General features: G+C 34.3%; 3 protein-coding genes and 1 long non-coding RNA gene across 5 annotated transcripts; 3 read left to right on the top strand and 1 right to left on the bottom strand.

Annotated features, from left to right (window-relative positions):
• Nucleotides 1–32,225: 32,225 nt before the first annotated feature.
• LOC130050601 (mucin-2-like) lies at nt 32,226–38,415 on the top strand. Its single transcript, XM_056150841.1, has 2 exons — nt 32,226–33,453; nt 38,270–38,415. Exons 1-2 carry the CDS (start codon nt 32,226–32,228, stop codon nt 38,413–38,415), a joined length of 1,374 nt encoding a protein of 457 aa, XP_056006816.1.
• Nucleotides 38,416–40,521: 2,106 nt separating this feature from the next.
• LOC130050401 (uncharacterized) lies at nt 40,522–42,717 on the bottom strand. The gene is made up of 2 exons (XR_008798838.1): nt 42,363–42,717; nt 40,522–40,759 (listed from the first exon to the last, which is right to left on the bottom strand). It is a non-coding gene; the product is annotated as an uncharacterized LOC130050401 (long non-coding RNA).
• Nucleotides 42,718–42,945: 228 nt separating this feature from the next.
• LOC125653187 (uncharacterized) lies at nt 42,946–67,025 on the top strand. 2 transcript variants are annotated; one of them, XM_056150453.1, is made up of 7 exons: nt 42,946–43,252; nt 53,501–53,740; nt 56,358–56,561; nt 57,470–57,560; nt 58,138–58,313; nt 62,319–62,608; nt 66,042–66,200. In XM_056150453.1, exons 1-7 carry the CDS (start codon nt 43,208–43,210, stop codon nt 66,088–66,090), a joined length of 1,095 nt encoding a protein of 364 aa, XP_056006428.1. In that variant the 5' UTR covers nt 42,946–43,207; the 3' UTR covers nt 66,091–66,200. The 2 variants fall into 2 exon arrangements, with proteins under 2 accessions (XP_056006428.1, XP_056006427.1); XM_056150452.1 differs by having other exon boundaries at nt 42,953–43,252; nt 62,319–62,987; nt 66,042–67,025.
• A 4,072-nt stretch (nt 67,026–71,097) lies between these two features.
• Nucleotides 71,098–71,886, top strand: LOC130050600 (uncharacterized protein K02A2.6-like). Its single transcript, XM_056150840.1, has one exon. It carries the CDS (start codon nt 71,098–71,100, stop codon nt 71,884–71,886), a length of 789 nt encoding a protein of 262 aa, XP_056006815.1.
• Nucleotides 71,887–72,089: the final 203 nt, after the last annotated feature.

Genomic DNA, 72,089 nt, shown 5'->3' with positions numbered 1-72,089 from the left:
CAATACATTGTTAGAACGGTTTCCTAAATTATTGGACGGCGATAACAACACATGTGTTGATTTACCTGTTAAGGGAAATTTCCCTCCAATATTTTGGACAAGAGTTCATACCGATTGGTTTAGAATCAATGTATCACCGTTCGAAATAACATTGATTGGGAAAGATATATCTTGCCAACGGAATGGATATAAGATTTCTCAGGTAATCCAATCTGAGCAAATAAGGTCTTAATAGAAGACCGTATAAATGTGCAATGTTCAATTTATGATTTTTTTTTTCATGAATCAATGGATGATGACATTGAGCTGACAGTAGTTTTATATATGTAAATGTTTTTATGCATCAAAGTTTAATATAATTACAGGTATCCTTCCCTACCTCGAGCTCAACGAATGGATTCCATGGAGATCTGAAGTTTTGTGATGTAACGTATAATGGTGGCATGGACAGAAATAGTAGTAAATGTGTGTATAATTGTCAGTGCAAAAATCAAGTGGAATGTAGCGAAATTATTTTGTTCATGGCAAATCATGAAGACGCGTCGTATTGGAATTTATGTGAATTATCCGCAGTTAATGTTTAATGAAGAACCATCGCAAAAACAAACCAACACCAACAAAGACAGCACATCCTCCTCCACATCTGCTTCGTACTTATAAATGTATTGAAAATAGACGTTAACGGCAAACTAATAACTCATCTGTATGACAAACGGGATGATTTCAGCTTCTCCATCGTCAACTTCCCATATCTGTGTAGCAATATTCCATTATCATCTGTTTATAATGCTTATATCTCTCAATTGATTCGATTCGCAAGAGCTATTTCTGCTCTGCTCATGATCACTTTTTTAATCGAGACAGACTATTGACAAAGAAGTTAATGTTACGAAGGTTTCAACAATCTCGTTTAAAATAAAGGTATTTCGCTAATTCTATAGTGGTTATGAAGATCTAGTTTGCTAATATAACCTATCATTGGGTAAAATGCCGTCTAAAGTTTTTCATATCAATTCTTATTCCGTCTAACTACGGATGTGCTTTGCGATATAAACTGGCTACATTAAAACACTAAAGCTATATATGTCAAAGATGGGGTGTCATCGGCCTTTACGTTAAAGGTGTCAAAGATATTAATTTTGTAACAGGGGATACAACGATTCATATATCAGCCACATGTGCTGCCTTTAGTTTCTAGATTTCCTCTTACTTTGTTCCCTACTGTCAGACAATGAAAGGCGAAGATAACGAACAGTGATCAATCTTATAACTCCTATAAGCAATACAATATAAAATACAATATTCACATAGTACTCATGTTATGTGTTTTGGAATTGCTACTTTTGTATTCATCCAGCTAATCAATGTTACGTAATACAGCATTAACGAATTTTATTGAACAACAAACTTTAAAGTCCCTGTTTACAGGGATGCTTACTCCTCTTAGGCACCTGATCCCACCTCTGGAGTGTCCAGGGGTCCGTGTTTGCCCAACTATATATTTTGTATTGCTTATAGGAGTTATGAGATTGATCGCTGTTCGTTATCTTCACCTTTCATCTATCTCAGAGATCCCTGCAGAAACACAAAATTGAATGCAGGGCATACACGAACCCTTGGCAACACCAGAGGTGGATCAAGTGTCAATGAGGAACAAGCATCCCCCGTTGAAAGGTAAAATCCCCTATGAACCCTCTATCTTGATCAGACACGCGAAGCAATCCGAAGTTAAAATGAGTTTATAAAGAACGGCCAAACATTTGGTATAAATCACGTCGACCGACATTCAACCGAATAATAGTTACAAATAACATCCATATAATTTGAAAAATGCTAACTTTAAACGAGACTGGTGAACCCCATTGACGTAAATGTATTTGTCACACGCTAAAAAGTGATCATACGCAGAACATACTCTCGGGTATCCAATAAGATGTGAAACAAAACACCACATGTAGGTGATAATGGGAATATTGCTACAAAAATATGGACTGTTGAAGATGGAGACGCTAAAGTTCTACATTTTGTTGATTTTTATAGTTTGTTGTTAACGCTTATATTAAGCATCGTCAATGTATCTTAATGTCGGGTTAAAGACCACAACAAGAGTTTTTCATTATGTGGAAAGTGTTGGGTAAATTCTAGCTCATAAGAATACAAAAACCAAATAAAGGAGCATAGTGTGTGTCCATATGAATGTCATAAGAAGATCTGATATCTGCATATATACTTTAGAATTACTGCATATATATTGTCGATGTGATATTCCGGCAGTGTTTAACAAAGTACTTTCTTGGATGACCAATCATAAGATTGAAGTATTTCCGAATTCCATTTTAATGATGTCAAAGAGTCTAGTCTTTGATTTGAGGAATGGTGGTGTAAAGTGTTGAGAATTCGTAACTTTGATGCTGTTGATTTTGGAAACTTTTGTGATTCCAAAGGACTAGATAGAAAAAGGGGCATTTATGGCCCCCTCTTCAAATTTACTCATTTCTATTCAAGTAGTACTGCACATTTGTATGAATTAGAATAAATATGATTTACTTTGATATTTGTCAATATTGCTTGCCTTGCAGCGCATTGAATATATCAACAATCATTTTGCTCATTTTCATGAATAGACTGAAAGTTCAAAATTTGAATTTAGAATTATAACATTTTAACAACTTCAAATTGTATCACCATGTATTTGATCATAATTTTAGATGTATACATCTTTTAAAGTGTTTAATCCTCATGTTTCCATCGTTACTACACAAATACTCCTTAGCAACAACCAATATTGTGAATATATACATGTAATACATGCCATGAAATCAATTCAAAATAAATCTAAAATGGTTCATGTTTCATTCCGATTGTTAGGCACACTGATTTTGACTACGGATAACTCAATTTACCTGATCAAGATATAGGGCTTACGGCGTGTATGACCGGTCGCCAGGGGATGCTTACTCCTCTTAGGCACCTGATCCCACCGCTGGTATATCCAGGGGTGAATGTTTGTCCAACTATCTATTTTGTATTTTGTATGTCTTGTAGGAGTTGATCACTGTTCGTTATCTTCACCTTTCATAAATATTATTTACAAATGACAAACCAAGAATATATCTATATCTTTCATTTCTAAGCAACCAAATGTCGGTTTTACTTGAACAATTGACTGACGTTTTGGCTTTTGTTATCAAGATATAGGAAAGTGTTATAATTTGAAAATTTTGTTTTACAAAAATATAGTCAGAATCACTGTCTGGAATATCACCAGCATATGGTAAAGATTTATAAAAATCAAAGCTGGAACCATGCTGTTGTCAGTAGAGTGCTATGTACATTTATCATATACTTGGTAACGATTATACAGATTATCCACTGCACGATACAGGTGACGTCACAATAGCCGATATCATCGATCGGTCCGAAAACCCTTATCACATATCAGACCGGAGTGCAAAAATGCATATCAATCAGAAATTAAGTATTCGCTAGTAATAATCAGTGCATCAAAGTTTTTATCATGGTAAATTAATGTGTCAAGGGTTTTACTGTAGTAAAACAATGTATCAAAGATTTAACCCTAGTTAATCAATGCATCAAATTAGGCTAAGTTAATCAAGGTAATTCAATTATCAAAGTTTTTACCATAGTAAATCAATGTATCAAGATTTTTTTAAACATAGTTAGGTAATGTATCAAATCTTCCTTGATCTATCTTTAAAATGCTCTAAATAAACCCGCATGTTATGAAAAGAATACCTTGATGCAAAATCAGCCCTCCAACCCCACACCAGATTACCCACACCCCAACCCTCAAAAACACTATAATGTATATATGTATGCAAGATTTATTGATAAGTATAAAATGTGCAGTATATGATATAAAAAAAATTATACGCCAAAACCCGTATGATATATCATATCAGCCCTTGGGGCCCCATATCAACCCTCGGGCTGATATGGGGCCACTCGTGCTGATATGACATGATATGGAATTTAGCATGTAATATTCTCTATGTATATGGTAGAGTTTCACATATCATGTGTGCAGCCTTTAAACTGCCTTTAATTATCACACTGTACATCTACAATAGCTGGTCGTGTATTGGGGTCACTTTTTGTTTGTTGAGGTTTTTGCCGCTGTTGTTGTTGTAAATAAAATATAATTCTTATTCGCTTATTCAGAAGTTTAAACATTAACAAGGCTGTATGTGTAGATCATACAAACTGTGATTGATATATTTTCATCAGGTTTTAATAATAAATGATATTTCAATAGTCATTTTTCAAACCAGTTCCTAAAATTATCAGCTATCACTTAAGTTCAATTCATGTGGAGAAAAACATACGTTTCTAGTTACACTGAGGTGTTATGTATAATTAAAAAACGGCACATTTCATTTTTTGATGAAACTATTTGTTTCGGCACGACACGAATACCCCCGCCTGTAATAAAGTCAAATGTAGGAAATCCATCAAAGTATAGCATTGAATGAAAGGTGAACACAACGAACAGTGATCAATCGCATAACTCCCACAAGCAATACAAAATAGAGAGTTGGGGAAACACGGAGCCCTGGGAACACCAGAGGTGGGATCAGGTGCCTAGTAGGAGTAAGCATCCCCTGTCGACCGGTCACTCCCGCCGTGAGCTCCATATATCTTGATCAGGTAAACGGAGTTATCCATAGTGAATGTGGTATTTAGTACAATGAAGAACTCAACAGCAATTCTTGATATGTTTTACAATCATAAAATAGATATATATACATTAATTTTTTCTACGTTAAAGAGATACAACTCCATAAAAAAATCAACGAACCAGAACAAAACTCAAACTCGATCTGTAAGTCATCAATAAACACCTGCATACAAAATATAATTTCAATATATCCATGTGTTTAGAAAAAAAAGTCTGGAAAACTGGTCGTAACAGTAATTTTTCTAAGTTTAATGGGCACAACTCCATCAAAAATCAATCAACTAGAACTAGAACAAAGCTCAAACAGTTTCTCTAAGTTATCAATATACACCCGCATACAAGAAATCAATTCAATATCTTAAGGCTTTAAAAAAAAGTACGGAAAACTGGTCGCAATAGCAATTTTTCCATATTAAAGAAGCACAACACCATCAAAAATCAAGGAGCTGGAACAGAACTCAAACTCGATCTGTAACTCATCAATATACATCTGCATACAAAAAATCAATTCAATTTCTCAAGTCGTTTAGAGAGAAAAGGTCCGAAAAACTGGTCGTAACAGTACTATTTCTAAGCTATTGGGACACAACTCCATTGCAAATAAACGAACCCGAACAAAACTCGAATTCGATATGCAATTCATCAATATAGACATAAAATAAAATCAATTCAATATCTCAGATCAAGGCGTTTAGAAAAAAGGTCCGGAAATCTGGGTGTTGCGGAAGGACGAGAGGATGGACAAAGGTAAATCTATATTCCCCGACCACTTTGTGGCCGGTGCATAAAACTTCTTTACCTGACCTTGAACCAACAACCCTCTGCTTGCAAAAGTAATAATCTACCCATTGTGTCACCGCCATGGAATGAAGCATATATATATATATATATATATATATATATATATATATATATATATATATATATGAACGTTTCAACTACCGACTATCATCTAATTGATAATGGGTTTATTATATCATACACGATATATTACATTTGTATAAACAAGTGCTTTGACTCTCCAAGGTAACAACATTAACTCCATATCTATTTTACCTGCACTGTTGAGGTGTAATAGTTGTAAACGAACTCGCTATGAATGTTGTTGGGGGAGGGGGGCTTAAAGATGGTTGGTTGGTTAAATAAGATCGGAAAACTAGAATATTTTACTTTACAGAAAACATCAAAATGTAATCCGAACATCATAAAACTAACCCATGGCCCAAGTTGACGCAGTTCCAACCGTTTGCTAACGTGCATCAACGACCTTATCACAACTGGCGGATCTGATATTTTTAAGGCGGGTGATGAATTTGAGGTTTTAGAATTTCATTTCAAGCTTTTCTGCGGATTTTTTTTTATTAACTCCGGGTCACAATGGGAGCTAGTTATCATTGATCAACCCTACAAATAAGCTCTTCCTCAAGTTATAACACGTTATTGCCTAGTTCTCAACTAAAATCAATGTAGATCCACCACGTAGACCTAGAGCAAAAAATAATGAAATATAGGTGATCCCGAAAAGTGCTCGAAGCATGTGTTTATAAATATAAAATCAATTTGTTGAATAATGTTTTTAGGAAACAAACTGTAGTTGACTCTGGATTTCTGGAAGAAAACACATCTCGTGTGTTTGGAAAAATTCGTGCCACTGAATTTCCTCCGTCTACAGCTTTTGATTTTATAAATTAATTATATAAACAACAACTGTTTTATTAATTTTCAATATGAGCAAGTTTACGAACCACAAAAAGTTGAGTGCTGAAAAATATGTTGTAATCAGACATTTCATTGTCTAAATATCGTTGTGGTTCACGTTCTTGCTCAAAGTAAAATGTTCAATATAAAAGCTTGAAAATAAGAAAAAGAATATCCCAATACATTACAAATTATGCTAACATTAGAGCCTAATATCTTGTTGAAGCGAACAGCTTGGACAAAACACATTTCCGGTTATAGTAAGCTAGGGTAACAAAATTAAAGATTTAATCCATTAATTGTAACTTTACACATGGATAGTTTTCAAGAACAAGAGTACCGCAAACGATACAATACACGCCCGTGGGACAGTGAAATTCAACCTGGAAGCATATTGTACACTCTCAGTTGATACAACACACATTCTTAATAGAAAAGCCTTAAAGTGGGACATGGTGCATCAATCCATCTGACATGTGAACTGATTATGTACTAAATATTCACTGAGAGTGAGGTTGTGACAAAATGTTGCTGCAATATCTATTTATGATGATAAAAAGTCCAGGAAACCATTTGATCTACTTTTAACCCTAAAGTAGGTCATGGTGCACCAATTAATTGAAATGTTTGAAATGTGAACTGATTATGTAATTCTCTGAAAGGGGGTTTGTGACTAAATTTCAGAGAGGAAGCCTATGGCTAAATATCAGAGCAATATCTGTATCCGTAATCAAAAAAGCCTGGAAAACCGTTTGACCTATTTCAGCTGGATTGACCAATCCAGCTGAAATGCAAACTGAACTTGTATTCCTCCCAGAGGAAGCCTATGACTAAATATCAGGGCAATATTTGTATCTATAATAAAAAAAACAGCCCGGAAAACTATTTGACCTACTTTTAGCCCTAATGTAGGTCACGGACGGACCAATCCAGCTGAAATGCAAACTGAACTCGTATTCCTCTGAAAGGAAGCTTATGTGTAAATTTCAGGGCAATATCTGTATCTGTAACGAAAAAAAGTTCGGAAAACTATTTGACCTACTTATAGCCCTAAAGTAGGTCAAGGATGGACAAATTCAGCTGAAATGCAAACTCACTCTTACAGTTTTTAAGGGAGATATTGTGACCAAGTTTCAAAGTTTTACATGCATCCGTTACTGAAAAAAGTCCGCAAAATATTACCCGGGACGGACGGACGGACGGACGACCAGTCAGCCAGCCAGAAGAACAGGAGCACGGACAACACCATAACATAATACTTATGACGGGTGTATAAAAATGGAAAAATAGTTTGTTTAGCTTGTTCTATCTAGTCCTTTGCTAAACGTTCTTTGGAATTTTTACAAACTATATTCAGTTTCAAATCAATATATGACCATCTATTTGGGACCCGTAGATACCGAGGCTATGAAAAACATTACCTGAAGATAAATCTAGAGTTCTGGTGATTCTTGTGTATAATGCCGTTGAACGAAAAATGACAATCTTCATTCAAACTTTACAGTTTCAATGAAGATACGATGGTATCGTAGCATGTAATGCCAAAGTTCATCAATACTTTTACGCACTTAATTGAAAGATTCTTTATTTACCTCATTCCACTTCTGTTTTTTCGGTCTCATTAATGTTTTGTCTATGATTCTGGCTTCAAAGGATAAAGAGGTTGTTCAAATACCAGTAGGATTGTATTTTAAAGATAATGAGTGTAGTACGCCACCTTTAGACAATGCGTAGTAAGGTAGAAATATTAAATTTGAATCAGTTACTGAATAAAATTAGATTAAAGGACAAATACCGAACCAATAATATTTGATAACTGAAACAAATTGGGCTTTTTTTTTGTTGTTGTTGAAAATTACTTTTTTTTATCATGCCCCTGACTGCTCAAAACAACAACAATTAATTTGTTACATACATTATTTATCAAATCAATGTAAAACATCAACCCACAATGATTTGTACATGGTTTGATGATAATTTAAGAAGGATATGTCAATAAACTTCTCATGTATCATCATATCTTCATTGGCAGAACTATTTTGGAATATTCTTAAATTTCTACTTCATATTTGTGATTTACTCATATTGCAACTCTGCAATTCTATTACATTTAATAGCATTTCAATTAAAATTTAAACAGTTTGAATAAAATCAAAAGCATATTACTTAAGCCGTTTAATTTCGATGTCAATCAATCAATGTCTGTATCACTCTCATTGATTTTATCAATAATGCTATACATGTAAGTTTCACTTAACACATCATTTATTAAAAAACAAATTTGTGATGCAAGATCGTATGACCAAATAGTAACATATTTCATAACATAGTCTATTTAGTATGCCAGTGTTAAATCCACGAGTCAATTCAAAAGTGACAATAGTTGAAATTTCATCGCATTTAACTAGAGCCCTGTCATCTGGTGTGTGTGACCGTTTCAGAACTTCCTCCTCACTATCAAATTCGTGTGCATATTTTGAAATACTGGATAAGATGCAGGCTAATCTTCGTCTCCAAATTTGCTATTTTTTTCGCTGCAAGAAGTATGCTTCTGTATAGCAACTTTCATTTTCCAGACGCGATGTTTATAGAATGCTTCTTCGACAGCTCAGTCTTTAACCATCATCCACCAATTTCAAATTACATTTACTGCATTTATAGAGAACAAGTTCATGAGAAAATTCCTCATTTCTACCAGCTCTCCCCATTTGTTGTACAAGAGTGTCCATTTTACAAATAGCCCATTTCACATGGTAACCTATAATATACACTATTATGAAGCTTTAAAAAATTACACCAATTCCTGCTGACTTTGTATAAATTAACACTCTTATAGTTCATCTAAATACACAATAAAGTTCTATCACAGTTGAAATAGACTCGATGATTATCCACATGCCCTTTTCCGTATCTTCAACAGAAGAGCTGAAATTCTAATGTTTGGTCTGTAAAAGGTGAAGATAGCAAACAGTGATCAATCCCATAACTCCTACAAGCAATACAAAATAGATAGTTGGGCAAACACAGACCCATGGACACACCAGAGGTGGGATCAGGTGCCTAGGAGGAGTAAGCATCCCCTGTCGACCGGTCACACCCGCTGTGAACCCTATATCCTGATCAGGTAAACATTTGTTATTCTAGCAACCCATTCCAAACTATCATTAAAATAATTAACTTTCACATACCATTGGAGAACTGTTTAAGCCTCATCAACAACGATATATACGGATGTTTTTAATCAATAAGTCTTGGTTTTATTTCGTATACAAATTGTCGACTTATAGCATATTTTACAGCAGCGTAATAAAAATGAGGGGCTTAACACTAGAGGGTTCCAGAATTCCCGAACAACAATGACACTGAATTGTGTCAACTAGCTGTTGCAGTCTAACAGTTTCGTATGCCTCCGTCGTACACTCACGCACACATTTACTTCGACGGATTCAAACTCCTGATAAGTGATGGCATTCCTGGGTTGGTGTGAGCAAAACATCCAAGGCGTAATATCCGTCAGTAACGATATTGTGTCATTTACTATGAGGGTGTGTCAATCATTGTAACTGTAAATGCAAAGCTGGTATCGGAATTGTTGTCATCAGTGCTGTATGGTATCTTTTTTCGGACGAAACAGGGATTCTTGAGAAGAGGTTCGGAATCAACGACATCAAAGGAAGACGTATCGGACATCCAGGACGTCACACAGAGTTTGGACAATGTTGGGGTCACAATGGTGTAGGAGAGAGAGAGAGAGAGAGAGAGAGAGAGAGAGAGAGAGAGAGAGAGAGAGAGAGAGAGAGAGGTACATGTATGTATGTGAGAGATAGTGTGTTCGTGTGACAAAGGAGTGTGTTTGTGAGAGAATGTGTGACAGAGGGTAAGAAAAAGAGAGTAAAATATTTTGACTTCAGTAAACATATTTGTACAATATAGATGTTTTTCATGTTTTGGTTTTTATTCTTGTTTTTCAGTAATTACAGCGTCTCCATATGAGTGAAAAATTCTCGAGAGAAACGTTAAACAAGACACATTCACACTTCGATATCTTATTGAACGTAGATGTTGCCTGCAAACTAACAACTTGACTTTATGACAAAAGGGATGATTTCAGTTTCTCCATAGCCATATTCCCATATTTAAGTAGCAATAACCCATTATCACCTGTATATGGTATTTATGTTCCTCAACTTATTCGATACGCAAGAGCACGTTCCGTGTATGATCAGTTTTTAAATCGAGGCAAGCTAATGACAAATAAGTTAATATTTCAGGGGTTTAAAAAAAATCTCGTTAAAAGTAAGCATTTCGCAAATTCTATGGTCGTTAAAACAATCGAATTTACAAATACAACTTGTCATCAGCGGTTCTTTGCATATTAATTTTGACTCTGTTTACCTTTCTTGGCACACTGATTTTGACTGCGGATAACTCCGTTTACCTGATCAGGATATAGGACTCACGGCGGGTGTAGCCGGTCGACAGTGAATGCTTACTCCTCCTGGGCACCTGATCCCACCTCTGGTGTGTCCAGGGGTCCTTGTTTGCCCAACGCTCTATTTTGTATTGCTTATAGGTTTTGTGAGATTGATCACTGTTCGTTATCTTCACTATCCATTACTTCGATTACTTGATCAAGATATAGGGCTGACGGTGGGTGTGACCAGTCAACAGTGTATGCTTACTCTTCCTAGACACCTGATCCCACCTCTGGTGTGTTCAGGGCTTACTCTTCCTCGACACCTGATCCCACCTCTGGTGTGTTCTAGGGAGTGTGTTTTTCTTTTGGTAATGTTATATTCTTTACAGGAATTATGAGATTGATCACTGTTCGTTATCGTCACTTTTTCATTTCCAAATATCAAGTGATCCATCCAATACAGAGAACAATTCATCATCTTATAAGTGCAAAAATGTTAATCTGAATATGTAAGGATGCATTAGATTTTGTGTTTCTGTGAAAATATACCTTTCCTACTAGATATATTCCTAATCTGAATTCTGAATTAAGTTCACAGTAAAATAGTGCTTATTTTAGTATAATCTGCTTTATAAGCTAAATATCAATATGAAAAGATGCTTATATTTTCATGTTTTCGGAACATGGATTGTGTTAATTAAATACAGGTTCTCGATAATACTTTCTTATGGAACTTCGTTTATTTTATTTTGTGAGAAATTACATTGGTGATAACCCACACTTCATATAAAATTCAGTGATAGAAAAGTGAGTCACCTTTGATGTCACCATTTTCTAATAAACGCAACACTCTGACAAATATACACACAGAAAAATCTTTAAAGATTTCACCACAATAAATAAATTTCGAAAAAGAAACAGATGTAGAATATTTTTATATTTTTCATTAATTTGGTGTTCGAAACATATTTCTGCACCATTAAAGCTTTCCACGAATACTTGTACTGTCCAATGGTTGCCGTTTCGTGTCCACCTTGATTTTGCTTTCATTTTATAATATCCAATTTATACTCATTCAAATCAGTAAAACACAAATAATTTCATACGAATTTATTGCAAATTGCTACCTCTCTGTGTGGTAAAAGTTTTATCTTTGTACAAGTGAATGTCTCAAAACAAACTCTTTACTATACAACTTTTGGGGGAGAACCCTTGTATATGTACGTCAAAATTAACATCAAAGTTGACGACGTTGTCAGTTTAATATAGGGTTTTACGTTGAATACATTACAACTGCTATTGAAGATAAAAATGATAATAACCAGTTTTATAAAAGGCATATTCTCAAATACCATATATAGTATTTTTGTGAATTTGCCTGACAGAGCAGAGTTTGGCCAAAACCACACCTTGTTTGTTTTTTTTTTAATTTAAGAAACCAACGAGGTGAATTACAAAAGTAATTTGCGGTGATTTAAAGAGCCTGTGATGGGTAACATCCATAGTAATTATCAAATCAAATGGATAGAAGCGATGGAAAACGAATAACCAACATCCAACGAATTCGAACTCTATAAGATATATGTTTCTCAGGTATAACATGTATGTTTCTCAGGTACGGCCAGTGTGTCACTAGGATCGTCCTGCCAGTGTGTCACTAGGATCGTCCTGCCAGTGTGTCACTAGGATCGTCCTGCCAGTGTGTCACTAGGATCGTCCTGCCAGTGTGTCACTAAGATCGTCCTCTTATCGTGTGAAATCTGAATAATCGAAAATAGATAGAACCCGAACATTTTTATTGCATCCTTTTACCTTTTTTGTCCCCATGCTATCACATATTCATGATAGTGACCTTCATTTGTGTTTACGGTTTTCCAATCACTAATTTGATTTATAAATAATTTGCAAAAACACACAAACTTAATTAGAAACGATTTCAAAATAAACCGTCGATATAAATCAATGTCTAATGTCACACAAAATAGAATTATATCTTTTAGTAAATATTTCCCCATACAAATCTCAGCTTTCATGTTTGATAGACATATTTCTTTGATGGTTCAAATATATGTGATCGTATTATAAATGAATTAAAATAGGTAAATTAAAAATTTCTTCCGTAGGTTTTAATTATATGTAGGTCAATAGACCCCTTTCACAAAATATATTATAATACAGATAAGTTATAATACAGTTATTTTGTTATAACGTCACTATTATATTTCTGGATGAAAGAAACTAAGTATCTGCAGAGGTGATAAAACTTGCATTATTATTCAGGGTGTAGTGTCATTCAGTGAGGTAAAAAACAGAAACAAGAATGAATAGGGGTATTGATATTTACTAGAAAGATTTTCTCATTTATTACCTCACGGTATTCATTTTTACGTCTTAAATTGATACTAAGTTATCGTAATAGAATAAATCTAATGGTTTGTATGACCACACGAAGATAACGAGCAGTAATCAATCTCATAAATCTTTTTAAGAATACAAAATTAAGAGTAGAGCAAACACGAACAACTGGACACACCAGCGGTGTGATCAGGTGTCTAGGAGTAGTAAGCATCCCCTGATGACCAGTCACACCCACCGTGAGTATCATATCTTAATAAGATATTCGAAGCAATCCGTAGTCAAATCATATGTTAAAAAACGGTCTTGTAATTGGTAGGAGACACGTGACAGCAATCGACATAATGACAAGTTGTATTTGTAAATTAATTCATTATAACGATTGTAGAATTCCCGAAATTGATTTAAAACAAATGACGGTATTGTTTTACAAACATTTTCAGTTACAGTTAAAGTTGAGATTGAAAATGTTTCAGGTCATTTTTTGACGTCATTGTGCTGACCCCCAATATGATTCTTAAACACAAGAAATTAATAATAATCGTTAAAATCGACGAAAAGGCATGAAATAGGTATTTTTCACGAATTTAATTTTCAAAATCTATTGTTATTTTCGTTTCATTTATACAACAATTTATTATTTGAATATAATACCTTTCATAAAATGACATATGTGGATGAAATAAGTCTATGTGTATAATCTATCCTCTAGTTATTATGCAGGAATAACAGACGTTTGATTTGTAAGTCAAGTAAATTTCCAAAGTGCAAAGATGCAACAAGCATCTGGGTTCTTCCAAAAATACATTATAATTTAGATTGCAATTTACAAGGCTTGCGATACTTATTTTTGAATTATCTTGATGAACTTCGGGAGGTTTCGTCCGCGGGTTTGGTATTTCTGAGATATTCTTCAAGACGTACTTTTGAGGCAATATTTCATTCAATTATTATTTAGTATGCTAATGTATGAGTCATTGCCAAAATTGGATTTTAAATCCTATGTCAATGGAATTGTTTTCAGTTAAAAGATGTAGGGGTTCTTACAATTTGTTGTCTATGTTACAAATTTACTCCCTCTACCTGTTGACTTGCGTTTAAGAGCTATGTTGCCGCGCATTTAAAATCTTTCATTTAAAAATATGATATTTGATGCCATTTTAGCATAACGTAAAAGCAAAAAAGAAGTTGCAGTTGACATTATAAACTATGCTTAACATGAATAGTTACATGTCTTCCTATATTTTGCGTTTTCAATCCAAAATCAAATGGTTGGGACGAAATGTCATATTGATTGATATGCTGATTTAGAAAACAGGGTGTCTTTACGGCAGCAGCACAACTGAATGAAAGCCGAGGAGGACAGTGGAACAGTATAAATTGACATGTCTGGGATACATCTTCTGTGCTGGGGTTTATTGCTACTTAATGGTGAGCTGTTTTACACAATCTTATTAATCAAGATAAAAGAAAATGTTTGATTATTAGAACAAAAATGATTGAAAAAAGTATTTTTCATATTTCCTATTTGATATAATCCAAAGAAATATGTCAATAGTAAGTTATAGAAATCCAAACATAATTTGTTTAATTCAAGCTGTAATCCCATATATTTTCTGTAATCATTAAGTCATTCCTGTCATATTAAATACAACTCCCGTAGAGTTGACTGGAAATGCATTGTGCAGGCGGTAATTTAAAATGCAAGTGGATTGGTCAAATAAAAACTGTAAAGGAACGGGTGTGAAAACCTCAGAAAAATGACGTCGTTTGTCGAGTCAATTTTAGATCCCATTCTATATAATATACAAAAAAAAATGATATAGATAACATGAAAAAGTGAAGAAAACGAACATTGATCAATATCATAAAACAAACACGGCCCCTTGACACACAAGAGGTGGTATCGGGTACCTAGGAGGAATAAGCATCCCGTGTTGACTGGTTACACCCAATGAGTCCTATATCGTGATCAGGTAAACGGAGTAACAGCCTTGCAATTGATTTGAAAAATAATAACTAAATGTTGTATTCGGTGAGGTTTAAAGGGCCTGACTTACAATAGGAATATACCAGTATTGCATAATCTAACTAAACTAACAATAATAAAAAGAACAGTAACCAATCTGATAACTCCTATAAATAATTCAAAATTAAGAGTAGGGCAAACACGGACCCTGGAGATACATTCTTTGCACACATATTTTGAATACGGATTACTCCGTTTATCTGATCGAGATATAGGGCTCATGGCGGGTGTGACCGGTCAACAGGGATTACTTACACCATATGGCACCTAATTCCACCTTTGGTATGCCCAGGGATCTATGTATTTTTATATAGGCGAGCAAGGTTATCTATCGTTCTTTGCAATGGAGGGAAGTTTGCATGTTGGAATACAATTCAAACAGCTTCTCAGTGGGGAAGATGATAAAATTTGTTTTTTAGAAAGTGCATTCTGTTTCTATCTGCAAGCGAAAAAGTCAAGCGCATTACCAATCGTGAATATTTTTCACTAAAAGGAATGCAATCTCGAGAAGCAAATGAGGTTTAAGCAGATATCTTCCCTTTATAAATATTTATGCATTGATCAATGTAATTTATGTTTCTAGTGAATGTAGGTGGTTATATGGTATCTGGTGATTGCATGCATTACGTCATGGCTGTGTCTATGGAATGTGTATACAAACAGAAATGCAATGAGTGTGATGATAAAATACACTGAAAAACTTACTAAAAATAGTAAGGCATTTCAATCCTCTTGATCATCTAGATATCTTACAAAGTGAGGTGACGCATGCGCTAAAGTCAATGTTTGCTATGGGGAGAATTTGAAAGCGCAAAAGATATATTATTTGAAATGACGACGTTTACCTTGCATTAAGAGTGGAATTCAATGGTTTCAGTAGGATTGTATTGCGGAAAAATCATTTATGGATTAATTCAGGTAAGTTTTGGAACGATTCACATCAAATGTAACCCAAACTAAAATCGAACTGAAGCGCGACTGATTTCCCGTATACTTTATGAAGGCTTGAACAGAAAGGAGGGGGATAGAAAAGACCTAATATAGATAGCCCCTTGTTTCCTTTGAAATTAGGTGTCTAATAACAGCCATTTGAGAATACGGTCCACTCCACTTATATTGAAGTCGGTTATATTGAACTATCTGTTATATTGAAGTTGAAATAAATCCCCCAGAAGCAATATTTGTGTAGTTCAGCATTGGTTATATTGAACTTTGGATATATTGAACAATTCAGGTCAGTCCCCTGTAGTTCATTATATCCGGAGTAGACTGTAATTATGCTTCATGAGATCTGGAATGTAATTCAAACTTTTATTCTCACTGCTACTGTATTTTGTATTTGTACAGTTTAAAACTCCTATAAATTATACAGAATTAAGAGTACGGTAAGCACGGACCCCTGGAGATACACTCTTTGCACACTGATTTTGACAACATATTACTTCGTTTACCTGATCGAAACGTTCGCATTTCGTAAATGCTATGGTCGTTATAACGATCTAGTTTGTCAATACAACCTATCATTGGGTCGAATGCTGTCTGATGTGTTTCATACCGATTTTTAGACCGTTCTTGGCACACTGATTTTGATTACAGATAATTCCGTTTACCTGATCAAGACATAGGGCTCACGGTGGGTGTAACCGATATACAGGGGATGCTTACTCCTCCTAGGCACCTGATTCCAACCTATGGTATGTCTAGGAGTCCGTGTTGATCCAACATTTCAATTTGTATATTCCTTGTGGGAGTTATGAGATTGATCATTGTTCGTTTTCTTCACTTTTCATGGTGTTGATAAACGTGTAAATGTTTTACTGAGGCGTGATCATCAAACGACATCCAATCTGGGAGTTCAGTATTTTAGATATCTAACATTCAGCCTAAAACTTAAAGATTTAGAAGTTTGATATTTGGATATCCAATATTAAATTCTAAAAGCTGAATATTTAATGTTTTATAATTTGGTTATCTAATATTAAGAATAAAGGTCTTAAGATTTACAAGTTTCATATTTTGGATATCTAATATTAAGCCTAGAAAGCTGTATACTTTTGATATCTAACATTAAGTCTAAAACGCGGAAAATCTAAAAGTTTAATATTTTTTTTCTAAAATTAAGCCTAAAAGACGTTGTTTGATATTTTTAAAATTGTAATCGAACGCCTATACACGGAGTTTACAAACCTAGGGTAATATGTTCAATAAATTCAAAGGTTTTAATAGTATAGCAATTTTATAAATGTTTACGTTGGATTTTCAAATTGCGATAATAAAAACAAATTTTCATTATCGTGTTTTATTTGAACATTCATTAAAACGTCAATAATCAAATCGAACGATTTCACGATATAAAACACCAAAAATTCTAAAACGATTCATAACCTTGATCTCTAAATCTTAATTCAAAATATAACATTGAAAATCGATCGTGATGAACAATCGAAGAATCAAATAGAAGGATATATGTTCAATCAATTGAAACAGATTATACTTTATTCCAGTAACATTTCGATAGAAGCATTTAAATCCTTGATTATGAGTGGCATACTTTTAAGAACTTTTCGTATTTGCAATCGTATTGTAGTCATACATGCAAGTATATAATTTGTAGTGTTGATAGTCTAAGTCATTTATCAGGGGTGGTGCATTTTTAAATGTTGTTTCCTGGACAACAAATTAAAAGTAAAGAGAAAGGTAAACCTGCATGATGAATTTTGCACGCATAAACATGACAAACGATAGGGAGGATGAATAATTTATCGAGATTATTTGAAACATTTTCATAACAGCTGCAAAATATATTTTATACTCCTTTCAAAATGAGGTATCGTTGAATTTCAAGTAGCAATATATATCTTTATTCGGTTTCATGAAAAATTGAAGTCATGTGTCAACCATTGCATATAATAAAGTATTAAAATATGTAACAACATTAAATCGTAGGTTTTGCTCTTTGAACAATTAAAAACGTCTTTTACTATTTTTAATGAAATTCCGATAAAAAAAATCTGCTACGCTAACAAATTTGAAATGGACGTCACTTATTTTAAAACTACATTCAGGGGGTCCGTGTTTGCCCAACTATCTAGTTTGTATTGTTGATAGCAGTTATGAGATTGATCACTGTTCGTTATCTTCACCTTGCAATCCAAAGGCTGTAGATTTTACCAAATAAAAAGTCGTAGATAATCCTTATCAGTCAAACAATCGCAGAAACATATTTATTTGTGTGCAGCGAGAATTGCCGAAGGATTAAACACATTAATACTGTGACTCTCTCTGTATCTTTGAACAGGATGAGAACATATATGTGTAATTCTGAAAGCATGCACACAGGTGAACGCAAACAAAACATCTTAAGCAAGATACTCCTTAAATTTTGCCAAATTGTATAATAATGACAATTCTTTATAGCATGTCTCTAATAAGAAACACAATCGAAAATTCAAATTGTTTTTACACATAACAGAAATTCATAAAACTACAACATGAAAAGTGAAGATAACGAACAGTGATCAATCTCATATCTCATATAAACAATACAAAATAAAACGTTGGGCATGCATGGGCCCCTGGATATACCAGATGTGGGATCAAGTGCCTAGGAGGAGTAAATATTCCCTGTCGACTGGTCACACTCGCCGTGAAGCCTTTATCTTGATCAGTTGAATGGAGTTATCCGTAGTCAAAATTAGTATAAAAAACATACTAAATTGTAGATTACAAATTGATACAACTTATTTTGTTTCATCAGAGATCAGTGTGTCGGATGACTTGCTAATTGAAATCAAGTAGCCGGAACCTATAAGTAAATTAATGTGTAGTATGGTTAGACGCAATGATATAATTAGCGTCTGGAGATAAGCCACCAAATAATTTGCATGCAATATTACGATATAACTTTATACTGAACAAAATTTTATTTCCCGGCAATATAATTGACTCCATTATTTGATTGTTGCAAAAATGTTGATGAATACCACTATTTCTTTTTCATATTAGAGAAGTAATTCATTCAATACAAAATTCAAACTAGATATTTCAATACTGTTGATACACATTTTGTTACGGAGTGGACCTTCAATTTCTGTTGTGAAAAACCAATCTTATATCGTTTCTTCAAAGTAATCATCAACGACTGTGGATGATTAAGCCCCGTATAACATTACGATGCAGGATTTATTCATTAAAAGGGTGAAGATAATGAGAACAGCGATCAATATCATTGTATAACGATATCAAGGTAACAGTTGTCAAGTCTGTTTTAAGTTTATAAATATATATATATATATATATATATATATATATATATATATATATATATATATATTGACCTTAAATCTACAGATACCTTGTCAGGCTTCTCTCTATCTTTCTGTTTGTCTCTCTGGATATGTATTTATGATGATAAGCTGCTTATCTTGATTTTCTAGAGGTATAGCGTTCGTTCAGAATGCGGAAGGTCGGGGTTCGTTAAAACAGGTGATGACAGTTCCATAGCCAAACACTCGACATCAAGTGTGAATGTCACGGGTCCTCAGAGATGAGCTTAAAAACGGATGTCCCGTATCACAGATGGTGTGGCACGCAAAAGAACCCCCACTGCTCAATGACTGTAAGCGCCAAGCATAGGCCTAAATTTAAAGTCATTCGCCGGTCTTGGTGACGTCTCCATATGAGTGAAAAATTCTCGAGAGGGACGTTAAACAAGATACAATCAATCAATCAAAGATTTTATTGTCATTTATTCGCAAAATAGCACTGTTTGTTGTGCATATAAAATCAAATGCTGTGTATTAAGTGATTTCTTTTGTTTTATGTATTATTCGTTTTACAAAGATAACCGTTAGTTTTGCAATTTGGTCTGTTCGTTATGAACCAGATCGTTAAGATTGCTTTTATGCATATTCGTTTTGCAAAAAGGTCCATTGATTAAGCATTTAATGTCATTTATCAAATGTTATGGTAACAGAAATTAAATTGAGTGTTCAGTTTCTCTTACATGATATTGTTTGACCTTTCCACCGCACAAAGTATTTGTTTTTGTGATTATTTGCCTTTGATTGATTGATTGAATATTATTTAACGTACCTCTCGAGAATATTTCACTCATATGGAGACATGACCATTGCCGGTGAAGGGCTGCAAAATTTAGGCTTATGTTCGGCGCTTATGGCCATTGAGCAGGGAGGGATCTTTATCGTGCCACACCTGCTGTGACACGGGGTCTCGGTTTTTGCTGTCTCATTCGAAGGACCGCCCCATTTAGTCGCCTCTTACGACAAGCAAGAAGTACTGGGGATCTATTCTGACCCGGATCCCCACGGGACTTTTAAAAGACCTGTATTTTATTATTGATACAATATGTATTGGAAAATTTATTATATTCATTCGTTTATATACCACCAACAATCTGTTGATGGGGTCTTGAAATAATCACGCGTTTAGTATCTCTATAACTTTAAGAAATTTACAAAATTAACATGCATTCTCTGACTAAAATGATTTATTTTCTTTTTTCCTTATCTCATTCACATTAGGTAAAAAATATATCGACTGTCTGTAGAAATTATGAACTTAAATTTCCGCAATCAAATGTTGAATAAAATGTTTAAAATATCGATATCACTGATTTCTTTCATAGAACTTGGAAGATATTATTTAACGGCAGATATGAACTCGACGAATTCCATGGAAAACGTTCCTTCTACCACTAAAGGCGTTGATCTGACCACGACAGATCTGATCACAGGTAATGATGCAATTTAAGACATTTATGGGGGTTCTTTTTTCCATTTCTAGCTTAGCTCATCTGAGTAAGTTTCTCTTACTGGGTTGTCGCATCTCTTCGTGTTCTTTTCACATGTTCAACTTTTCCTCAACTAAAAAACTACTTCCGACAAAATCGCTCCAAAGTAATATCGGTTAAAGTTTCTTTTTTTTCAAATTGAGGGTCATATTCATTACAAAGGTGGAATTATGTAAACAGGAAGGAGATTTTCAATAATATTATTCTGAATAATCAATTAAGAAAAAAACACCAAACTTGTATAGTAGCTTCAACGTGCATTTCGTTTCTTAAAAGCCAAGTTAGTTACACCATGTCAACGAGTGGAACCACATACCTCTTTTGAAATAAATTAAACTAGGAATTCACAATTATAATGAGCAACGGCTTATTATAGAATACGGTGATGAATATGTACGGGTGTAATAGTTGGGCAAACACGGACCTCTGGACACACCAAAGGTGGGATCAGGTGCTTAGGTGGAGTAGGCATCCCTTGTCGTCCGGTCACATCCGCCGTGATCCCTATATCTTGACCAGGTAAACGGAGTTCTCCGTAGTCAAAATCAGTGTGCCAAGAACGATCTAACAATCAGTATGAAACACGTTAGACAGCATTTAACCCAATGATACGCTGTATTGGCAGACTAGATCGTTATAACGACCATACAATTCGCAAAATGCTGACGTGAAATGAGACTGTTGAAACCCCTGTATCCTGTACCATTAACTTGTTTGTCAGTAGCTTGTCTCGATTTAAAAACTGACCATACGCAGAACAAGCTCTTGCATATCGAATCAGTTGAGAGATATTTAAGAGTCATTCTCTGTAAGGATCAACATTTTTATTATAGGGGCGGAAAGGTACCCTCACCGATTTTGCTGAAATTTGGCATATAGTGATTATTTGATACCCTCTCATAGAATTTGGTACCAAAATTCGAAATTGAGGTACCGTTGCCATGGTAACAAGAACACTGTGAAAACAGCTCCCAAGATGCTTAAAAATGCTCGATGTTGGCCTGTTTTTGATTAAACATAAACAAATTAATTTTACTGATGTACAAATTTCTCTATTGCTTGCTTAAAGATTAGGTTCAACATAATAAATTCTTGATAAAACATCCATAAATCAATATTGGATTACCAATTGTTCCTGAGGTTGAAAAATCAATGTTTTAGCATTTTGACTATTTTTGAAAAAAATCATTTTTAAGCCATTTTATGACATCATTTACAAGAAAACACAACAACACACATCAATGAAAGTTATTATGATTTAATTCATCCCATTATGTGTAAAATATAAAAAAAAAACGACCAATGTCTTATTTTGCTAAATAAAATTATATAGCTTGAAAAATTGGTTGCCATGGTAATATGAAAAATCTCATAATATGAATATATGAGTCAAATTCTAATAATTTATCAATATAATATCCTTAATATATTAAATTTGGCATAAACAATGATAAATATCATGAATTCTCATGTTGTGAAATATTTTAGTTGCCATAGCAACCATAATTCAGTATTTTATAACAAGGTTTTAATAAGTAAACTAGTATGCTAATTTGTATCAGAAAGCATTACAGGTCTGTTTATTACCATGTGGTAGTGTAAACTCATTGTCATATTATATTTGAACATATAAATTGATGTAAAAGTCTGCTTAAATTAGCAATATAAATTATTAATTCTTTTGTTACCATAGCAACCATTATAAGATACATGTATATGGTTCCTTTAAGTTTTGAAGAAAAGTGCTGACTATAAAACTGATTTGTGTCAGGAAGCAGAAACGTGTGTGCCTATTATTAAGTGAAAGTGTTCTGTCATAATCTTAATAATTGTTATAAAGTACAAATTTCATAATTTCCGTGGATTAGTCATAAGTTGGATTAGTTGGTGTAGCAAACATTTAAAAAAATCTTCAATTCAAAAAGCATTGGTAGAAGATAATAACATTTAAAATGAAAATCATTTTTTTTTCAATGTGTTTGCATTACTTTGTATTGAATAGAATTTTTACTTTTCACAAGATAAAATTACATTTATCTCTAGGTATTTCCTGGAAAAGCATTATATGACTCTGTTTAATCATTTGAATTTAATTATTACAAAGGGGAAAATATGAAGAAAATGTGTTAGTATGGAAACGATAGCAACCATAATCATTGAAAACAATTTAATGTACATGTACTTCAGTAGATTTATTCTATAATATCATAACTTTCTCTTTGTATTAATTCATAGGCTGGTTAAGATATACATGTACTAACTAAGAAGGAATTCAATTTGTAGTTTAGTTGCTATAGAAACCTACTTCCATGGAAACATTATGTTGGCGATTTAGATTTCTTTTCATCTTCATTTTAAACTACAAGTATTTTACCTACTTATACTCAGTTAAGTCAGTTTTGACCAGAGATAGCTAGTCCAAAAGTCCTGTTATGAAAATGTTGGTAATCTGACTGTTTTGTCTCCATGGAAACATTAAATAGGAACTGTAGCAGCTACATGTAACTGTAGTATATTAATGATTGGGTATGCATTCTTTTCCAAATTTTGTGTCCATCTTGGTTATATTAAGAATATGAATTTAAAGTTGTCCTGTTTCTGTCAGACTTATCCTGATTGTTTTCTATTAGATTAAAATTGTACATTTTAAATTGCAGTCTGTGAAGCTCTCAGTCAGTGCAGAAAATAAATTAAACAATCTTCAATTATATGTTCAAGCTTTATCTAAAAATGAGTTTGTAAATAATGACTAACACACTATTATTTGTTTTTGCATACATATCAGTATTTTTCTGTAAACTATGGACATGTACAGTTGCATTGTTCAGTTGAGTACAGTTCCTTCCATGAAAGGGATGAGAAATTCAAAAACAGGTCATCAAATATTCTCCAACAGTTTCAGCCTCTGTGATTTTCTCAGTGGACACATTCCAGCTGAACAATCTTTAAACAAGTTCCAGCCATGTTGGATCCACTTAAATTTTAATGACCCACAACAGTGTTGTCATAATGATGATGCTGAGTATTATACATTCCTCACAGAAAATATTTCTGTCTTAATTTCATTTAGAACATCCAATCTTGAATCTGCACCCCTGACTGTCAGAGCTACAAATGTATATTAACAATAATAAATATTTCTTGCTGATTAAAAGTTTAAATAACATCAGAATGAGCAATTGCAAACTTCAAAATTAAATTACATTGACAAATTTATGTATATTTACAAACGTTAAAGTTAATGTGATAAATCTTATTCACAAACACCTATCGACACAGGCATTTCTCATGTACAAGATTTTGCTTGAAGTTTATATTCAACGGTGAATTGCATATAATGGAATTGGATAGATCTATATATTTGTTTACTGTCTAGTTATTTTACAAACTGAGGCAAAATGAATGATAGTAAAGTACTTACGGATCTGAATTGTTATGACAACAGCATTGGACACATTTAATGCCACCTGTGCGTTTCTTTTTCGGTTAATTTTTCTCAGAAGTTTTTGCATACAAGTTCTCCCTGTTGTAATCACGATCGCAGCGTAAATCCACTGATACATTATCCTTGAAAGCTACATATCGAGAGCATAACGGTCTCCGACAAACACTTAAGTATGAAATGTAAAATTCTAGTTGATTTAAAGACTTAAACCAGTTCAAAATATCCAAATCACCACTCACGAGTTTCTACTTTCACTTCGGAAAAGGGACATAACTTGTCTTGATCATGAATATACTTGGAATACGCATTGCAGTCAAGAGTCGAGGTGATCTAGATTTCGGAAAAACTCGCATATTTTCGCAATAGCGCAAAATTTAAAATCAATTTATTTTCTTAAATGAAATATGACATCTCTAATTTTTTGATATGTTATTCTAGTAGATACGATACACATTTATCAATGTAAGAACAATCCACCAGTGGTTGTGTTTCTGTACAAAATTGAAACAATTTTCTCTCATTTTCAGTGGGATTTTGGGGTATTTGAGGGCTTATATTTCATGTTAAGGCGTTGTAGCAAATTAATTTTATTTTTAAAAATTACACACAACATAGCTTAATTGAATAGCAATGGAAATTAAATGAAAAATGAATATATACACATTTTTATAAAGGAAAATTCAATATTTACTGAGGGGCACGTCTTTGCACAAAATTGGATGTCTTGTTGCCATGGAAACACGAGTCAAAGCCCATTTTTAAAGGTGTCATGATTTAAGGACTGAAGTATGTATACTTTGTGTAAAATTTCGTCAAAATCCGTGTCGGTCGTTTTCCACATGTTTTGATGCTTACAGAGAATGACTCTTAAACACCATATGCAGGTGATAATGGAATATTGCTACATAAATATGGCGTGGCTTCATGAAGTAGTTAAGTAGACCAAAACTACTCTAGCTGAACACGAAACATTTTAAGAAAAAATAGACTATTTCTTCATCTTCTTTGGGATGGAAAACAAGTTGGCTATTTGTTGAAATCCTTAGAACGTTCATTGATCGTTATATTCGATTTAATCACGTGTTAATCGTGCATTTCACATCAAAATAAACTTGTACAAATAAAGCAATATTATAATCATTCACGTTTGATCTAGATTCATACTGATACATCGTATGTGGTCCCACCTGTTGATCCCACCTCTGGTATATCCATGAAGTAGATAAATAGATCAGAACTACTCTAGCTGAACCGAAACATTTTAGGAAAATTAGAGTATTTCTTCATCTTCTTCGGGATGGAAAACAAGTTGTGCATTTCACATCAAAATAAACTTGTAGAAATAAAGCAATATTATAATCATCCACTTTTGTTCCATATTCAAACTGATACATCGTATATGTATGTGATCCCACCTGTTGATCCCACCTCTGGTAAATCCATGTTTCCGTGTATGCCCATCTCTCTGCTCTGTATTGCTTATATGAAATGTTTTGTGATGATCTAAATCTCATATCAAAGATGCATGTTGTAGTCTAAGTGTAATCCACGAACGACACTAAATCGCAAAATTAGATCCTCCGGTAGTCAGATGTACATCGTTTCTCTCTCTCTCTCTCTCTCTCTCTCTCTCTCTCTCTCTCTCTCTCTCTCTCTCTCTCTCTCTCCTAGCAAACTTGTAAACTTTCATATTTTGTTGATGCATTTAGATCCAAATGAAAAAAAATTTTCCTTCCGTGTGAATATAAGTGCTTCTGGAGATCCAGCAAATGAAGACGAAATCAAGACAAACATGAGCACAGCGGTAAGATATCTGTATATCCTGTAGAACTCAAATTCTAATTCTTCAGCAGAAATGTGTGTACTTAGACATGCCCCAAAGTCAGTACTACAAAGGTTCAGAAATCCGTATCCTTTAGATATCTAGATTTTACGAATATTTCTTTTATCTGTTTTAGGTATAAATGTGGAAAACAGTGATATCTGAAAAAAAAAGATTTACATTTGGAAATATAGATTTCATTACAAATGCAAGTTAATAACTGTGTTTGTGTTTCTGTTTGGTTAAATTTTCGAGAGACACAAGGCTTGGTAAATTAGGGATCGAGTGTTTGAAAGAACCGCTTACAACGAATACATTTTATGATGCGTGTTTCTCCATTATACACTTGTTTTTGTTTGGGTTTTTTTCTTTTCTTTTTTGTGTTTTTAAAACGACTCTTTCCCTTCAGCTGATGTGAATTATGCTACACTATACATTTACGTCAAATGAAAAAAGTGTTCTTAATGATCTTTTGAAATGAAATATATAAGGCAAATGTTAGAAAATTGAAAAATCAAAGAAAACCCATCAAAATTATTCCATGTGTTTCAGACATGTATCACTATTTAGAAACCAAGAATAATCCTAAGTTCATAATGAAAGAAACGTTAATATCTGAAGATTGACAGTAAAGTAATAGATTTCTAATGATCGAAATTATTGGAAAAATCTGCGTGATGGACAAAAAACTAGGTACACTGGCTCGTTAAAACGCATCCTATGATCTTATGAAGTATACTCTCACCTAGCTGCAATATGTATCCCTATCCGATTTATTTTATTCTGACGTTTACGGGATAGGGCTACAATTCCATAGGATCTCCGTAATGGTGCAAAATAATTTTATGAATAACCGATAATAAGCTCCGTGTATTAGTCCCAAATGTTGTTCACATCAAAAAAGAGTACCAACTTTGTGGTTGGGTACGTCTAATAAAGGTGTTTTTATTAAACATCATGTGCAGCATGCAAAATTATTCGTCTGCTCCACCATGATTGTTATTGCGAGATCTCGTAGGTGGATCTACTGAAAAACCTAAACATTGAAAATCTGCGCGAAAATGTAGTTAGTCGACCCACTCCAACGAAGAAAGGAAAATCTTTCAACTCTGTTGTTCGTTTTATAGCTTGATATTAAATCTAAACATTTTTGATACCAACGAAATTGTTTTCTCCTCCGTACTTGTCCATTAATGTAAATACCACCTTATATGGCATATGCAAATAACTTGACAATCGGCAGTTGAAACTTCAGCACATCAAACATGGCGCAGAAATATGAATCGAGAAATTGGAATATATAACAAATCGTAAGTTGCAGGTTGTAAATTTATATATTGGCTAAGAAACATAGAAAATCATTTTTATTTACGTAAAGAAAGTCAGCAAATGTTAATCATTCCTGCATTTGCACCATTACGGAGATCCTAAGGAGTTGTAGCCCTCCCTCCCCCCTCCCCTCCCCCCCACCCAAAAAAAATGGAGAGGACTACATTGGTGTAGCTAGCTCTCACCATCTAAAGAGTGACGCAAGCTCTCACTTATTTTATATGATTTTTTTTATTTATCCCGGAATGATGAAAATCGTGTTTTGTTTTCAAACAAAATACTCTGAAGTCCAAATTTCACCGTGATTTAGTGCATGATATGAATATTTAATAAAACATGCCTAAAAGACTCGGATATACAGTAAGCGTTCTAATGTTTTTGAAAAAAACATTTATGGAAATTAAAAACATTATTTGTTAATATTTTTTAAAGATTTTATCTTCGAAATAAAATATTAGTTAGAAAAGATTTTCAACAGAAATTGAAACGAAATGACCCCCCCCCTTTTTTTTTTTTTTTTTTTTTTTTTTAGATCTATCACTATATTCAAACGAGAGAGAAAAAAGTACTGATCCGGATCGAAATTCATAAAAAACCCAACTAAAATAATCATATTGTAGCTAACTCTATGTACTTTTCATCAAGAAATTGATTTCCTAATTTTACATCAAGATAATGTAGTTTTCTGATTACAATGTTCTCTATGATTACTTTTCTTATAATTCCGGGCTTGGTGTAAATTTGAAAAATCTTAATAATTCTAAACTTTGACCATTTCATTTTAACTTCTTTTTAAAATATATTTCTCTGATATATTTAAAAAGCATTAGGAAATAACGTTTTCAATTTTCAAAAATATTTTTGTATTCAAAATTTCAGGTCGTCTATCTGACTCGTTTAGATATTCATATTGTGACTCTAAAGTATCTTATTTGCAAACAAAGCACATTTTTTATCATTCCGGGATAAATCACCAAAGATTCATATAAACTAATTGCGAGCTTGTATCAGTCTTTTGATGGTGAAATCATACTTCATACATGTAAGAGGTGTTTTAAAGAGCCATTAAATAATATTTTGGTGTAATGAGCTACCTTAAAACATTTAATGACGCATTTGATATGTAGTTAAAAATAGCAGTGATGACGTATTCTAAAATAGAAATAAGTCGATATTTCATCCTCGTTTAAAGTTAGTATTTTGCAAAATAGTGTGGTGGTTATCGTAAGCGTATTTACAAATTCAAGTTGTTTGTTGTTTGATGTGTTTCATACAATTTGCTTGGACATTCTTTACATTCTCCTTCTCTAGAATATTTACGTTCTTTTGGGGGATAAGGTCTTCTAACAATGTGTTGGAATTCACATGGACTCAAAATGTGCTCCATTATTTACTGACCAGTTTTAGATTCTCATGAGCCAGAATTTATTGAAAATATCTCTCGATGTGGCCTTCAAATCGACATCTATTAGATACCGACGATATTTATATTAACAATGCTGATTTTCACTCATATGTCGATTAGATGTATACCAGTGAACTTGAAATAAATGACACCACAGAGCCTTCCATGTCTGCTTCATATTTGGATACCTTTTTGAATGTATACGTAAAAGACAAATTTAACAATACAACATTATGACAAACGAGATGATTTCATCTTCTCCATCATTAAATGTCAATATTGTGTAGCAGTATTTCATTATCACCTGTAGATGATGTTTATGTATCTCAGATGATTCCATCAGTGAGAACATGTTCTGCGTACGGCCAATTTTTAAATTGAAGCAGGCTATGGTCAAATAAGTTGATGTAAAAGGAGTAAAAAGTAACCATGTCACAAATTCTATGGTTGCTATAATGCTCTAATTTGCAAATACAAGTTGTCATTGGTTCGAGTGTTGTCCAACGTGTTTCATAACAATAGCGAGGCCGTTATTTATACATTGTCGAAATTACACATTGATCCGTTACCTGATCAAGATACAGTGACCACAGTGGATGTGTCCGGTCAAAAGCAAGTGCTTACTTTTCCTGGGCACCTGATCCCACTCTGGTATATTTAGAAGTCCGTATTTGTCTTCTCTTAATTCTGTACTTTTTTATGGGTTTTATGAGACGAATAATCGTTATCTTCAATTATTCATTGATAACCATTTGCTATCTTCACCTTCTTCGTCATAAGGATAGTCAGAAATACACCGTATGGAATTGCTTGTGTGTTTGCTATATCTGAAATGTCATTAAGTTTATGCTGCATATACCATACATCGGGCAATTTTGATGTCCGGAGATGTTTCTCCAAAAATATATTTTGGAATAATAGAGCTTTATTTACGGGATATATTGTCACTGAACGAGTGTGTCATTTATTTGAATATCACATTTTGTACTTTCAATATTTGCGAATATTTTTCACCTATGGAAAAGCCTTAATCAGTTCATTAAACATTTACATTTACTATATCTTATATCTAAAGGCAGTTATTTTACAAATTTTGAGGAGAGTATTGTATGACTCTCGGAGCGTAGGGGATGGAAAATAATTTTTATTTATTGTAAGAACTGGGCAATTCGTGTTTTCAGTAAAATTGGATTTAAATATCCTTGTTTATTTCAGCTTACCACTCTATACAGTGGAATAACTGGATTTAAAAGGATTGAAGTGACTATCATTCAGTAAGTATCAACACTTTAGAGTCGATTATACGATCGGAGTTAAGAGAAATGTTTGGTGAAAGAAGAAACGTCAGTTTTATGTTTGTTTTATGTCCCATCTAAAATTTTCTGCTCACATTGAGAAGGCAACAGCTTTCGGTGAAGTACCACAGATATAGATCTAAGATTGGTGCACATGGCTGTTGCAGTTAGAGTTTTTCTAACGTCTTGTACGGCTCAACTCCTTAATTTTCAAAGTCATGTCTGAAAGATACGCTACTCTCACTTCTAAATGCTAAATGTTTGAAAAATGGCCAATCACTATCAATGTTTACGTATTGTGTTTGACGCTCGAACTCAAGGTTTTCCGATTACTTATTGCTAGCAACTGAGCCACCTCACCATCTTACTTTTATTCATTAATCCTTAATTTCAATAGAACTAATTACCTTCATAGTTTAACATTTATGATTTTACATTCTCATGATTTAGTGTGTTAATCATTGACGTTAAACCGTGAATCTATAATATATTTAACAAACCATTCTGGAAGATTCCACAAGGAAATGAGTCTATACATTATGCGAGGTTAATCTTAATAAATAAACGGAACAAAATTACAAAGATATCAGTTACATACCCTAACCAATTTAGAATAACGAAAATGAATAAAGTTAATAACACAAGTTAAAATTGATTTTTTTAAAAAATGTAAATCCATCTCAAAAGAAATTTGCAAAAGCAAAATATTAAGAATTCTATTAAGGTTATTCGATATTTGCAAATAAGTAAATGCGCAATATAGCTGTCCTCAAAACACACAGTGATGCCTAAGGGTAATAGCAAGACAGGATTTATCAATGAATTGTTGAGAAAATATTAGAACATGACAAAAAACATTATAACACACTCTGTATTTCAGGTTTGTTGTCATCTATGCTGCCTACGATGTAGTTGTCGATAACAGCAACATTGAACAATCTCAAAGCGACCTGACGATAATCATTCATCAGTTGGTTATTAGTCAGAAAAGCTTGACATATTGTGAGGTCGAGTATACAGTGGATGAGGTGGAGTTCATAGACACCAACAACAACGTACAAAGTAAGCCATTTCAAGTTGTTTAGATAATAATGTATATTAAGAGAGTTATCCATATTAAGGGACCTCTACATATCAACGGAGTTATCCATACTGAAAAGAGAAGTATTCACAATGAAAAGGTTCTAGACACTAACTTACCAACATGACGGGAGTTCTTATCAAGGACATTCTGCATATCAAGGAAGATCTCAATATTGAGGTAGATCTCCACATTGAAGAAGTAAAGAATAGAGGTATCAATATTAATGGAGTCGATATGCTCTAATCAGGTCAACTAAAACATGCATTGACCTCATCAAAAGGCTTTGATTGTTCAGAAACTTTGACTTTTATACCTAGATTTAGATAGATAGTAGGTCGATGAAAATGTAAAACAAGTAACATAAAATGAAAATAAATACCATTCTAGATGTTCAGATTATATCAAAAGATGTGACCTACAACTGTATCTTCTTTACTTTCACATTGGCATATTCTCTATATACCAATTTAGATATTTTAAAATCAAAACACGGAGAAGTAGGTGGATTTTACATGTACCTAAGACTTTTGCAAGATAGCGATAAATAGTGTGTTTTCATTCTTTGACAGAGTTCGAGCGTACCTCTGATATTTGCAACATATTCACGGCTATTTTATCTTGTTCTGCTGGAGTATGCACGGAAGTTGGAAATGATGTCAAATGCATGTAAGATTTCATATATATGATTAACCTACATTTTCCCTGATTGACATTGATCTAAAAGAAAATTAACAAAATAGCCTTCCTCTACAGGAATGTTACCACAACAGATCTGACAACTTCAACAGAATTTTCAACAACAACAGAACTTCAAACAACAACTGAACATTTAACAATGACTGAACCTCCAACATCGACTGAACCGTTAACAACGACTGAGCCTACAACCACAATCACAACTGAACCTCCAACAACGACTGAACCTCCAACAACGACTGAACCTCTAACAACAACTGGGCCTACAACCACAATCACAACTGAACCTCCAACAACGACTGAACCTCTAACAACAACTGAGCCTACAACCACAAGCACAACTGAATCACTGACAACAACCACAACTGAACCTCCGACAACGACTGAACCTCTAACAACAACCACAACTGAGTCAACCACAACTGAACCACAAGCAACAACCACAACTGAACCTCCAACAACAACCACAACTGAATCTCCAACCACCACAACTGAACCACTAATAACCACCACAACTGAACCACTAACAACAACTGAGCCTACAACCACAAGCACAACTGAATCACTGATAACAACCACAACTGAACCTCCAACAACGACTGAACCTCTAACAACAACCACAACTGAGTCAACCACAAATGAACCACAAACAACAACCACAACTGAACCTCCAACAACAACCACAACTGAATCTCCAACCACCACAACTGAACCACTAACAACCACCACAACTGAACCACTAACAACAACTGAGCCTACAACCACAAGCACAACTGAATCACTGACAACAACCACAACTGAACCTCCAACAACGACTGAACCTCTAACAACAACCACAACTGAGTCAACCACAAATGAACCACAAACAACAACCACAACTGAACCTCCAACAACAACCACAACTGAACCTCCAACAACGACTGAACCTCTAACAACAACCACAACTGAGTCAACCACAACTGAACCACAAGCAACAACCACAACTGAACCTCCAACAACAACCACAACTGAATATCCAACCACCACAACTGAACCACTAACAACCACCACAACTGAACCACTAACAACAAGCACAACTGAAACACAAACAACAACCACAACTGAACCTCAAACAGCAATAACTACTGAACCTCTAGTAACAACCACAACTGAATCTGCAACCACCACAACTGAATCTCCAACCACCTCAACTGAACTTCTAACAACAACCACAACTGAGCCAACCACAACTGAACCACAAACAACAACCACAACTGAACTAACAACAACCACAACTGAACTAACAACAACCACAACCCAACCTCCAACAACCACAACCCAGCCTACAACAACGTCTACGACCGCCAGCTCAGAGGCAGCAATCAATGGTGAGTACAATAAACAAGTTAAGGTAACTCCATACTCGCAGTTTTATCTGATACAAGTTTAAAATGTGTATTTATTTCCATTCATTAGAGTTAAAACTAACAAATTATCAAATGAAATACATAGGTCAAGTGAGACGTACATAAACAGAATCAATTTTCCTTAAACAGCGTTATTAAAATTCCACACAAACTGGTTATGACGATATAGAAGCATTCATAACAATTTCATGAAACTGTATCTTCACAAAAATACAATACAAAATGTCATACAAAATAAAGGATATCATCGCATAATAGACTTGATAAAGAAATCAACAGAAACAGAGTTATTGTTCTTGGATTCAATATTTTGAAACGTATCATTGATTATTCATCTATAACTTTGACGTTTGAAATATTTTAATTTTAACAAGATTTTTTTACAATAACTATAAGAAAAGACTCGTATTTGAAGAACGGCCTAACAATTGGCATAAAACACATTAGTCGACGATCTGTGCAAGTTGTTGATCCCTTATACACTCATGTATGTCTCATTAGATATCAATAGACCGATTAGAGGATGCTCACTTTGCACCCGAGATAACACTGGTTTGATCCTCGATATCGGCTGTCCGCAACATACATATGACATTTAACAAAAGTATTGACTGTTCCTTCGTTAAGCGCCCGACATTGTAAACATAAGTCATATGTCTTAACAACAGAGGATCCGTTTAACGGCTTCCGTTGACAATCGTGAATCAAAACTTATTTCCATTTCTATTTCAACGCTTAATTTTACATGACCCGTCATTATATTTTAAAATCTGAATTGTATTTCGTATCACTATTTTCCTGCGTAGTGAAATTTATCATCGGGGTTAAATTTTTGATATGTAGGAAAATGATGTTTTGACCATCGATTGATTGATTGATTGTATATTGTTTAAAGTCCCTCTCGAGAATATTTCACTCATATGGAGACGTCACCACCGACTGAAAACCTTAAAGATATGCATTTCTCTGATGCATGTAATTGGTTTCATGTTTCTAAAATTTCCTGAATTGGGAAAATAATCATGTATTCTCTGACTTATAAGATTTATTTTCTATATATCCGTTGATGAACTTCCTACATGTATATATATGTAGCAATATTCCATTATCACCCGCATGTGGTGTTTGTGTCTCTCTGCTGGTTCGATGCGCGGGGTTTATTCTGCGTGTGGTAGGGTGGTTTTTTTTTATCGAGGCTGGCTACTGGCGGGCGGGTAGATGTTTCGGGGGTTTCAGCAGTCTCGTTTGAGGTCATCGTCTTGCTGGTTCTGTGGTCGTGTGATGATCTAGTGTGGTAATGCAGCTTGTATTTGGGTCGGATGCTGTCTGGTGTGTTTCTTGCCGGTTGTTTGGCCGTTCTTGACGCACAGATTTTGACTACGGGTTGCTCCGTTTGCCTGATCAAGATTTTAGACTTACGGTGGGTTTGACCTGTCAGCAGGGAATGCTTGCTCCTCCTGGGCGCCTAATATCTCATCTGATGTGTCCGGGGGTCCGTGTTTACCCGGCTTTCCATTTTATGTTCCTTAAGGAGTTATGGGATTGATCCCTGTTCCTTATCTTCACTTTTCATCAGGAAAATTCAACTATCTATAGAAATTTGTTCATAGAAATGTTGAACTAGATTTTAGAAATATCAATATCACTCAGGCTAATAATTTCGTCTGAATTTCTCTGTTAAAACTTTGAAGTCATTATTCAACAGCGGAACTAAACTCGACAAATCCCACAGAAGACGTCACTTATAGCACTAACGACGTGGATCTGACAACATCTTACGACGGGTAATAATGCAATATGAAATATGTATAGTCTTTAGAAGGGTCATATTATGGTATAGGAATTTAAGTATGTCTACCCGTCCGTTGAGAGTTTTCTTTCTCTATTTTCATTTCTCTGCAACAAATCAAGCTGAAACTTGCTGTGTATTTTATTTGTTATTCACTCTAGCCCATGTAGTACTTTTGATCCATTTTGACCTCCCTTGAAGGGGTCTTGCCCCTTGATTTTAATTTTGATATCATTTGGGGGGGGGACATGAAAGCAACGGGGTTTCAATTGACTGGCTATCTAACATGGCTACGTCAACAAACAAATTCATTTGAAGCTGTGATTTTTCAGGTCCTATGGGCTTAATAGTAATTGAAGGTAAGTCTGAACACAAGTATAGTGAGAAAAGACTTAGAGAATTTTATGAATATTAAATTTATGAGACGGCGACGCAAGAATTCGGCAATGTAAAATATCAACAGTGCGTAATTTTTTTCTGTCCCTTAAATCAATGGTTTTTATAAGATGTGGATCTGTATCTCTCTGATGTAAAACTTATGCGGTACCAATTCTGATGCACCAGATGCGCATTTCGACAAATAATGTCTCTTCAGTGATGCTCAACCGAAATGTTTGAAATCCGAAATAACTATGAAGTTTTAGAGCTAAATATAGCCAAAAAACAGCGTGCCAAAAAAGTGGAGCCAAATTCGTCCAAGGATAAGAGCTGATCTGTCCCAATATTGTGGATCTGTAGCTCTCTGATCTGTACCAATATTGTGGATCTGTAATTCTCGGATCTGTCTCAATATTGTGGATCTGTAGCTGTCTGATCTGTCCCAATATTGTGGATATGTAGCTGTCTGATCTGTCTCAATATTGTGGATCTGTATCTCTCTGATCTGTCCCAATATTGTGGATCTGTATCTCTCTGATCTGTCCCAATATTGTGGATCTGTATCTCTCTGATCTGTCTCAATATTGTGGATCTGTAGCTCTCTGATCTGTCCCAATATTGTGGATCTGTATCTCTCTGATCTGTCTCAATATTGTGGATCTGTAGCTCTCTGATCTGTCCCAATATTGTGGATCTCTAGCTCTCTCATCTATCCCAATATTGTGGATCTCTAGCTCTCTCATATGTCCCAATATTTTCTTAGAGATATACAGTTCTGCAGATTCTGCGGGATAAATGACAGTTTAAAAGTGATTGAATATACATCCATCAGAGATATTATAGCTCATATGATTGATATGCGTACATACCGAGAAATCATTTGGAATGAACAACTTTGACATGTCAACAGTTTGACAGGTCAAGCGTTTGACAAGTCGGCAGATGAAGAAGTCGACTGTCTAACAAAGTCATAGAACTCACATTTAATAATTTATATTATCACTCATGTCAAACGATATCTGAAATCTATGATCCATATTCATAATTTGAAGCCTATAAAATGTTTTTGAATCCCACCGTAATTAAAACGCTTGGGCTTACCTTGACGTCACATCTAAATCATACCATTTGATATGTGAACAGTTTGGTTTGAACATATTCCATTGCCTAATTCAGATTTGATACATTTGATATGTGAACAGTTTGATTTGAACACATTTCATTGCCTAATTCAGATTTGATACATTTTGTATGTGAACAGTTTGATTTGAACACGATTCATTGCCTAATTCAGATTTGATATGTGAACATTTTGATTTGAACACATTTCATTGACTAATTCAGATTTGATACATTTGATATGTGAACAGTTTGATTTGAACATATTTCATTGCCTAATTCAGATTTGATATGTGAACAGTTTGATTTCAACATATTTCATTACCTAATTCAGATTTGATATGTGAACAGTTTGATTTGAACATATTTCATTTGATATGTGAACAGTTTGATTTGAACATATTTCATTGCCTAATTCAGATTTGATATGTGAACAGTTTGATTTGAACATATTTCATTTGATATGTGAACAGTTCGATTTGAACATATTTCATTGCGTAATTCAGATTTGATATGTGAACAGTTTGATTTGAATACATTTCATTGCCTAATTCAGATTTGATGCAAGTTTTAAAAGCTTTGATGCCACCTTTAATCTGTAGAAAGCGTTTTCAAACTTTAAAAAAAATAAAGATGGATACAGATTTTTCATGATGCCAAGTAGACATTTTTTACTTACATAATTTATTTTTGAAGTCTTTCCATTTTTTGCTCAATTGGTAACAAATCAAAATATTGACATTTAGAAGACGTGAAGCGTGGCAGATTATACCTTCATGTATCAACAAAAATGAAATTTATTTATATATCGTGCATAGCTCTTATATTTAGACGAATTTGACTCCACCTTTTTGGCACTCTGCTTTTTCCTATAATAGCTCTAGCAAGTTTATTGTTATTTTGGAATTCAAACGTTTCGGTTGAGCATCACTGAAAGACATTATTTGTCGAAATGCGCATCTGGTGCACCAGAATTGGTACCGTATAAGTTTTACATTATGACCCCTGGATCGAGGCCTCTGCTGTTGGACTGTTAGTCCCCGAGGGTCTCTACATCCCAGTAGATAAGTACTTCGTTACTAGCTTGAAAATACGGATGTATATTTAATTTCTGTGATAAAATTTAGAAATTCATTTCAAAATTAAGGATTATCTTCCTCATGCATAACTCTTATCCTTAGACGAATTTGACTCCACTTTTCTGACACTCTGTTTTTCCCTATAATAGCTCTAGCAAGTGTTTTTGTTATTTCGGATTTCAAACATTTCGGTTGAGCATCCCTGAAGAGACATTATTTGTCGAAATGCGTATCTGGTGCATCAAAATTGATACCGTATAAGTTTTACATTAACAAGATGAAAGGTGAAAATAACGAATATAGATCAATCTCATAACTCCTTTAAGCAATACAAAATATATGCAATGTGTTAAAATAAATGTTGAATCTGGTATAGATAATGATCTCTCACATTTCTGTTATCATTCTTTAGTAACAGAACTGAATTCCAGTGAGGATACCTCTACAGCCTACACAGACGTGACCACAGCGGCCCCTCCCACAGGTAACACAACATTCACAGGTATCATCCCCGACAGAGATAACATAAAATTCACAGAAACCAACCCTCACAGGTAACAAAAACTTTACAGGTATCATTCCTCCCAAGTAACACAAAATGCACAGGTATCATCCACTTCTACGTGAGAAGAAAAAAACCCTTGCTGTAGCCTTCAATTCGACATTTAGATCTATCGACGACGTTTTGTCTATTAACAATAAATTTCATTAACACGTTGATTCGATTTATCCCAGTGAACTTGAAATAAAGACACCACAGAGTCGTCCACTTCTGCTTCATACCTAGATATCTTATTGAAAGTAGACATTAACAGCAAACTGACAACTCAACTGTATGACAAATGGGATTATTTCACTTCTCCGTCGTCCACTTCCCATATTTATGTAGCAATATTCTATCATCACCTGTATATGGTCTTTATATCTCTCAACATATTTGATACGCGAGAGTTTGTTCTGCGTATGGTCAGCTTTTAAATCGAGGCAAGCTACTGACAAACATGTTGATGATACAGGGGTTTCAACAGTCTCGATTGAAGTCAGCATTTCGCAAATTCTATGGTCGTTATAACGATCTAGTTCGTCAATATAACTTACCATTGGGTCAAATGCTGTCTGGCGTATTTCATACCGATCGTTAAGTCGTTCTTGGAACACTGATTTTGAACACGGATAACTCCGTTTACCTGATCAGGATATAGGGCTCACAGTGAGTATGAGGGGTTGACAGCGGATGCTTACTCCTCCTAGGCACCTGATCCCACCTCTGGTGTGTCCAGGGGTCCGTGTTTGCCCAACTATCTATTTTGTATTACTTATTAGAGTTACGAGATTGTTCACTGTTCGTTATCGTCACCTTTCATCAAGTTCTTTTCATATTTAGCCCTGCGTATGGCATAATCGTGGACAGAATTCATTTTTGCGATAAAGTTCTGTCGCAAATTGAAAGACCTTTTAGAATAATTCATTGGAGGTTCTCATTTTCAACTACATCAACATCACCAGTAATGACATGTCCAGCCGGACTATAGTTGAAAGAAGATGAAGAACAAGAACACGTAGGTGGATTAAGTATAAGATGGTCTATATCTAGGCACTGTAACGTTTGTTTGTAATTAACAGTTTAGATGTAATAGTAGAAGTATATTTGTAGAAAATACAGGGTGTAGACTTGAACTTGAAATAAGTTGGAATATACGACTGAAGCCTTTTATGAAGAAGAATATTGCTTATGTTGACGGAATCTATTCCTTTGTTTGTAAATGTGAGCTTAAGGAACTGGCTGTATGGTTTGGAAGGAATATCATCAATGACCCGTGCTGGTTTAAAGAGCCTGTGATTAGCAACATTCATAATCATAGAGTTCAGTCTATATCCAGGTGTTGAAAAAGCCAGGTATAGACTAACTGTCGGTTCTTGAAATAACTATGTAAAAATCCCAATGGAACATGGAACAGAATAAAGTTTTGTACGAATATGATGTGGACCTAGTTATTTGTTGACGTAAGATAAAAGTGAATCAAACATGACATCATTTATTCCATGTGTGTCCTACTCTCTATTTTGTATTACTTATATGCGTTATGAGATTGATCACTGCCTGGTATCTTCATATTTCATTTTGAAGTTGCCACAAGACTTCACGTGTTTAAAGAACATTTGAAAAACTGCATTGCTAAAATCTATTTCTCAAAATGAACCAGCTTATTACGAATGAGTGTTCGATTTATAATGTGTTTCAGATTGATTGATTGTATATGGTTTAACGTCCCTCTCAAGAATTTTTCACTCATATGGAGACGTCACTATTGCTGGTGAAGGACTGCAAAATTTAGGCTTACGCTCGGCGCTTATGGCCTTTGAGCAGCGAGGGATCTTTATGGTGCCACACTTGCTATGACACGGGACATCAGCAGGACCGCCCCTTTTACTAGCCTCTTACGACAAGCAAAGGGTGTTGAGAACGTATTACTACCCAGATCCCCACGGGACTTGTGTTTCAGAAAATATTAATGAAATTGCACATTTTAAGAAACCAAAATAACAATAGATAACAAATAAACAAAAGATCCTTGTAAATGCCAACATTCACCATCTACTAGTATTTTGTTTTATTCAGTGTAACAGGACGATTCGAGGCCACAGACAAAACAAAAGACAAAATTGGTTTTATGATTCACTTCTGTATTCGTTACATTAAAGTTATACAGTATTGATGCCTGATGCCTGGTCTTGATACAGGCACAAAGTTCCTGAACACACAGTTCCGGGATACACACAGCTCCGGAACACACACACTGTTTCCAGATACACAGTTCCGGGACACACACAGGTCCGGGACGCACACAGTTCCGGGACACACACAGGTCTGGAACACAGTTTCAAAGGAATATTTTGGGACCTACACGGAAACCAAAAAATACACACATTAACTTAACAAGCCAATAATCACATATTTCCACTTGTAGCGCTATGTTTACGCTTGAACTTAATGTTATTTAGTTAAATGAAACACACTTGATATTACATTACTTAATATCTTACAAATACTGAACATATGATCTAAACAAAAGTGAATACGGACACATGGTTACACATTACGAAAACACACATTGATGAAATAAATACACAAAGTAACACATAAAGTAATCTAACGGTCTAGTGGTTCGATCACTGGACCGTGAATTTATTTTATGCGATTACTGTTGTTGTAAATATAATTTAACAGACTCAACAGAAACAATTGTTTAATGTTGAGTATAAAAGAATATGTCGGACGATCGTTCGCGATGGACTTCAAATAATTTACTAGCAAGTAATAAAGAGATGAATTAAAGTTTACAAGGTTTATTCAACGAAATAACAAATAGAGTTTATAAATTATGGCACTGAACACAATCTAAAAAATATAGCGCAAGGCTGCAGTCGTCTATAATCCTAATAGAAATAAAATACTGTATCCCTAACAATGAATATTACAACTCACTGAAAGTCACATAAAATAGCAATAAAATTTACTTCATTTCCCCTCTTACTAAAACCTAATCATTTCTAACTTAAAATAATACCTACATCTATCTAATAAAGTAGAAAAAGTTGGAGTCCCCGTGGGGACGCCCGCTCCCTCTTTTATACCCTCGTCCAACGATTTCGTTCCAACGGGAACGGATTCCGTTGGAAATCCAACCAAAATTGTGACTGGAAAATAGTTCATATATAACTAGAATTAATATTGAACTATTAATAAACTGGAAAATAACACTAGTCTAATTCAATCTAATCTAAGTAATTAATTAATTACCTCCAAAGCAATAGTTCTGGTATTAATGCCAAAATTTACTGGAGCAAGAATATTTCGTTGGCGGATCCTTAAACAGATAGGTAAAACGCCACCGGAAATGACATATGTAACGTGCGCGGTACAACGTCAAGCAAAAGAGAAAGTAGAGATACACATAACGCGAAAAATGAGATCTGCAGCCCAATACACTATTTCACAATGGTATACATGAATAAAGCAAGGTAATTCATTTGTAAAAATACGTGTAATATGGAATCCCCGTAGAAGCGAGTGTATCTTCGCTAATTTGCAGTAATTTCTATAATGGACACACGTTAATTCTAACATACGATCCTTCAAACTGCATGATGTTGATATGTACACACAAAAACGCATTATTATGAATATGCTCAATATATCACTAGAAATATCTTGTGAATATAATGTTAGATACATTCTATAGGTTATAATCTACAGAGCTGTTTTTAATAGTTTAAATCTATGTACATTACATTGTGTGCTCGCTTCAACAAAAGTAAGAAAATACTTCATGGGGAAGTACATACATGTATAAAAATACAAAAACCTCACCGTAATATATAAACGTTAGAATTTGAAGACTATAGAAAACACAAATTTGAGTAAAGTTATCCCAGGACCATAGAATTAACAAAATGTGAACAATAGAAAACAAAACATTAATATTTATAGAAAAGTTTCTCACCTCAGAAAGCCAAGTGTCTGTATAATTAAAGAAGTTTTACAAAAATTTATAACTCAAAATGTCCGAACACCAATCAAACACGAATTCCGTGCAGCATGAGTGTAGAAAAGAATGGCTAAACCCAGAACTCAGTTATATCAGACACAGGTAAACGGGGTACCATACGGGGTAAAGATATCAACTGATAGAAGAGGCCCTGGAAAGGATAACTATGCATAAAAAATTAGTACACAAGTATATGTGACATTCACACACTACAAAAAGAAAACTGAATGATTATTTTTGTTTGGGAATACTGTGGAATCATTAGAATTCGTGGTGGATCAATTATCGTGGAATTCGTGGGTACCCCTCACTCACGAATTTACATCCTCAACGAATAAAGTACCATGATTACATTCCATAGTTATTTTTGTTACAAATATATAAATCCTCGAAATTACCTCCCCATGATCCCGTAAAAATTCAGCAATCCACGAAAATTGCCCCCCCCCCCCCGAATTTAAATGATTCTAAAGTATAATGATAATGATTGTATAGCGTATATATCATTCAGATAAACTAATTAGAATTCCATATTTCAAATTAAAACAACAAATCATGTACTATTCCGGTTGTTTACGTATTTCGAATGCACACGTCTTTCAGTGAATTGTACAAGTATAGCTGTCAACGTTCAACACGTGACCCCACTAGATGATTCCTATCTCTACATCGGCTCCACGGCCACAGTCAGGGTATCTGTTGTCATTCCCGTGGGATCTATTGAAGAGTTGAGAATCACCCTCATCCACGATGGGGAGAATGTTGACTTCGATACTATAAAGGCAAATCATACAGGCAACATGGATTTCACCGATTCCACATCCGTGTGGAGTAGATATTACAATGTGAGTACTAAATCAAAATATAGGGCTCACGGCGGATATGAACGGTCGACAGGAAATGCTTGCTCATCCTGGGCACCTGATACAACCTCTGGTATATCCAGGGGTCCGTGTTTGCCCACTCTCTGGTTAACATTGCTTAAAGGAGTTATGAGATTGATCACTGTTCGTTATCTTCACCTTTCATCATCAGACTAGGGGGATTTCAACATCTATCTTTTCATAATATTTAGGTGATTGAGATGTAATATACACTCATCCTCGTTTGTCTGTAATTTTCTTTTGCTCAAAACAGTTATTATAGACCGGTCATTCATATCCTTTATGTCTATGATAAACAATTATTATAGACCGGTCATTCATATCCTCTATGTCTATAATAAATATAGTACGTCTATTTCAATGACTAGGAATTTCCACAGAATTAAAAGTATAATGTAGATATAAGATTTTGAAAGTACGTGAAGGTCGGGCTTCATGAAGTATGCCAGCGTGGAGCATGGTAGTTCATAACTGTATATATGTATTTTCAAAAATGAAATGCATTTCTTAACACCACTCATATATCATGGCAATGTCACGTAACATGGCGTCACACTTTGGTCACATGGTCTTTATCAAGGGCCGCCAAGAGGCGGGCCGTTATTTGAAACTTTAAAAGCACTTATTTACGCGTCTAATATTACGCGTGGGAAAAAAATACGCGATAAATTGATATGATATATATACCAAATATTTATAACTATACGCGTGGGAGAAATTCACGTGCTTATTACGTGACCATTTTAAAGTATACATTGTACATCTAAAGATTTAAGATCAATTCTATGTAAAAATCAAAGAAATCAGATAGGGTCTGGCTACTCAATGTCACAGATTTCTTTGATTTTCACAGTATTAACTTTACTTGCACCATCTTACATAATTTCAACCCCACCACCAAATTTCTACCATCCGTTGCCATGGAAACCGACAGCAGTCTATGAGGGCTAATTGAACTGCAAAATTCAGCCCGTTTTGCCCATGTTTTGTCCTTGTGGTATATAAAAAATTAAAAAAGACAACTAATTTTCTCCATAAATTTCGATTCCCCATAAAATTCCAACCTTATTTATGATATCTATATCCACCTATGGTAAAGAGTGTGTTACTGACCGCAGTACCAATGTATTATAATTTGTCACTTTGCCAAAAAGTGATTTTTTGTTGGATTTCGTTGATGAATTTAGATAATTTGGAAAATACATACAGCATAACCAACTGTCATCAAAGGATTTCCATATCAAAGACTCTTAATATATAAAAAAAAGATTAATGGTGAAACGTAGTGCAATTGATCTGTAGTAGCATGAAAACTGTAGATTTGGGCATTTTGCCAAAACGGGATTTTTTGTTGGATTTCGTTGATGAATTTAGATAAATTGGAAAATACATACAGCATAATCAACTGTCATCAAAGGATGTCCATATCAAAGACTCCTAATATATATAAAAAGATTAATGGTGAAATGTAGTACAATTGATCTATTGAAGTAGAAAACTGTAGATTTGGGCATTTTGCCAAAAATTCATACTGATGACAAATAATGCAACCCACACCATTTTCAGTTAAATTGAACAATATGAGCAATTGATATTTCAAAAATAAACATGGAGAAGTTTAACATATTAATAAAAATTAGTTAAAGTGATTAAAAAAACATGTAAACATCAACTGCAATCCAGTAGTACCCCCCTCCCCAAACACCAAGTAGATTTTGCAATCATTTCCATAAACGAGTTATATTATATGTACTGTATTGCCATCTAAACTATTATCAATAACTATAAAAAGTCTTCTCAAGATATTGGGTATAGATACCAATAAATTGTTCATTGTACTGCCTTGTATTTGCTGACCTTTGACCTGGAAATCATTAGGGTCATCTACTATTCATAACCAACCAACATATGAAATATCATAATTGAACAACAGGCCCAAGATATTGGGGGGACACCATTGCATAGAGTACTAGCTACATTGCACCTAGCCATTTTTAATGATTGATTTATCGATATTTTCCACCACACTCAACAATTTTTCAGTTTTCTGGTGGTGCCCAGTGTTTTTTGGTGAAAGTGAGAACCCAGATACAATGTACCTGGGAAGAGACCACCGACCTTCTGAAAGTAAATTGGGAAACTTTCTCACTTAATACCAGCTTGAGTGGGATTCGAACCCGCGCCGACTGAGGCCGTGTCATTTTGAACGCTATGCTCCAAGGAGTCCAACCACTCGGCCACGGAGGCCCCTGCCATTTTTAATCTTTTGACCTGAAAATCAATGGGGGTCATATACTACCAGTGATCAACCCCTGTATGAAATATCACTATCAATCAAAGGGTTCTGAAGAAACTGGTCAGACATCAATTGTACAGGGTATTGTATTGCACCCGGTGACCTTTGGACCAGAAAATCAATAGGTGTCATTTTCTACTGCAGAAACTGCATGAAACTTTAAAATTTATTGAAGTTTGTTCACCAGTAATTAGTAAATTTATAATATTAACACAGAACAACTCATTTTTGCAAAGTTGTTTATTCAACAAACATGGATCACAATGTTATCCAAACAACACAATCATCTTATTTTAAAAATCATTACAATAGTGATTTTCCTTCAACTGTCCAGTAATGAATCCTTATTCAGTAGGCTCACATAAGACACTTGCAGGTTAATTTTGCAATGTTTTAGTTACATTAGTCTTCTGACACCAAAACTTGATCTTAACTAAGAATAGTTTACTGAATCAGGATGGACTTGTGTCGTGAGGTGTGTTCATTGACTGTAAAACTCGCAGGGTTTTTTTCCCATTCTCAAGAGCTCTTCTTTGTCTTCTATATCATATAAGAGTCATGGAATGCATCTTCTGCTCTTCAAGTTCTAAAAAATGTGTTGAACAAATATTGAAAAGTACATCTTATTTTTCACATTTTCATACAGTACACACCTAATTCAATTTAATTAAACTAAATTTACATGTACAAGATCATTCATGATGCTAGAATAGTAATTTTACCACTTAATTAATTACTTAATTGATATATTATCATGCCCACCCGCCCGCCCCTCTAAAATCATCTGTGAAATAAGCATAGATTTATATATCTGGCATTAAATTATGCACTTCTGTTGACAAAAACTCGTTTGTCATTAATATATTTCTCAGAAAATAAAAATTAAAAAATAAAATCTTCCCACAGTCTGCCCCATACTTTTTGGTGACCCTGGATGATAATCTTACTAATTAAGTTGAATTGGCCTAAAGGATGTTATGTTTTGATACAGTTTGTATACATGTGTTTATGCTGTATTGAAGAACCATTAATAGTGTTAATACTCATAAATTAACAAGATGTCCACAAACCTTATTGGTTACCTGAGTATTAATCAAATTTAAAAAAATTCAAAGTATCACTATAGCTCTAAGGGCTACGAAATCCATGTTATACACTATATGACTCTTTTGGACCCACATTTACAACCCTGTGTTTTCGAAATTCACAATTTTGGTACCCCTTTCTGTTTTTCCTTCATAAGCATTCAACTTTATTTAAGGTAGTTCCACCCTCCTGTGACGTCATACGATTTTGCGGCATCAATGATTTAATAAGATTTATGCATAACATGAACATAAATTGTGTTCGAGTCTTTTTCAATAGTTATTGTAAAAAATCTTGTATAAGGATTAACCATAAAATATTTCAAACGTATATGAATAATCAATGAGCTACATTTTTCACAATGCTATACGAGTTATTTCCCCCTGATTACAGGGAGCGCGCAGCACATTGCTGTCCTCATTCGATGGTATTAAGTAAGGAATAAATAGAAAATTTGCAATTACATGTATGTGGCCCTTGTATGTTTTTGTTGCAAGCAATGTATGGTCATGATGTAACAAAGTAAGTAAATATTAACCAGTCCTCAATTTCTTTTGATCAGATTCATGATGTCCTTAGTATATCAGCAATTCTTCATTATTAATTTCTATCAATATTTTCGACAACCAAACACAACAAAACATGCGATAAGATATGCCTAAAACACATGTACAACCAACGCATACATCTACATTATCAATTTATCGTTTCGCAATGAACAACACTACTTGTTGCTAAATGTACACCAGATGCCAATAAACAAAGCATGTTAATTATCTCGAATTGTCATCTCTAGTGTAAAATTTGTGTTAAAATATTTGTTTTGCATGTGATTCAATGTTTTGAAAGTTAAATTTTGTGTACATCAACTTACAGCTCTTCTTGCACTTAAATTACTCAAATGAGCACAAAAATAATCAGCAGGCACATAACAACATTTGAACAATGGATCTGCCCCCTTTTATTATTACAAAGTTGGTTACATATAGTTCTATGTTCTATAGATAGGCTGTTCCCCCCATCTATTTTTTTTTTAAAAAGCATTGTCATGCCATCTATTTTTTTTTTTTTTAAAAGCATTGTCATGAATGTTAAAAGTTAACAGATGAATAGAACTGAATGATCAACCCTTGCCACCTTCCTTCTTCAGCTTTGGATTTAAAAACAAATTTACTTGTCAAGAATTTTCAGGCAATATTATGAAGTCACCCCCCCCCCCCCCACCCCCCCCACCTCCTTATCACATGTATGCTTTCATTGTGCTCTTAATTCTAGGTGTCTGTTGTTTTAAAAACAGACTACTACTGAAATCCTCAGTATTAATTGCATAATTTGGACACAAATAAATGTCAAATACACTTATAACCCCCTCCCCAACTCTACAATTTGACGAAGTGTATATCTTAAAACGTTTTCTCCATAAAATTGAAGAAATCAAACCCTGGTCTAAAACAAAATTCTCAATTTTGGTATAGAGCATTTTTAATAGTACCGTCAATCCAGAGTCCTTAGATTTACAATCTATGTTAATTCCTCTTGTCCCAAAGATGTTTAAAAGAAATTTGAAAAGAATTGGAAGGGTGGTTATCAAGAAAAATACTATTAACGTCTTATGATGACTGACGCACACAAATAGCAACATGTAGGTCACTTGAGTGATTCTCAACATTGACCTAATTAGAATTAATCATTTTTACAAATGATACTGAGCTCATGCACATGTGTGCATATATATGTGCGTCATTGGCAACAAAACACCTAGTCTTTTTGAGAATGCTAATTAAGTGAAGTAATAAAAAAAAAAATTAGGAATTTGTGATGAAAACGTTTCAAGTCATCATGTCGCATAAAAAATGGATGGTCTCATGTGGTTATTCTAGAGAATTCAGTTTCCATGCAGGCTCTATAACCAAGAAACTAAACCCAATGTACCACATTCCCCACATCTATTAATTTGTTTTAGGATTTATAATACTGGGATTCAAATTTGAATTTCAAATTATGTATTCAATGTGTATGTATTAATGCTGAATATACCTCCTCAAAGTCAGCAACTTGGTCAACTCCATCTTTAGGTGATTTACACAGTATGATGCTCATACAATTGAAACACAGAAAAGCACACATTAATTACATAAAATAGTGGTCATGTACTTTGGCCAAAATATGTGATTATTGGATGAAAAAGTAAGAATTCAAAAGTATTTTAATATTTACAATTTACATTTAATATTTTTTTGATTTACTTCAGTTGACAGGACCTACATGTACTAAAATTTGAGGGCCCAGTTACAGGATCCAATTCAAAATTATCAATTTTTCATCATTTAATTTTTCCAAATCAAGTGTCCTAAAGTTCATAATTACAGAGATGAGAAAACTTTAAATCATAATAGTATTTGTGTGATTTTTTCTGTAGATTAGAACCATCACATATTAGTGGGGGTTACCACAGGTAAAAAAAACTTGAAGGTAGCCTGGCTCACCAATATATATGAGTTTAACAATCTTTATCTAGAATGCACACAGGACATTCACATGTTTGTTTTTATTGTAAACTTGACAGTCAGAGAGAGAGAGAGAGAGAGAGAGAGAGAGAGAGAGGTCATCACTTAGGATTACATAAATTAAACCTAGTCCTTTTGAAAATGTCCACAAGAAACATGATTTTATAAGTATTCCCCAATTTTTACAGATCCTGAACTCTGTGTAAATGTGATAGGAAACTCCCTGAGTGAATGTTAGGTAGGGGACATACTTAACTAGTATTCTATATTGTACACCCATGCAGTAAATGACAGGACTACTTACAATGTTCAGTCTACATGTATACCACTATAGCTGACTAGCCTGGTTGGCAGTATAAAATAAATTGGGGTTCTCATATGTTTACTAAAAGCCAAATTTTCTGATACATTTTATTCAGCCTTTACTTTAGAATTTGGATTCTAAATCAAATAGAATACTTACGTCAATACAAGTTCCAACACGGCAACAGGCAGGGCTTTTTCATATTTTCTCTGAATATGTCTGTCAGCCTTCAGTTTCCCTGGTCATATTTTTAGTCGAATGTGATGCAATAAAGCGTTAAATTCCACAACATTTACTTTTTCTACGAATACGTAGACGATTGGATGCTAGAGTCCGGTGACTATGGCAAAGATCAAACGGATTTGTATTCCACGAAATAAACCGGAATCCTTTAGCACAATTGAAGATAAAGATCGTGGTAGTGAATTAAGTGAACAAAGAGCATCTGATATTGATAAACTTCTGAAGAACAAATTGAAAAAAAACTCAATTTCCACCTCCTGCCATACTGAAAACAAATGAAGGCTGTTCATATCTCCAATACAAGAGAGTGTTACAAAGGGCAATAACTCTTTCTGGTGTATTTTGGTTTGTGCACCAGAGGAAACTACTGGTTTATGTGTTTATCTTTGGTTTCTCCACAAATGTGTTTCTGTACTTTTTTAAAGTAAGATTCAATATATTTTACTAGCATGTGAGTTTACACCAAATGACTGGGCAAATATATTTTATCCCTCTCTAAAAATCACATATATCAAACCCTTATACATCATAAAAATAAGTATTTCTATTGTTTTCAAGGATTAAATAAATACCAAAAAAAAATTCTAAAAGCTAAAACCTCGCTCAAAATAATTTTTACAATTGTTGTTTTTATAAACAATAGCGTTTAATTTTTTATTATTAAAAATATAACATACATGTACACATCTTGTCCAGCTGTTGTTAGAGGATCGGTTTCCATGGCAACCGTTGCTAAGTCAAACCTTTGCATGTCCTTTTTGTTTAATATCTATCATAATATTGTTACACAAAAAGTTTCATAAAAATCTGTGACATACCGTGGCCACTGAATTTTGATAATTACATAGAATCAGTTTTAAAAACTGTGTATCAGCGGGATGAAAATGTTTTCTTTGGGATTTGTTAATAAGTTATTTTGAATGTAAAAGGAATTCCTGTTTCATCTTACTATCGTTTACATTAATTATCAGTAGGAGTAATGTTATAAGTATACACCTGATCTCGCCTTTGGTGTGTCCAGGGATCCATGTTAGCCCAACTCTCTATTTTGTATTACTTATATGAGTTATGAGATTGATCACTGTTCGTTGTCTTCACCTTTCATACTGTAGATTCCTTATTTTACGCGAGTACTTATCAAATCGTGAAAAAATAAATTCGCGGAGTACTCTTTTAATAAAGTCTTTGTGCATGTATTTTAGCAATATAAAAATAAAAGCGAGAAATGTTTTTCGCGAGTGATGTTTTTACGGAAATATTCATATCATATCCGTGTCATAACCTCGCATTGGGTCAAATGCTGTCTGACGTGTTTCATACCGATTGTTAAGCCGTTCTTGGCACACTGATTTGACTGCGGATGACTCCGTTTACCTGATCAGGATATGGGGCTCACGGCGAGTGTGACCGATCAACAGGGGATGCTTACTCCTTTTAGGCACCTGATCCCACCTCTGGTGTTTCCAGTGTCCGTGTTTGCCCAACTATCTATTTTGTATTGCTTGTAGGAGTTATGATATTGATCACTGTTCGTTATCTTCACCTTGCATCTAGTGATCAGTCATCCAAATTATTACTTTATTAAACACCACTCTGATTCCACGCACAAGTACTCTGAAGTTTAAATACAAAATATGCTAGAGTTCTTCATTGACAATATCTTCGTGGTATTTCGTGATCAGGTCTTCAATCAGTCTGTTGGAATTCCCATCGACACAAATTGTGCTCCTTTGTTAGGTGACCTATTTATGTAGCAAGATTCCATTACCATCTGCATATTGTGTTTATATATCTCAACTGATTCGATACGCAAGAGCTTGTTCTGCGTATGGTCAGTTTTTAAATCGAGGTAAGCTACTGACAAACAAGATGATACAGGGGTTTCAACAGTCTCGATTGAAGTCAGCATTTCGCAAATTCGATGGTCGTTATAACGATCTAGTTCGTCAATACAACTTTACATTGGGTTAAATGCTGTATGACGTGTTTCATACCGATTGTTAGGCCGTTTTTGGCACACTGATTTTGACTACGGATAACTCCGTTTACCTGATCAGGATATAGGGCTCACAGCGGGTGTGACCGGTCGACAGGGTATGCTAACTCTTCCAAGGCACCTGATCCCACCTCTGGTGTGTCCACACATCCGTATTTGCTCTACTATCTATTTTGTATTGCTTATAGGAGTTATGAGATTGATCACTGTTCGTTATCTTCGCCTTTCACTTAGCGCTTTCGCGTGTAGTTCGGATATTGGAGTGTAAGAATTTTTACAAAAAGAGTACAATGTACCTGTTATGACATTGTAGTTAAGACGTCGTTATTGTGACGTCACAAAGGCAGCATACTAAATTGGCACAATTTAAAGTCAATAAGGCGCCAAAAATAAAGCAATGACTTGAAATGTAACATCCAAGTTATAATAATTAATTTACATTCAATTCAGGTTTGAATAATTTTACAAAATGGTCAACTTTTGCTTTCCGTAAGTGTTCATTATTTTCTAAATCTTTATAAAACGGAAATATTAAAAAGTTTTTATTGGCACATAAATCAAAATGTTCACTGCAGGGTGTATTCCTGATGGACGGGTCCCGTATTTGTTGTTTGTGGACTATCACACTGTCGGCTAGTTTGTTTCGGTTCTGTCCTATATAGTTTTCTCCGCAGGAAGTCTAAATCATGCAATATATTAAATTTCTGGATTTTTACGACGTTTTAGTATGTATAGTAAACGTTTTGCCACTTGTAAAAGTAAATGAATCTCCTGTTTTTAAATATGGAAAGGTGCCACAATATATTTGGAAACTGTAGGTTTTTCTTTATCAGATGAAAATTTGACTTTCGTTAGTAATTTTGTTTAGGTTTGGAGGTTGACATCGACTGTAGACAATGTTTTTTAGTTCAAAGAGGTCCTATAGATTTTCGGATTCGATAGGTATGGATTTGGCCTTTTCAACAGCGGCATCTATTAAATTTATCGAATATTTCTGTCTTCATAAAAATGTTTTTCATTCCTGTAGACAATTATTCCTTCTGGTTTCATCAATGACGATTGTACAGACACGTCTCACCATGTTAAAAGGTATATTGCGTTTTACATGTGAGGGATGGCAAGAATTGAATAGAAGGTACTGGTAGGAATCCGCTTTTTGTTGTACAACTCTGTTATAACTTTCCGATCTTCTTTTATCATAAAATATATCTGCACCTATCGCAGAACTCCGGAATTCCAGAAGATTAAGAACCCAGGATGAAATTAAAAAAATACCTCTTTTCGTAACTCACAATCCCCGTAATATGAATATGTACTATTCTGTGAAACATTGCTTCCCAATTTTACAACTACACGGCGAAAGCGCTAAGTGTAATTAATTAAATGTGGATCATGTGTACTTAGCCATCGTTGGATATATTTTTTCAACTTATTACCTATACCATGGACATTTTCTGCAATCTCTCTCTCTCTCTCTCTCTCTCTCTCTCTCTCTCTCTCTCTCTCTCTCAATATATATAAGTGGATTTGGGTGTACAAGGTGTATCATTAATTTTGGTCGATAATATTTTGGTGAACTCGTTTTAACTTATTCGTAAAGTGTATATGTGTACTGATATGATGTATTTACGCTTTCGATTTTGATAAATCTTTTGAAATCACCAAAGTAAACCAAAAATATATACCCACCAAAACAACCTGTTATATGATATATTTTGCATTTTCGACAATGTAGTCGTATATATATGATGATTTTTGTATTTCTTCTTCCTTTTAGACAAGTTTCCAAAGGTTTCACAGAGTCTGTTACAAATTTTATAACATTACCACGTCATATTCCAACAGTACTGAAAATCGGCTACTTTCTGATTTTTATGTGTATCTGCATAACGCAAAAGGTTTACAAGATGGACAAAACATAAGCATAGATGCAAAAGTTTCTTACCAGTGGAATGGAATAAATCTGATTGAATGTCCAGTCCATCCGTTCAGTTTTACCATAAAAACACTGCTTTTGGTAAGTAGTCGGATTTGGTATTTGTAACAAGATATAAACACATCGAGTTTGATTTTTTAGTAAGACATGTAATCACATCGGGATTGGTATTCATGGCAGGACATAATCGCATCGGGCCAAAATCTGAATCCCCTAAGAATACTAGTTATCCAGGTTCAACCAAGGATGTTTTTTTTTATCTTTAAAATAAAAAATAATAAATATTTATTCGGTATATACATACATACAAACATACATACATAAATACCAAGGATAACCCATGAAAGCTGGAAAGCTTATTTCCAATAGGGTCCTTTTTTATGCACGGATGTTTGCGCTGGGGGGGTCATTTATCTTTTATCTAAAATATTCATTTCATAATGCAAACACACATCATAACAATCATAATGCTTATCATACATCAGAAAGATCAGAAAAATTCATTTTTTTTTCATATCATTTAATGCATACATAATAATAATAGTGATGCATTTCAAAATACATATCATGCATAAGAAAATTGTAATGTACATACATCATATTAATCATAGTGTATTTCATATATACATCAAAATAAAATCATCAGAAAAACAAAATCACAAAAATTCATTTCGTAATGCATAAATTATACATTACAACAATCATAGAAATTATGAAATTTCATTTCATGATGCATATCAAAGATTCATTTCACAATGCCTATCTATCAGAATATATTCATTTCAAAATTACAAACAGTTTCCTGCATTCTTTTAAAAATCGTGTCTGTTCTTGCCAATATTGGCAACTACCATATTCTGAATAAGAATTGCATATTTAAGTTTATGTAGATCTTGCTCCAACATTTTCTCCTTCTGTAGTCTACATTTCATTTTATATTTATATATAGCAAAACTTATAAAGGATGCAGGGTTATTCAAAAGGGATTTTTTTTTCCGCTGATTTCATTATAGTATCCGTGTACAATAGTTTTCCATGTAATTTCAAACTTCAAAAAGGATCTAATTTTCTCCCAAATATGTTTAACAATTTTGCATTCAAACAAAAGATGTTTTATGTCTTCATCTACATTGCATTTTTCACACAATGGAAACACGTCTTTGTTCCATTTGCTTACATATACATTATTGTTCAAAGTACCATTTAGTAGTTTATAGTTAAATTCTGATATTGTTTTTTCATACTTTTTTTTTTTTTAATTTTTGCGATATAGACATTTTTCCAACTAGAATAACTGATATGAAAACATTTTTTCCATCTATTTTCATACAATGGTTTTTGAAACTTCATATTTATAAACACCGAGTAGTAAAAATTTACTTTTAACATTTTAGCTGATTTTACAACATCATTCCTAAACAACAAAATGTACATCAGGTTTTATATTAATGTATTTTGAATAATTACAGTCAAAATTTTCTTTATAGATTTTAATTGCCTTTTTAAGCAAAATATATTCACAAAAAATGTTATTTCTCTTTCTCAATTTATCTGCAAAGTACATTATAGCATGCATTTCGCCATGTTCATCAAAAATATATTTGATATATAAAATTCCACTCTGTATCCAATTTTCAAACACAATGTTTTTTATTCATATTGAAAGAGTCTGTTGCTCCAGAGAAACTGACTAAGGAGCTCGTCTCTCTTTAGAGTTTTTATGTCCAGTGGCTTTTTGGATTTATTAAAAGCTGAAAATATATTTCCGTAGAAAGGGGGGAGTTTTAACATTTTGAAAAAAAATTGAATCTAAAAAGTTATTTTCAGACGTTTTTAAAACATCAAAAATAGAGATATTATATTGCTGCAAAATATTATTGAGCGTTCTATGTGTCACACTTTCTACATCTAATATTCTACTTATCCATGATGATTTGGCAGCATAAAATTTACTCTCGATATCAATTATACCAATACCACCTTGCTCAATTTTGTTTATAAGTGTATTTATTTTAATTCTGTCTCGTTTTTACCAAATAAAGTTAAATATTAACTTTGAAACATTTTTGAAAAATTCATCTTTAAGATTTTTTTAAATAAAAGCATTATATAGTATTTCAGAGATTGCCAGTGTATTAATTATTGTGCATTTTCCAAATATTGTAAGATTCCACCTTTTCCAAACACTTAGTATTTTTCTAACTTCACTAGTTTGCTTGTCCAATTCTTTTCATAACATTCAATTTCATCATGTCTCAGGTAAATACCAAGTGATTTTATGCAGTTTCTTGTAATTTTTACACCATGAATATACGAGTCATTTAAATACAAATATATGTATGAGATTGTTAATAAGCACTCTGTGGTTTTTTTTTAAAGTTTAGTTTAGGTCCTGCGACATTACTAAAGTCGGCAATTGTCTGCAGTATTTTTTTCAAAGAGTCTGTGTCCTTTAACATGTTAGTACAATCATCTGCATGTTGAGCAATTTTAATATCGTTATTGTCATTAAATGTAGTATCTTTTTGTAATGGAAGTCCTTTTATATCGTTGACATGTATTATTTGTATAGCTAATAATATATTTATGATACGTACTTTCTCCTTCATATGTAATCTCTTGCGCGTATCTTATCGTCATTAACAATGAAATGTTTGTGCTTGGAATTGTCAAAATATGCAGGGTTTTTTCTCTCCAGAAAATGAATAAGACGGCTTCCTTTTCCATGGTGGCACCAAAGACATCTGAACTCCCTTCTGGAATCAACCTACTTAATAAAATTACGTTTAGGGCGTGGGTTCCAGATTATAATCCTTCGATTAAAGTTCTTCTGCAAAGACACACCGACTCTCTTTGGATTGCATACTTGCGAGTGCCCAGCGTTGGATTGTCATATAGGACAGTAAGTATAAACTAAAGATTAGCCTTTATCTAATAGGTAATTACTACATCACCATGATTTATTTGAGTTCAATGCAGGCAATGTGATAACCTCGGTTCCAAGTCATACTATACATCATCTGTTATCTCACTCTGTTAACATTTAGCGGTGTATAACCAATAGTTATCGGAAAGAGAAGTACTGGTATCAATATTATCAGGGGAATGATTGTAGCTGAGCAAACATTGGTCTAGCTTATCTACGGTTTCGTGGCTACTATTGCTTTTCATTGGCAACCCTCAGTCACCATTTTTTTTTCATGTATATGTATACAGACATAGATTCCTTAGTGACGAACAGATTCTTTTTCAGAATTACATGTAGAGGCCACAGTTTGGCAAAGATTAGGGATTCGGAAATTTCAAAGATAAAATGCACATACTTTCAAAGTTTGATTCAGTATTTACGCATGAGATGGACGAGGAAAGTTTGTCACAAAGCATTTTTTGTGCAAACCACTGCGATGTACATGCTTTTTGTAATATAGCATGAAAGGTGAAGATATCTTCACCTTTTCTTTTGAAAGTGTCCGCATCACGTAAGTCAAGGGCAGATACACAACAAGATCCATTGAATCGTTCTAGATTTTAAGTACCAACAGTCATTGTATTGAAATGCTATAAAAATTGTCAAGTATGGAATAAAACGTAGATGTCACCGGAAACGCTTCAGTCTCGGGATCGGGGGTCAAAAGACAGGACAACAATTGTATGTCAATGGATTCAATACTAACGGTACAGCTGCTTTTATCCTACAAACAATACAGAATTTGTATTACTGTGCGTATTATCTCTTTCTTTGGTTTAAATCATGAAATATGATTAGCTTTATTTACATGTATATTGTGCTTCAAACGTAACTAATTTTAGGGCTACGGAGATATCCGATTGCTTAAAGTTTCAAGTTGTGGTGCTAACACCTCGTTGTTGATAGAATTCCCCTCACACTGGGTGAACAGAGGTAAGATATGGGATATTTAAAAATATTAACATATTCCCTCGCACAACATACAACTATGGATCATGGCATTACATTTTCACGACTGGTTCATGCATATTTGAAAAAAAATAATTTCTACATTTTTGTCTAATTTACATAACATTTTGCAAGCTGAATAAAATTTTACCAAAGATTAGCTACAGCATTGTTTGAAGTTAAAAAGTTAAATGTTAAGAATATTCACGATCTGAAATGTAAATGTGAATTTTGACTTCACAATACATACTTTTATGAATTGTGTAAATATACTGCGCTGAATAACATGCACCTCTGGCATATATTAGAATGTATCTTTATAAAATTATATTGTACTTTTTATACCACTATTAGTGATTTGAGTGAAATGCATCACCTTCGTCTCAAACATGAATTCAATAATTGAAAATGTCTATGATTAATTATGTTTTGCTACATGTAAAATAAGATATACGGTCCAGCAATCGCACAGGATAAGTTATTTTCTATATTTTTCAGTGATGCACATCAGTTTACATATATGATTCTTGACTTCATAACCTAACGATTTGACCTGTTTTAGGTTACTACAAAGATTCAAAAACAACGGCCTATGACAAAATAGAATTCGAGGCCGGTATTATGATGACAAAGTCAGCTGATTTGGATTCAGAACAAACTGTCCGCATAAGCATTCTATTGGATGATGTTGAAGTGTGGAACTCGACAGTTTCCCTCAAAGTCAACTCTACAGTAAATGTATGAATTATTTTATATGATCGATAGGTTTCAATGATCTTCTTGAGAGTTTTAATGAGAATGCAGTATGCTTCTCTGTCTACATTCTGAATTAACTGTCAATTTCTAAAGGAGAAAAAAGTATTGCTGTTTTATTACAAGGGAATGCTACATTACTCATCTCTGTTCAATGATTGAAATACAACACTTCTTTATTACGTCATTTATCAATGTTTATTATCACATAACCCGATGTTATTAAACAGTTACAATATGTAATTTAAATATGACATTACCTAATGTTATAAAACAATTACAATGTGTTATTTACATACCACATAACCTGATGTTATTAAGGTAGTGATTGCATGGGTGATTGAAAATTAATGAATCTATGATTATTATTTTTATTTATTGATCTTTTTTTTTATTTTTTTTTTTTTTACATATCTTGTAGTTGACAGTATCTGCAACTCATTATGAAAGTATCATATATGGTTTTCACGGGAATTGTGACGTTATGGTTGTCATAGTAACCCCTCTTTTCGACTTTCTGTAATAAATTGTACAGGTGTTTCAGATGGTGTTTAAAAATGATACAAAAAAATAAGTGATACAAATTTTATATCAAATTGAAGTTAAAGCCTTAATTAATATATGATTTGTGTTAATATGTCCATTTATTTTCATATGAAGTAGAAGTAGGGCTGCTTAGGAGCAATTTCGCAATTTTTAGAAGGCAATTTATTCACCAGAGCAGACATATTTTCACCCCCTGAGAAATAAATGACAAATAATTGTTTTTATTTTTAAATATGTTTTAACATATGTTGGTAGGAATTTTTCCTGAAAGTATCAATATTGGTCTTTATGTTTACTATTGTGCTATACATGTAGTTACTCATTCCCCTTCCTTACATCAATGCTACAGGCAATGATTACAATAAATATGCATCTTGCATGTATTTATTTTAACTTATCTTAAAACTATTAAAATGTTTTGATGTTTATTATTGAATTTATTCCACATAGAATGATAGTACTTTTGCTATGTTTTTATTGCTTTCTGTTTGAAATTACTTGTATATTCATGGTCTGGAAGTGTATATTAAAAACGCGGGAAATATAACCCATCCCATGTAAACTGTGCATTGTGACGTCGATACCTGCAACATTTTTTAAATTATTATTATTCTCCTTTCAAACCAAGCGATTATCAAACAACAAACTTTCTTACTTTTAATATTAAAAGAAATACATGTAAATGAACTAATTGAGAAAAAGATATTGACAGCAAATGCTGCTTTTCAAAATGCACTTTTTTTAATTTCTCTTAACATTCACGTTACCTAGTAGAGTCCATCGATTTCCTCAGTCTTAGCTGACAATCTCAAAGTGGACGATGGGAATATTTGTAGCAAAAGAAAGTGAATGTAGAGTATACTTAGGAAAGATATGTTTAAAATTATAATTATTTTTGCTCAAAATGACGTGTTTACATATCCTGTGTTTCCTTGGCCTAACGGTTTCTCTTGGATGTTTCATATCCTGCATGTTAGATTTATGAGCACTAACACCATATACATCTTTACAGCATTATATATTATGATTTTAATAGGCCTTTTGGTTTGTGAATTAGGTTTACGTTTTGTAAGACTGAAAATTAAAAGAGGAGCGGAGGGGGGGGGAGTATATGTCTCATGGAGACTTAGGGTTTAAACTATGACTATTATTTAAAAGATAATTAAAACATAAGGGATTTTTCATTTATATTTTATTTTGCTTGTGTATTTCTAAACATATTTTCACTTTACCCTGCGTTTGCTAATATCTGACAAGTCTTTATTTCCACCGTCTGTTATTACTGATGCTTATGCGCTTGATGTATTCCGGAATCGAAAACGAAAATAGTCTCTTTTTAGATACAACATGTATAAACCACGTGATGCCTTGTAATCACTACCTTAAGCAGTTACAATATGTAATTTATCAATATAACGTGATAAAAAGACGTACATGTAACTACTCACTGCACTAAATGAGAAGTGAAAATAACAGTGATCAAAGTAAAACTTATACGGTACAAATTTTGATGCACCAGATGCGTATTTCGACAAATAATGTCTCTTCAGTGATGCTGAACCGAAATGTTTCAAATCCGAAATTACAGTAAACTTGTAGCCCTAAGAGCTATTTTAATGGATCCAGCAGCTGATCTTTGTATGGATTTTTATGAAGTTTAGGATTCCAGTATAGGTACGGTAACTCATATTCATCTGATCCATTGACTGGGATATTAAATGTGTCTACACCTGAAGCATAATTTTGAAAAATTTCATCTTTTGAAAGAGCAAAGGGAGTATAAGTACGATTACCAAAAGTGAAATTAATGCCAAGTTCGTTTAAAATATCGTTGTAATAATGAACATTACAAACAAAAACAATATTGTTACAAGCTTTGTCAGTTGGAACCGAAACATATTCCACGTGTAACATATCTAGTTCTTTTATTACTTACGGTTTACTAGACACAGAAGGATAGCTGAAATCATGCCGTTTGTCATACAGTTGATTGTCAGTTATTTTGTTTTGATTTTGTTTTGTTTTGTTTTGAAAGACAAGTTGATGGTGCAGGGGTTCCAACAATCTCGTTTAAAAGCAGCATTTCGCAAATTCGATGGTCGTTTTGCTTTGATGTGTCTAATATGGGATTTCAATATTCCCCTGATACTTTTACCCCATTCTGACGATGTATCAAGTTCTTTTTCATTTTTAGCCCATCGTCTGGCATAATCTTCGACAAAATTAATAATAATAGATATGAAATCCTGTCGCCAACGGAAAGACTGAGGCTTTCTGAATTTAGGACGTTTTAAAATTAGTGATTTGAAATAAGAAATACCTGATGTTTTAGTTATCATACGTCAGACATGTTGGAGTTCGACTGTAGTCGTGACGATAGAGCATTCAATACAAATAACTAGTCCCACCAGCACTGATGGGAAATGGGATATTGCTACATACAACTTCCATTATTTATGTAGCAATATTCCTTTATCACCTGCATATGGTGTTTACATCTCTCATCTGATTCGATACGCAAGAGCTTGTTCTGCGTATGGTCAGTTTTTAAATCGAGGCAGGCTGCTGAAAGACAAGTTGATGGTGCAGGAGTTCCAAAAATCTCGTTTTAAAGCAGCATTTCGCAAATGTGATGGTCGTTATAACGATCTAGTTCGCCAATACAACCTATCGTTGAGTCAAATACTGTCTGACGTGTTTCATACCGATTGTTAGGCCGTTCTTGGCACACTGAGTTTGACTACTGATAACTTTTTTTACCTGATCAAAATATAGGGCTCACGGTGGGTGTGACCGGTCGACAGGGGATGCTTACTCCTCCTAGGAACCTGATCCCACCTCTGGTACATGTATATCCAGGGGTCCGTATTTGCCTAACTCTCTTTTTTGTATTGCTTGTGGGAGTTATGAGATTGATCGCTGTTCGTTATCTTCGTCTACATAAATAGGGGAAGTTGACGATAGAGAAGCTGAAATCATCCCGTTTGTCACACAGTTGAGTTGTCAGTTTGCCATTAATGTCTACTTTCAATAAAATATCTAAGTATGAAGCAGAAGTGGACGACTCTGTGATGTCTTTTATTTCGTCAGCTCACGGGAATATATAGAATCGACATATGAATGAAAGTTATTATTGTTAATAGACAAAACGTTGTCGATATATCTAAATGTCGAATTGAAGGCCACAGCAAGAAATTTTTTCTTCGCAAGTTTTTTAATAAATTCTGCTCCATATAAATATATAAACGGGTCAGCTAACAAAGTAAGAAGCAAATGTTGCGTCTCGAGTTCACAGGAATATGTCGAATCGACATATGAATGATAAAATAATGTATATATGATTAAATTTATGAAACATTTTCTAGTTTTAGCACATAATTTTATTAGATAATTATGTCAACTGTGTATTTTCTACTCAACTCCATATTTCTATTCTTATTACAGGCGGATTCACTGGTCAAGATGTCGATAGTTGATGACCTCGTGAATGGACCTATCGTATCCTCCAGCAATATACCACTAATGTTAGTCATCGAAACACCAGCGAACACGGCAGAGATTATAAATATCAGGTTATGGACAGGAAATCTCTTGGAGACAGGGGAACCAGCAGCAATAATTAAGAATGTGTCTTTTCACCGTGCTGACGAAAACATTACGTGTTATGACCTGAATGCACTTTATCACAAAACAGAAAACTCATCGGTTCAGAACTCCGCCTTAATTCATTTGAAGTATGTAAATTCTGCTACAGACAGTATTACTAGTTTCATAAATCTGACTTTTGAAGTCAATGTTGTGCAGGAAAAGATGAATTTTGCAGACATGTATGTCGTGTTTGTTGCCCTTGGAACTGTGACGTTAAAATATACGATTAACATGAAGCTACCCGAGATTTTGAAAGACAGAAACAACACATTGTTAGGACAGTTTCATAAGTTACTGGACGGTGATAACAGCACCTGTGTTGATTTACCTGTTATGGGAAATTTCCCTCCATTATTTTGGACAAGGGTTCATACCGCATGGTTTAGAATCAATGCATCAACGTTCGAAATAACAGTGATTGGGAAAGATATATCTTGCCAACGAAATGGTTACAAGATTTCGCAGGTAATGATAACAGAAAATAAAGTACATACATATGACGAAGAATACAATTGCACATTTTGTTTTCGGACTTTGAATGCTAGGTGTATATATTTTCCAAAATTACACATGGGTTTCAAGTTATTGACAGTAAATAATTTAACTAATTTAAACACAGATGGTTTTTTCCAATAGTGTGGCTTGATAAAAAAAAATTCACTAAACTTGAATACAAAGGACATTGTAAAATGAAATGACATTTATCTTCTATTAACTTCTTACAAAGTAAACATTGTCTATCAGATTTATGAACATTGCTGAATCGCCCAGCTTCTGTAGCTAAACAATGAGATGAAAATTGCAATCCTGCTATAGAGTTTTGGTAAATGCAAGAAATAGGTTTTCTTAGATAATATTGGAGACTAAAATTAGCAAGTGCTTATATAAACACGTTTTGAAAATAGTGAAATGTGTTCCATAACATATTGCTGACATTGGTCGATTATTCATTGTTTGATTGTATTTAATTCATTTTTATTTAAACTTTGTTTTATCCATACATCATGAAAAAGAAGTTTTATAAGCAGTTGTCTTACATGATACAAATTTCAGTATTTAAAAGCTTGTACCAATATTTAACAACATAATACATTCCTTCATAGTTCAATAGAAGACGACCCAATTCAGCATAAACAGCAACACTGCATATACATGTAGGTGGGTTTTTTTTTACACCAAGACCCTTTTGACAAAATCAAAATGCAGCTTTTCAACATTTCACCTTTATGTATGTCCATAGTTCAGAAGGATTATTACAGATACTTCCAATATATCAGTCAAAAAGTGATAACATTGTTTCGGGATTTAAGTACATATTTTTTTTTACATTTCTACAGGGGATGCTTACTCCTCCTAGGCACCTGATCCCACCTCTGGTGTGTCCAGGGGTCCGTGTTTGTCCAACTATTTATTTTGTATTGCCTATAGGAGTTATGAGATTGATCACTGTTCGTTATCTTCACCTTTCTATTCAAAATAAGCCTTCCTTGTCTGATCTGAAAGATACTTCTCAGCCTTTCTAAAATTAGTATTGAAATTGAACAAAAACCAAGATATGAAAAAGTGTCTACAATTTCTAAGTTTTGGCCATCTATATGCCAAATACCTGTAGAATTAATTTTTCCATCCTTGCGAAACACCAATATGTTCGTCCTTGCTGTATTAACACTCAGGCTCCTTTTCTTAAAATATTCGGATAGGGAATTCAAAAGTGACTGAAGATCCTCTTTAGTTTCAGAAAAAAGTGCAATATCATCATTATAGAATAGTAAAAATAAGTTTAATTCTTTACAATCATTTCGTACACATCCAGTATTCAAAAAGGTGCATTTCAAAGTCATTTACATTCATGTTGAATAAAATCGGGGATAAAATTTGCCCTTGCATCAAATCGACTTTATTTGTGAAATTATCAGATTGGAAACCGTTCACAGTAACAAAGGATTTGACATTAAAGGACATAGACTTTATCAGTTTTAAAACTTTTACGAATACCTAACTTTGATAATTCACACCATAGCTTATCCTATTTACTGACTCAAATGCCTTTTTGAAATCCATGAAAGCACAATACAATTTTTGTTATGATGAAAGGTGAAGATAACGAACAGTGATCAATCTCATAACTCCTACAAGCAATACAAAATAGATAGTTGGGCAAACACGGACCCCTGGACACACCAGAGGTGGGATCAGGTGCCTAGGAAGAGTAAGCATCCCCTGTCGACCGGTCATATCTGCCATAAAAAGGTGATGGAAATTATACTCTGGAAAGCAAAAATGGCATCAGTAGTCCCGAATCCTGTTTTAAATCCAAACTGGGCATCAGAGATCACATCATTACAATTTACCCATGTTAAAAATCTTTGGTTAATGACCGAAGTGAAAGTTTGTCTAAACTTAGTATACTAATTCCCCTGTAATTGTTGGGGTCAGTATCATTACCCTTTTTAAAACCAGGAATGTTAATTACCTTTAACAAACTGGGTAGGAATAAAAACAGTTTCTAAAATTTTATTGAACATATTTACAAATACTGGTAAAAGAAATTGTTCACATTCAATTAAGTATTAATTTGATATACCATCACCACCATATGTTTAGACCTTTTCAATGTTTTAAGTGCGATTGAAACTTCATTAAAAGTAGTATGTGCATCAAGCTCATCTAAACATCACATCCTCAGTTTTACAATCCATGTTCTCGTGCTTATTACAATATGTGCTTGCACAAGGTAAAGATGACAAATATTTGAAATATTCATAAAAAACATTTAGTGACACATTTGCAGATGATTCCTCCATTTTGCAAACTTACGGAAATAATATCTAGGCTTGTTTCGTTTTAGTTTTGCTATTTATGTCCCTCTGATTGTAAATACACCCGTTACATTTTGCTTCAGTCAGTTTATAAATGTTTTTCTTGGTATTAAGGACTAAATGATTTTTCATTGATTTTTCTTTGTTAAAATTTTCTAATGCTTTGATACAATCCTTATATAAGGTGTTTGTTTTATCATCAAGCCATTGTTAATCATCAACGCTGTTATATCTGTCATGATTCTTTTAACCAACAGAATACTGGTAATGTGACATATATGTATATCTACGACTTGTCCCAGTCTTTAAATAAGGCGACATAATAGAATTCAAATCTTGTGTAAAGTTATAGATATTATCATTCCTTTGCTGTTCAATTTCAATATTTTCTATATTAAAACTAGTAAATCAGTAGATAATTATAAGAAAGGAATTGCTGAAATATTACTCAGGTAATTTTGATTATAACAAACGAATGGTCATAAGATTTCTCAGATAATTTTATTATTACAAAAAAAAAATAGTTTCTCAAATAATCCAATCTGAGCAAATAAGGTCTTAATAGAAGACCTGATAAATGTGCAATGTTGAATTTATGATTTTTCAAAACATATAATATTAATGAAGAGATGATGACATAGAATTGACAATAGTTTATATACATATCATAGTTAGACTTTTTTTTTATATACAATTACAGGTATCCATACCTACATCGAGCTCAAAGAATGGATTCCATGGAGATCTGAAGTTTTGTGATGTAACGTATAATGGAGACATGAACAGAAATATTAGTAAATGTGTTTATAATTGTCAGTGCAAAAATCACGTGGAATGTAGCGAAGTGATTTTGTTCATGGCAAATCATGGGGAGGCCTCCGACTGGAATTTATGTGAATTATCCGCAGTTAATGTTTAAAGAAGAACCATCCATAGCTATATGTACATGTATAATATATTTGCACTATAGGACTCCACTTTAGTTTGAGACTTATGCTTACTTTATAAACATAAATATTATTAAACGACGTCTCATATCAATCCAAAATCCGGAAGTAAAGCTGAGACTTTCTATTACGCCCCTTAAAGAGTTTCACATTCATACTGACGCGCTGCCAGCTATAGGCTGCACCACTCTATTAATGTTGCCTAATGTTCTTACCAAAATTACTCACCTTTGATTTGACCCTGCCTCCTTAAAGTAAACTTCTCAGACGTCTTACTTTTACATCATGTAGTACTGTAATACAATCAAAGTTCCGGGACTTATTTTCGACGTGAACCTCCACATAGATAAAGTGATGCAACCTGCAATAAAAATATGGTTTCTTTGAATTTCAATAAACTTCATAAAAAAGAAGTTGAATGATATGTGTGTGTGACTGTACATTCATTTTTGTTTTAATTTCTGATATTCATGAAGTGAAACAAACCTTGGATAAATGAGTTGTTTGGATGAAATTGAGGCCATTTTGAGCAATTCTGATAGAAAGCGTATGTGTGTGAAATTTGGATTTTTCACCTATTTTTTTGTAATTGCTGATAACGATTTTTTTCATATGGTTGTGGAAGGCTTTACCTTATATGTAAGAACATTGTTGGTGATTTTATGTGGTATACTAATATACTATTGAGATTTGATGTGTAAAATTGCAATTGAAATGTGATGATGTTCTTGATTAGACTTATCAAATTCATTTAATGTGTTGTTCAATTCCTTTGAAATATAGTTGGATCATGTAGAATTATCTTATCTTTAATTGTAATGGGAATATGGAGAACATTACTCACTGCACCAAGCAAGGAATTCTGATTTTCCTGGACACGGTCAAGTTGAGCTGCCAAGGGGGGCCCTGTAGAAACAAGATAATACACATTGTCACTTAGGGAAATGTTAAGCATCCACACATCAAACTCAATCATCAGACTTCAGATAACAGAAAGAGAAAGACAAAACTAACATTACAGCCATAAATTAGTAAAAATGAAGGGGGAAGTAAGGCAAACAATGGATATTTTAGAGTCAGAGATGGCCGCCGCAGAGGGTCAGCCCATGGAAGTTGGGAGAAAAGGAGAAAAGAGATCAAATACATTAAAAACAGACTCTGGAGAAAGTCAGTAAAATGGGAGCATGCATATTACAAGACCATGCAGGCAGTACGCAGCCTTTAAGCACCATCATACAACTGCGGCTGAGGGGCATCTGTAACAAGACTAAAACTACCTGCATTATCCCCGCCCCTAGCATTGGTGGACAAGTTTCAACATTCACCCCGCCCCCTAGCATGCGTGGACAAGTTTCAACATTCACACCGCCCCTAGCATGCGTGGACAAGTTTCTATACTCCATTGTCAAAAACTTATCACTTTACGTATTAAATTACTGGTATTCAGTTTTTTGTTGTAGTATACCCGTATACATTATATACAACAAATGTATATATACCAAGTGTTATATTATTTCCATTGGCGGTTCTAGAGAAGGGATAGGGGTACTTGGGTTACCTCTGGAATGTCTGTGCACTTTCAAAAACATATTTGTATTCATAAACTAGAATACAGTATCTATTAAATTAGAGAAAGCGTAAAAATTAAACTCTTTGTATAATTTACTACTAAAAAATGTACAAGACCATTTACATCGGAAAAAGCAGACCCCACTCCCACCCCTTAAAATGATATTAGCTCATTTAAGCCAAGAGCTCAAGTTAGCTTTCTCTAATCATATTTTGTCCGGCGTCAGTTCATCCGTAAACTTTCACGTTTCGATTTCTTCTTAAGAATCGCATGCAGGGTTAATTTCAAACAACATGCCACAAAGCATACTTTGGTAAAGAGGATTCAAGTTTGTTCAAATGAAATACCATGCCTTTTTGAAGTGGAGATAATTAAGAATTGGTAAAAAAAAATTGTGGCATCGTTTAAAAATCTCGTCTCAAGAACCACAAACCAAATTTCAATCAATCTCGATACAAATCATCCTTGGGTGAAGGGACTTCAAGTTAGTTTCTTCAAATGTAAAACCATATTCTCTCTCCAATGGGAAGATCATTAATAAAATGTATATATAGAAAGGGGTCATTTCAAGATCCTCTCAAGAACCACGCGCACTGGGTCAGAAAAGTTGAAACTTACATGGAAGATTCCTGACATAGCGTAGATTCTTCAAACCATGCATGGTCCCTGTAGTATCCAAAAATAATAATTCCTATCATATGTATTCAGGTTTAAGATTCTAAGGGGAAGTAAGTTTAATAAATGGAGCATGGCGCGAATTGTGTGTTGATTACTATTTTGTATTCACAATAACTGGCGACGAGGATTTTCACAATGGACATGTCATTGCCTATATTTCCGCAGTTTGTCCCAGATACAGACAAAAACAACACAGGACCGCGGTGGGACAGGTGGTTTAGTCGGCTGGAAAACTTGTCCGTCGCACTGAAGCCGGTAAACCCCGTAGTACCAGATGGCCACGAACCTGACGAAAATGCTATCAAGAGCATAGATGACAGGAAAAGGCCACTACTTTTACATTACGTTGGTGAAAGGACGCACGATATCTACGAGGCCCAGAAGGGGGATTCGGAACCTAATTACAATGCAACGAAAAGGGTACTCAATGATTACTTTCGCCCCAAGAAGAACACAAATGGAAATTTATAAGTTTTGGTGTTATAAACAGAAAGAGGGCCAATCTCTTGATGAGTTTATTACAGAACTAAAGAAGCTCGCAAAAGACTGCGAGTTTACAAATACAGACAAAGAAATATTATCGCAGGTAATACAGAACTGAAAGTCTAATCAGTTAAGGAGAAGAGCATTGAGAGAGGCAGACAAGACTCTCGATGAGATCATTCAGCTTGGACGAGCTATGGTGATATCTGACACACAAGCAGCTGCCATGGAGAGACCAGAAGCAATAAGTATCAACAACGTAAGGATGAAGAAACTTTGTAAGAGTACAGACGAGAGTCGTCCTAAATTCCGTAATTCACGCAGTGAACAGAAACCACAAAGAGATGAGTGTTGGAATTGTGGAGGATCTTTCCCGTACAAAAATCTACCATGTCGAGCAAAGGAACAAACGTGTCACAGATGTAAGAAAAAAGGACACTTTAAGAAGATGTGTCAGCAAAAACAACAAAAATCGGTGAGAACTGTGACATTGGATGTAAACAACACAGAAGATAATAGTAGTGACTCTGATCTTGGATATTGCTATGGCGACCAACTTGTAGGCGATGTGAATTCGGTGAGAGGCCCGTATGTCACTGTACACCTCAAAGATGTTCCAACGAAACTTTTAGTAGACAGTGGGTCATCAGTAAACATTCTTGATGAGGATGACTACACAAGGATCGGGAAACTTAAAGTACACAAGAGAAAGGCTCGAGGAAAACATATTCCGTATGGAGTGAATGGAACAATTGATGTTCCGGGGACATGTGATGTGAAGATAGAGACTTCCAAGAACTTTACAGTGGCAACATTTTACGTTGTGAAAGGCAAATCTGGATCTCTGTTGGGATATGACACAGCTAGCAACATGGACATTATCAAAGTAGTAAACGAGATTAAGACATTGGGTGATAAAGTCGAAAACGACTTCCCAGGACTGTTTCAGGGTATCGGGAAGTTGAAAGGACACCAGGTGAAAATTCATATTGATGGATCAGTGCTTCCTGTGGCACAGAAACCAAGGAGAACTTACTCCATTTCATTTGAGGACCAAAGTGGAGAAGGAGTTACAGAATCTAATGAAAAAAGACATTATCGAGAAGGCTGAGGGCGTGTCCACACTATAGGTGTCACCTATGGTGACTCCGCCAAAGAAAAACGGTGAAGATATGCGCCTTTGTGTCGACATGAGGCAGGCAAACAAAGCTGTTTGTAGAGAACGACACACATTACCTACTATTGAAGAGCTTATTTTGGATCTGAATGGAGCAAAGGTCTTCAGTAAACTAGATCTCCGCAGTGGGTATCATCAACTTGAGCTCCATCTGGAGTCCAGATCCATAACTACCTTCAGCACTCACATGGGCATATATCGTTATAAACGATTAAACTTTGGAATATCTTCAGCGTCAGAAATATTCCACGAGACCATTTGACAAATTATCCAGGATATACCCGGAGTCTAAAACATATTTGATGATATAGTGGTGTTCGGAACAGATCTAACACAGCACGCCATGGCATTACAAAGTGTACTGAGGAGACTCTCAGAGTGTGGCCTGACTCTTAACCGTAAGAAATGTGAGTTTCGAACAAACAGAATTTCATTTTTCGGTGTTGTATTCTCAGACTGTGGCATATCGCCTGACCCAGAAAGGTAAGTTATTAAGGAATTTGGTAGGCCACAGAATGTCAAAGATCTTAGAAGCTTTTTGGCATGGGTATGACAAATTACAGCTCACGTTTCATTAAAGACTATGCTGAGATCTGTGAACCTCTCAGAGAACTTACTCATAAGAATAAACTATGGGATTGGAACTCGAGGTTAAAAATCTTCCATTACAGCAGTTGAATCCAGGTATAGCCAGACTGAGCGGGAGGCCTTGGCGATAACTTGGGCATGTGAGCACTTTGACCTTTATCTCAGAGGCCTGCACCATTTTACGGTTATCTCAGATCACAAACCATTAGAAACAATTTGGCAGAAATCACGACCAACACTTCGTATTGAGAGGTGGGGACTTCGTCTACAACCCTATAAGTTCAAAATAAAATACTCACCTGGAAGGGAGAACATGGCTGACTACATGTCAAGACACCCAGTTACCTCAACACAACACAGGAACTGGTCGGAAGAGTATGTGAATTTTATCACGTTAGAATCACTTCCACGTTCGATGGAATTGGATGATGTGAGGCGAGCCACAATAAACGACGTAACACTACAAAAGGCTATTGAATTCACACGGACAGGGGATTGGCACACAATGAAGGATATTGGACTGGATGACGTTGATTCTGAAGAACTTAAGGCGATTAGTTCAATACGTGATGAACTGACTGTGAATAGTGACAATCTATTATTACGTGGTACTCGCATTGTTCTTCCCAAAACGCTGCAGGATAAGGTCATAGACATTGCACACAAAGGCCATCAGGGGATGACTAAAACAAAAGCTTTTCTACGATCTAAAGTTTGGTTTCCTCACGTGGATGGAAGAGTGGAGAATCGTATCACAAACTGCAAACCGTGTCAACTCTTGATTCCAGAACGACATAATATGGAACCCCTGCAGATGTCCGAACAACCTTGGGGACCTTGGGAAAACCCCAGCATGGACTTCTGTGGACCACTCCCGACTGGAGAGTATCTTTTTGTGATAATTGATGAGTACTCTCGTTACCCTATCGTTGAAGTTGTGAAATCAGTCTCGGCAAGGTCCACTATTCCTGTACTCGATAAGGTCATTAGCGTGTTTGGTATTCCAAGAGTTATCAAGAGTGGTAATGGTAGCCCATTTCAGTCACATGATTGCAGAAGTACCGGTATGCAGAGCACATGGGTTTTACACATAGACGGATAACACCAAGATGGCCCAGAGCTAATGCCCAGGTAGAAAGCTTTAATAAACCCCAATCTAATTAAAATCAGATCCTAAAATACGCTCACAATCGCTACAATACGCAGAGTATACGGCGCGGATCTAAGAAGTCTGATTTTAATTAGATTGTAATAAACCCCTAATGAAAGCAGTTCGCTCAGCTAACATTGATGGACTTAATTGGC

Source organism: Ostrea edulis, chromosome 9 (genome assembly GCF_947568905.1).
Source record: "Ostrea edulis chromosome 9, xbOstEdul1.1, whole genome shotgun sequence".
Lineage (NCBI taxonomy): Eukaryota > Metazoa > Mollusca > Bivalvia > Ostreida > Ostreidae > Ostrea > Ostrea edulis.
This window is presented reverse-complemented; position numbering and strand designations above follow the sequence as displayed.

Excerpts from the sequence above, each read along its gene's own strand:
- LOC130050601 (XM_056150841.1), top strand. The coding sequence starts at position 32,226 with ATGACTGAACCTCCAACATCGACTGAACCGTTAACAACGACTGAGCCT. Across the intron at positions 33,454-38,269 it reads CTCAGAGGCAGCAATCAATG|TAACAGAACTGAATTCCAGT; the intron begins GTGAGTACAATA and ends ATCATTCTTTAG.
- LOC125653187 (XM_056150452.1), top strand. The coding sequence starts at position 43,208 with ATGGATTTCACCGATTCCACATCCGTGTGGAGTAGATATTACAAT. Across the intron at positions 58,314-62,318 it reads AAGTCAACTCTACAGTAAAT|GCGGATTCACTGGTCAAGAT; the intron begins GTATGAATTATT and ends TTCTTATTACAG. Across the intron at positions 62,988-66,041 it reads ATGGTTACAAGATTTCGCAG|GTATCCATACCTACATCGAG; the intron begins GTAATGATAACA and ends ATACAATTACAG.
- LOC130050600 (XM_056150840.1), top strand. The coding sequence starts at position 71,098 with ATGGCTGACTACATGTCAAGACACCCAGTTACCTCAACACAACACAGG.